This window comes from Pinus tabuliformis, chromosome 9 (genome assembly GCF_031772625.1).
Source record: "Pinus tabuliformis cultivar Carrire ecotype Pingquan chromosome 9, CPIR1, whole genome shotgun sequence".
NCBI lineage: Eukaryota > Viridiplantae > Streptophyta > Pinopsida > Pinales > Pinaceae > Pinus > Pinus tabuliformis.
In genome coordinates, this window is record NC_142307.1 from 1781031672 (window position 1) to 1781103760 (window position 72089).

The window sequence follows — 72089 nt, forward strand, 5'->3', positions numbered from 1 at the left end:
CACAGTGAATATTATCCAGGAATTCGAATCTGCTCCTGAGTGATATATCTCTTTCTCATTTCAACAGCTTAGTGAAAAACTCTTAGTTGCCTTTCACTAGCTAGACATATTTCATCTTCACAATCTTAAGTTTGTTTCATGATATATCCGTAAGGCCCTGCAGTTTTAACAATCCTACTCAATATCTCAAACAACCCATAACCACAGACTCCATTGCCCAATGGACTGAAACCCTCTGAAGACCTCATCTCAGCTACTGGAAAGCATCATTCAACCAAAACTATAAACAAAACTCTCACCTCATAACTAGCCTAAGATCACAAAAAATAAAGCTAAAACTGAAAGAGAGAGCCCTCTCTGATTGCAGGTGGGCTAGAACCTGCAATCCAAAGCTTGGTTAGTGGTTACCCCGGCCGTATTCCCTCAGGAGTCAAAGGGAACAACCTGGGTGTTAACATAAATGGCGACTCCACTGGGGACCTGAATGAATTTCATAAACCCCTGTCTGATCCTTAATACTGTAGATAAAGCCTGAGTGACAACCAGACAGCCTTAGAAATTGCCTCTGCCTTGCATTTGCAGGAGTATATAAAAGCTGCCTCAGTCAATCTTTATTCAGTCTTAAGTTCCATACAGTCGTTCTATACATGATCAGTCCTTTTCAAACATTAATATTTCTTAGAAAAATCTTCCAAAGAAAATCATAAGAAGCTGGCTCCTAAAAAGAGAACTAGGCACACCAGGTCAAATCCTGACCCAAATCCTCCACCTGTTTTCGACAATCCAAACTTGATCCCCAAGAATCTTAGGAGCCAAAAGGAACTAGAACAATCTCCTGAATCTAGCCCTGAGGCAGTTCAACAAAGTTTTATTTCAACTCCAGCAAAACCATCAGTCCACCTTCATACAACTCATTCTTCCCCCTCTTCATCATCCACTTCACAAAACATATTGTCTACACCTAATACACAAACTGCTGTTGCTGTCCCTGTTGTTCCAGTTGTTCCCTTTCTACCAGTTGTATCGCTTGTCCCACCAAATATGGCTAATAGATATGCTCCACTTCAGTTACCTGGTAATCCAGGGGCTATGCCTCAAGACTACCAAGGTAAGATCACTTATTTTGATGGAACCAGTACATACACTGCCTTACAGCATACCAAGAAAATGCAAGATTACTTTGAAAACTATGAGATAGATGATGATGATGTAAGGATGAAAATTTTTGTCCAAATTTTAACAGGGGAGGTAAGAACTTGGTTTAGAGCACTTGCTGCAAATTCTATAGCTAATTCGGGTGCCCTTTATCAGTCATTCCTGAACAGATGGGAAAAGAAAAAGGATCCTCTACACATTTTATCTGAATATGACACCATAAGGAGGGGTCCACAAGAAACTGTCTCGGACTATTGCACTAGATTCAATACTATCTATAATGCCATTCCTCAAAATCTTAGGCCCCCACCTGATTTAGCATTGATTAAGTTCCCTGATGGGTTTGATGCTGATATGGCATATCAATTAAGAGAAAGAGCCCCTGCAACCCTGGAAGACATGCAAAACATAGCTGTAAGTGTAGAGGCAAATCTGATTGCTAAGAGAAACCGGACAAGAACTGAAAGAACTACTTTTAAAGAAGAACCCTCATCATTTGAGCAAAAGTTAGATGCAATCATCAAAGGTATGGATAGACTTGGGGACAGAGTGGAAACCATAGAAAGAAAGTCATCATGGGAAGGGCAAACAAGCAATATCAGAAACCCAAACTTTAGAAAGAATCAAAATCCCAATGTTGGAAGGACTGATCCTGACCAGCATGTCAGGCCCCCTTTCCAAGAGAATTATGCTGAGGCTTCAACATCTAGTGAACCTAATGAGGACCCTCACATCAACCTAATGGGTTTGGACAGTGGAAATCAAGTCTTTTTGACACAAGAAGATCATAAGGATGATGACATTAGTCAGTTCCAGACTAAATCAGGTGAATCATTTGATTTCAAACAAGGCTATGACACAGCTGTTTTTGAAGTTCATAAGCAATACAAATTAAGAAGCAGAACTGTAAATGTGACACAGCCTGAGAAAACAAAGGATAGCCTGCAGCCTAAGAAAGCTATTGTCACAGAGCCTATTAACAAAACTGATTCAATTGTAGATGAAGTAACAGTTGAAGAGGTAATCGAACCATTTCCCTCAAACCAAGAAACAAAGGTTACACCTTCTTTACAGCACAATCCAAGTAACACTTTCCAAAATATGAGCAAAAAGGACAAACCTCAAGACCAAACTGAGAGTCAAGAAGAAACCTCTAAGACCTCGATTGAGAAAGAAAAAGTGGTCAACCAGAACACCAAGATCCAATCTGAAAAACCTTTTGACTTAGAAGCTAAAATTGGTAAATTGAAGATAGCCATTCCTCTTTCAGAGCTAGCCAAGCATAACATTTACAAACAACAAATCAAGAAGTCCCTTCAACTGACTCATAATAAAGATGATGTCAATGTATTGGATGACACCCCAGAACTACTTTTCAGTCCAGAGGTTGATGGAAAGACAGCAGTTACAGGAATACTACCTTTTTATGTCAGCTTGCATGTTCATGATAAGATATTACACAATGCAATGTTTGACTCAGGCGCTTCTCATAACCTTATGCCTAAATCAGTGATGGAAAGATTGAATCTAGACATCACGAGACCATATAAGGACCTATTTTCATTTGACTCCAGCCAAGTTAAGTGCTTAGGCTTGATAAAAGATCTATGTGTGTCCCTTGTCCAGTACCCAAATAAAACAATCTTAATGGATGTGGTAGTTGCTGATATCCCACCCAAATATGGAATGCTGTTATCAAGATCATGGGGGGCTAAACTCCAAGGTTCCCTGCAATTAGACATGTCATATGCCACTATCTCTGTCTTTGGGCAGCCAAAGAGGCTATACAGAGAATCACTCATGAAATACATGGTGAGCAGTGAAGAAAAACCTCAAAATTTCCCTATTTATGCATCCCATTCAGATATGGATTCTTTCATTCTGTTCAATGATGATATAAGTCCAATGAGTGATAACAAATCTGTCATACTTGAACAAGATCAGCATATGAGTGAGCAATCAAGTTCCCAAGAAATCAAGATTGAGAAATCAAGTGATGAAACTGTTCTAGACGACAAACCAGGTGGAAGACAAGAACTTCAACTTATAATCCCAGGTCATGGAGAAAATGTTGAAACTCCCCTAAATCAGGAGATCCTATGGTTTCTTGAGTTTGATGGATCAGTCAACAAATTAGGGGCAGGAGCTGGAGTGTGGATTCATAACAAACAAAGCAATCATGCACAAGGTCGAGCCTACAGGCTTAATTTCAGATGTACTAATAATATGGCAGAGTATGAGGCTCTTCTGCTAGGCCTCAAACTGGTGAAATCCTTACAGGACACAAAAGTTTCAATCATGGGAGATTCAGACCTTATTATCCAACAAGTAAAAGGCAATTTTGTCACCAATGACAAAAGACTAAGATCATACAGGTCTGCTACTGTTGAAGTACTCAAAGCTTTCACTGAATTTCAAATGACCAAAATACCTAGGACCCACAACCTTCATGCACATAGTTTAGCTACATTTGCCAGTACATGCAAATTGCCTTTTGAACCCAACCACTGCTTTACAACTGAGATAAAACACAGACCCTCTGTCCCAAACAATATTAAAGATTGGCAAGTGTTTGAGGATGACACACAGATAAATAATTTCCTAACCTTGCAGCATGAATTTTCAGGCTTGAACATTGATGTTGATTCTGTGAAAGACACACAGCCATTGAGTGAACAGGAGCAAACAACAATATCACTCAAAACAGCAAATCAAATACTCTGTCCAACAACCTTTGACAAGGAAAACATACAAGCACTTAAACAATTGCATTTTGATGAAACAACTGGTGCAGAGGCTGATGTCATACAGCTAAAAGACAAATTTCTACCAACAGGCCTAACTCCATTAGAGGACATTTTTGACTCAAATGATGTTCCTAGAAAACCAAAAATGCAACCCCTTAATGCTGCCATTGAAGAATGCAACATTGGAACTACTGAAAAGCCCAAGATAATAAAATTGTCTGCCTCTCTACCTCCTGACCAGAAACCTAAATACATTGATCTATTTAAAGAGTTTCAGGATGTGTTTGCATGGAGTTATGATGATTTGAAATCCTATGACACCTCTGTTATTCAACACACTATCCCTCTCAAGCCTAATAAAAAACCATTCAAACAAAAATTGAGAAGAATTAATCCTATGCTTCTCCCTTCAATTGAGAAAGAGGTACAAAAAATGTTCAAAGCTGGTATCATAGCACCAATCAGGTTTTCAGACTGGATTTCAAACTTGGTCCCCACAAGAAAGAAAACTGGGGAGATTAGGCTTTGTGTTGACCTAAGGAATTTGAATCAAGTGTCCCTTAAAGACAACTATCCCTTACAAAAAATGGATCACATTCTCCAAAGAGTGGTAGGGGCTTCAAGAATCTCATTGCTTGATGGATTCTCAGGCTTTAATCAGATCCTAGTCCACCCTGATGATCAAGACAAAACAACTTTCACAACCCCATGGGGAACTTTCAAATATGTTAAAATGCCTTTTGGATTAAAAAATGCAGGGGCTACATTTCAGAGAGCAATGGATATTGCTTTTGCTAAAGAGATACGTGATTTCCTTGTTATTTACCTAGATGACCTCACATCTTTCTCAAAATCTGACCAAGAACATCTGAAACACTTGAGACAAATATTCATAACATGTAGGAAATATGGAATTTCCTTGAATCCTAAGAAGTCTCTATTTGGTTTGGAGGAGGGCAAGCTATTAGGTCATATCATTTCAAAGGATGGCATTAGAATTGACCCAGACAGAATACAGGCCATCTTGCAAATGCCCCATCCAAGAAACATTAAAGAATTACAAGCTTTCTTGGGAAAGATCAATTTTTTAAGGAGATTTATCCCAAACTTAGCAGAACTGATCAGATTATTAAACAACATGCTGAAGAAGGATTCAAAAGTGAAGTGGACAGTAGAAGCAAATCAAGCTTTTGAAGGTATTAAATTGGCCCTTACCCAAACCCCAGTCTTAACAAATCCTCAATTTGACAGAGAATTTATCATTTTCTCTTTTGCCTCCCAGCATACTATTGCTGCTGTTTTACTGCAGAAAGACGATCAAGGGAATGAAAAACCTATTGCTTTCTTTAGTAGAGCCCTTAGAGATGCACCTCTGAAATATCAGATCATGGAAAAGCAAGCTTATGCTTTGGTCAAAGCCATCAAAGACTTTAGGATTTACATCCTATACTCCCATGTTATTGCTTATGTACCAAATTCCATTGTGAAAGAAATACTAACTCAAGAAAACTTAGAGGGCAGAAGAGGAAAATGGATTGCTAGTATTTTAGAATTTGACATTGAAATAAGACCTACAAAACTGATAAAAGGGCAAGGTTTGGCCAAATTAATGTCTGAAACAAACTTTCAAGCCTTGGACATTAACCAACTGGACAATGAACCGGAGCTGGCGACTCCAAAGATCAATGCAGCCTTCGAACAATCCCTGTGGTATTCTGATATCTGTTATATATTGCAAAACCTGTGTGCTCCCCCAGGATTGTCCAGAACCAAATCTAGATTTTTAAAAATGAAAGCTTAAAAATTTTGTGTTATAGATGGTAATTTACTATGGAGAAATCATGAAGGTATACTGTTGAACTGTTTGAACATGGATGAGACTAACAATGTTATGAAAGAATTTCATGCAGGAGATTGTGGTGGACATTTGTACTGGAAGTCCACTGTGGATAAGATATTAAGGGCAGGTTACTATTGGCCCACTGTCTTCTCTGATGTTAAAAAATTCACCACTTCATGTCACAAATGTCAAGTGTTTGAGGGAAAAAGAAAGTTATTACCACTTCCCTTAAAGCCTATTGCAACAGAAATGCCCTTTCAGCAATGGGGTTTGGACTTCATTGGGGAAATTCATCCTTCATCCTCAGGCCAACATAGATGGATTCTAACAGCCACAGATTACTTTACTAAATGGATTGAGGCTGTTCCATGTAGACAAGCAAATGATTCTACTATCATTCAGTTCCTTGAGACTAGTATCCTTTCTAGATTTGGTTGTCCTGACAAGATTATAACAGAGAATGCTGCTGCTTTCAGATCAAAAAAAATGGTGAACTTTTGCCACAAATTCCACATTACTTTGGGACATTCTACTGCATACTATCCTCAAGGCAATGGGTTAGCTGAATCATCTAACAAAAGTCTTATCAACATGTTAGGGTCCCACCCTAACCCCCTTATTTATGTCTTGGGATCACGTCATAGTCAAGAGTCAATGAAGCCCATATTAATATTTGTAAGTGGTTAACCCGCAATTAATGACGGGACCACAGTTAGTTGCAAATGGGCGGAAGTATTAGATAGATGGTAAATAGGCGGTAGTATTAGATAGATGGTATTAATAAAACCCAGGATATTGGCTCGTGGTATTGCATGTATGAGTCATATATAAAGGATAGAGACTCCCTGCGAGGAGCATTGTGTCTTGTTTTGTAATCGAGCTCTGCTCTATTGGAGGTTGCCCCCTCGAAGAGGCCTGTGAACATTTCTCTCTGAATAATAAAATCATTGCTATTCTGTGTTCTGGGTATATTTTCTTCGCATATTCTGTGTTCTCGGTATCTTTTCTTCGCTTGGGTATTGCTTTGCAGGTTAAGAGCATAACAAGTGGTATCAGAGCACTTTCCAGGGCTCGGTGGGATCTCCAAATTTTAGCAATTTTTTTTTTGGCTAGAGACGTGTTCCGGCGTCTTTAAACCACGGGATCTGTCGTTAAGCGCATAAACCTGCGGATTTGGGGAGGCATGCACGCAGGAAATACAAGAGGTGGTCACGTCTGTTGGACTCCCTTGTAACCTCTGTGGGTACCCCTTCGAGTAGTAGCGCATTAGACAGAACCGTGCACGGACTGTCTTCCACGTACCCTCTAGGTATATAGGAAGCCCCCTAGCTCCCTTGAAACCTCGCCATAGATAAACCTTCGGCCGTCTTGTGGCTACAGTACACCGAGAACAGCACTCGGAGAGATTACTCGCCCGTACGATAGGGTAGTCGAGTTGTACGGCTAAGGGTACGGTCGATCCTCCTTAGTTAGAGCCCTGAAACATTGGGCCGAGTACTACTGTCAGACCCTTATGTATATTGCGATCTGTAGCACCTGACACTCCCCAAGACCATAGTTCCCTTTCTATCGGGGGATCACACATCATCTATTCCAGATCAGCAGCAGCAGTTGTTCCACCATTCAGATCTCTCAGATCCACCAGATCGGATATTCCAGATCAGCAGCAGCAGTTGTTCCACCATTCAGATATCTCAGATCCACCAGATCGGAGTAGTTGTGAAGGGTTCCTGTACCTGGATATAATTTTCGCAGGACTTTTGGCGGCATTGACAGTTTGAGGATTTGGCGACTGCAGTATTGATCAGGAAGGAGTAAAACTCCGTTAGGAGTTTTCCAAAAAAAAAAAAAAAAAAAAAAAAGTCTGAGATCTTCCGAAGTGCTTATTTGTGACCTAGCCCATCAGCATCAGGACAACGAGCTGAGCACGGTGGTACCATTCAATTTCTTAGAAAAATTTTTTTGGCGGTCCCAATTTTTCATCAAGTTGGTGTATGGTAGAAACTAGAGCTCAAGCAATGGCCAATGAAAGACTAGACAAACTTGAAACAGATATGAACGAGCTCAAAAATACGCTTGATGACCTATCGAGCCTGGTACGGCAAGCACTCGCTAAGGGCAAGGAGCCAGCTCTTGAGGTACCCTATAATGACCATATACACCATGAGGGTGAGTCTAGCCACTCTCCTCACGTCTGGCACACCCATCCACCACCTCCTAAGTTGGATAGTCAGCGACCTCCCAAGTTGGATATGCAGAAATTTGATGGTTCTAACCCGTCCGCATGGCTAGCACAAATGGAACAGTATTTCAAATTGAATCGTCTCCAAGATGATTGGACAAAGATTGGAGTGGGGACCATGTACTTGGACAATGAACGATGGCAATGGGCGGAATGGCATCAACGTCGCAATGCACCTTTTTCGAGTTGGGCCCAATTTGCCAAAGCTCTTCGAGATCGCTTTGAACAGGGAGACTCCTTTTTGGGCCGTCTCACTAAGCTCCGACAGACGGGTACAGTGGATGAATATATCACCGCTTTTGAAGCCTTGGCCTTCCGCACTGAGCATCTCTTAGATGAGTTCTACACGGAATGTTTTATCAGTGGTCTTAAAGAAGCCATCAAAGCTCAAGTTCTACTCCACCACCCTCCCACATGGATGGAGGCTTGCCAGGTAGCCCGTAAGGTGGAGCGTGCCATAACAGCCCAATACAGCCGCCCCAATTTCCCCACTAAAGGTCGTCCCCCACAAGCTCATACCACGACTCAGACACTTAAGGTCCAAAAGGTGTCACCTCAGGAAATGGCCGAGAGAAGGAAGCAAGGACTATGTTACTACTGTGATGAAAAATATTCCCTGGGCATAAATGCAAGGAGCCCAAGTTTTTTTCAAATAGATGCCACTGACTACAGCTCCACCGAGGAAGATCCACCTCTTGAGGAACCGGAGGCGATCGAGATTGTATCCGAAGAAGACAACCAAAAGGAGATTGTATCTGATGACCCAGTTATTTCGCTCAATGCGTTGGCAGGAATCTCTTCCCCTCAAACTCTCAAAATCAGGGGTTTTCTTAAACATCGCCCAGTAATAGTCTTGATTGATAGTGGAAGTACCCATAATTTCATCCATCAAAAAATCGCCGAAGCAGTGCATTGTTATGTACGGGCAGTCTCTAACTTCCAGGTCCAAATTGCAGATGGGGGCACAATGAAATGTGAAGGCCGCTGTGAAAATGTCAAACTTCAAATGGGGGATTATCAGTTGAAAACCCACATGTTTGCCATACACATGGGGGGATGCGACATTGTCCTAGGTGCTGAATGGCTCCGCACCCTTGGGCCAATCACAATGGATTTCCAGGAGTTATATATGAGTTTTAAGCAGAACAACTCCACACATACCCTCCGTGGACTTCAGGCAGGAGCCCCCTCTATCATCAGCTCGCATAGGATGGAAAAATTGTTAAAAAAGGGCCATCATGGAGTGGTAGCTCAATTTAATGCCATCCAGGTAGTAGACACCATGTCTCAGCCAGTTCATCCTGAGATGCAATAGATTTTAAATAAACATCAGACGGTCTTTGACAAGCCTCATGAGCTTCCACCCTCACGAGGGGAACATGATCATAGCATCACATTGGTTCCAGGGGCCCAACCCCCAAATGTGCGGCCATACAGATATCCGTTCACCCAAAAGAATGAAATAGAAAAAATCATCAAGGAATTGTTGGAAGCAGGTGTCATTCGTCCCAGCATTAGTCCTTATTCATCCCCAGTGGTCATGGTCCTCAAGAAAGATGGGGAGTGGCGGATGTGTCCCGACTTCAGGGCCCTCAATAAGTTAACAGTCAAAGATAAATTTCCCATCCCAGTGGTTGACGATTTGCTGGACGAACTCAATGGGGCTCAATTCTTCACTAAGTTGGATCTTCGCTCAGGCTATCACCAAATTCGCATGAAGGAAGTCGACATTCCCAAGACAGCTTTCAGAACTCATGAAGGCCATTATGAGTTCCTCGTCATGCCATTTGGTCTCTGTAATGCCCCCTCTACTTTTCAGAGCCTTATGAATCACCTCCTCAAACCATATCTCAGAAAATTTGTCCTTGTCTTCTTCGATGACATCCTCATCTATAGTGGCACTTGGGCGGCACATCTTCAGCATGTAGATCTACTCTTGCAACTGCTCCGAACACATAAATTATTTGTCAAGATGTCTAAGTGTTCATTTGGCATGGAAGAAGTTGAGTATTTGGGCCACATTGTGGGGCGCGAAGGTGTCAAGGTGGACCCCAGAAAGATCCAGGCAATGCAAGAATGGCCTCAACCTAAGACCTTGAAAAGCTTGAGAGGATTTTTGGGTCTCACAGGCTATTATCGTAAATTTGTCCGCAACCATGGCCGCATAGCGAAGCCCCTAACGCAACTCCTAAAGAAAAATTCCTTCTTCTGGAATGAGGAAGCACAACAGGCATTTACCGCTCTAAAAACCGCCATGTGTTCCACTCCTGTCTTAGCATTACCGGACTTCACCAAATCATTTGTCATTGAATGTGATGCTTCGGGAACAGGTATTGGAGCGGTCCTAATGCAGGAAGGGCGACCATTAGCCTTCACCAGCCAACAACTAAGTGGGAAGAATCTGGGCCAATCTACCTATGAGAAGGAAATGATGGCCATCTTACATGCAGTCGAGACCTGGAGACCTTACTTGTTGGGGCGACGTTTCCAAATCCGCACAGATCATCACAGTCTTAAATATTTTTTGGAGCAACGCCTATCTTCCCCTCAACAAAATAAATGGTTAGCCAAAATGCTGGGATATGATTATGAGATCATTTACAAGAAAGGGAAAGACAACAGGGTAGCAGATGCATTGTCGCGCCAATTTGAGGAGGAAAGTACTCTGCTCGCAATTTCCCTCCACATTCCAGACTGGATTGAAGAGGCTCGCAGGGAATGGTTTTCACATCCAGGGCTCTCCCAACTCATTTCTCAATTGCAGGTAGATCCTAATTCCAGCAAGGGCTACTCGTGGCAGAATGATATTCTTCGCTACAAGGACAGAGTCGTAATATCGCCAACATCTACCCTCAAAAGTCGCATTTTGGCAGAATTGCACTCATCTCCCATTGCAGGACATTCGGGCTTTCAGAAGACGTATGCTCGCACCAGAAGATCATTTTTTTGGACCGGCATGAAACAAGACATCCTTACTTTCGTAGCAGAATGTGATGTCTGTCAACGCCACAAAGGGGAAACCGTCAACACACCAGGCACATTACAACCATTGCCCATTCCGGCGTCAATTTGGACAAAGGTTTCCATGGATTTCATTACAGGTCTTCCAAAGTCTGGGAACAAGTCAGTCGTCATGGTGGTTGTGGACCGACTGTCGAAGTATGCTCATTTCTGTGCCCTACCCCACCCATTTACACCAACCTTGGTTGCTCAAACTTTCATGGATCAGATCTTCAAATTGCATGGCATGCCCACTTCTATTGTATCCGACCGTGACCCAATCTTCACCAGTAATTTTTGGCAGGAGCTCTTCAGAATACAAGGCACTCAACTCAAACTCAGTACTTCATATCATCCGCAAACAGATGGTCAAACCGAAGCCGTCAACAAATGTCTAGAAACCTACCTTAGGTGTTTCACTTCAGAAAAGCAACACCTTTGGGTACAGTGGTTACCTCTGGCGGAGTGGTGGTATAACACCAACTATCATGCCATCACAAAAATGACTCCCTATGAAGCAGTCTATGGACAACTTCTGCCTTCCCCTACTTCTTATCTCACGGGGTGCTCCAAAGTACAAGCCGTGGATCAACTCCTACAACACCGCGCAACCATGCTTGCCCATCTGCGCGAGAATCTTCATCAAGCTCAGAACCATATGAAGCAACAGGCTGACCAACATCGCTCAGAGCGCCAATTTCAAGAAGGGGATCAGGTCTTTTTGAGGCTGCAACCATATAAGCAAACATCACTCAAAGACAAGGGTTGTCAAAAGCTCTCCCCAAAATTATATGGACCATACCAAGTACTTCAGCGCATTGGAGAAGTGGCTTACAAGTTGGCTTTGCCACCTACAGCAAAAATCCACCCAGTTTTCCATGTATCGTGCCTCAAGAAAGTGATTGGGAACAATTGCCGAGTTCAAACCAATCTACCTGAATTGGACGAAGAAGGGTCAATCTGGCTTCAACCTGAACAGGTTCTAGACACACGAGACAAGCACCTGCGTGGCCGCATGATTAAGGAGGTCCTCATCAAATGGAAAGACACCTCTCCGGAAGATGCAACTTGGGAACCAACCACTATTCTTCAACAGTTTCCGCAGCTTCAGCCTTGAGGACAAGGCTAGTCTTAAGGGGGAGGGCATGTTAGGGTCCCACCCTAACCCCCTTATTTATGTCTTGGGATCACGTCATAGTCAAGAGTCAATAAAGCCCATATTAATATTTGTAAGTGGTTAACCCGCAATTAATGACGGGACCATAGTTAGTTGCAAATGGGCGGAAGTATTAGATAGATGGTAAATAGGCGGTAGTATTAGATAGATGGTATTAATAAAACCCATGATATTGGCTCGTGGTATTGCATGTATGAGTCATATATAAAGGATAGAGACTCCCTGCGAGGAGCATTGTGTCTTGTTTTGTAATCGAGCTCTGCTCTATTGGAGGTTGCCCCCTCGAAGAGGCCTATGAACATTTCTCTCTGAATAATAAAATCATTGCTATTCTGTGTTCTGGGTATATTTTCTTCGCATATTCTGTGTTCTCGGTATCTTTTCTTCGCTTGGGTATTGCTTTGCAGGTTAAGAGCATAACACAACATCATTAAGAAGGTACTAGAAGAGAATAAGAAAAATTGGCATAAAAAGCTTGTAAATGCCTTGTGGGTAGACAGGCTAACAACCAAGAGATCTATAGGGGTCAGCCCATATGAATTGGTTTATGGAATGGAAGCCAAATTCCCTTCATCATTGGGGGTCCCTGTCATGAAGCTACTTCAAGAAAGTCAAGCTAAACCAAATGACATGCAAAGAAGAATAAACCAGATTATATGTTTGCAGCAAACCAGAGATCAAGTGTATAACAGAGTTCAGGTCCTACAAGAGAAACTGAAGAAGGCCTTTGATAGAAGAACCAAGGCTGAAGATTTCTTTATTGGTGATAAAGTACTTAAATGGGATTCAAGAAGAGAAGACAAGGGAAAGCATGGCAAATTTGACTCCCTTTGGAGGGGGCCTTTTGTTATTCAAGTAGTACAAGGAAATAACACTTATTTCTTGAAGAATTTGGATGGCACTGAAGCTGAGGAGGGCCCTGTAAATGGCCGGATGTTAAAGCACTACTTTGATTACTTCCCATGTATATAGCATGGCTTTCCCCCTGTACATAATCAGTTGTATATACTATTTCCTTTCAGCATACAGATAGTTCAGCCTCAGAAGAGTTGTAAATAAGCAGGAAAAGGCTTTATTTCAGCAAGTTTCACAATGGTGACAGATTCCAGTTTGGAGGTCCAAAGAGACAAGTTTGCAAGTTTTGAGAAAAAGTCAAAAGCCAAGGCATTCTGACCTGCTGTTCTTGGTCTTCAAGTAGAAAAACCATCCCCAAGTGGAGCCACTGTTAGCTACCTATACCAATAGGTTTCATTTTTCATGATTGGCAGGGGAAATGCTAATATGATCTACTTTGGTGATGCAAAGATCTCATATTTTGTGGAAAACACATGTCTACAGTTGGTTGATGCCATCCTACTTCTAAATGGGTGATCCAACAGTCTAAGCTGGGTCATGCCATGTTTCAATTTTTGTTGTAGATTAGAGAAAGGAATCTGTCCAAACTGTTCAATCTTGGCAGATCAGTAGCTAGGTAGAGAATGAAGGTTCCCAACTGTTTAATCTGGGGCCTTGAAAGTAATAAGGCTAGCCTTAGATAGAAAATCAAAAGGAAAAAGCCAAAGGAAAAGAAAAGGCAAACGAGGGTTTGCAAGTCTAAGTGCACCCTCCTTGAAGTAACAAAAAATGCTAGGCAATAGAATGGGTAGGTAGATGGGGTTGCAGAAGCATGATTTATGACATTTCACCTGCCTAAGCAAAGGAACAACATGGTGTCAGTGCAGATCTTCCTATTTCAGCAGTTTTGCAGCAGCAAGATGAAGCATGTCTGACTTCCCAATCATCCCCCATCACATTCCTTGCTAACATCCCAATACCACCTTTGTTCATGAGAGAAAACAAACTCATTCATTGATCCTTGTAGCACAAAGAGCCACATTTCTTGTGTAAAAAAAAAAAAAAAAAAAAAAAATCTTTTCATTTTGATGTACTCTCCTAACTAAGTTTGTTTCCTATAAAACTTGGTCTTTGCTTCCTCTTCTCCATATCTTCCATCCAACACTAACTACTAACTCTATCTATACTTAACTCCCTATGTTCTCCTTTCCCTATTACTATATCACTATTGTGCATAAAAAGCCCCAAGAAATGTACATATCCCTCCCCTTTGGCATTATAGCCCTATGTTCAAATATTGGATAACCATGCAGAATCAAAGTCTTGTTCAAAGTGCGTTGTTTAATATAAGGGATTAAACTAACCCCTGGCTGGTTTAATAGCCTAAACCCTACCCTTTTTTTTGCTTACAACCCCTTTGAAATGTTTTACCCGCATTATTTGCATAAACCTTGTATAAACCCACCACTGCTGCCTATCCAAAGTTTTTGATTACAAAGCGCATTTCACAAAAAACATTGAAAAAACCCAAAATCTGCCGAAGTCCAAAGTCCCGCCCGGGCGCACATTTCAAGAAATATAATAAATTAATGCTCACCCCGCTTCCGTATCGTCCTATCATTTTTATAACCCGTCGACCGTCGGATCTGGGCTTTCCCATCCGACGACCCATATCAATATTGGGCCGCCCCCGATGTCCGGACTATAGCACCCGAAAAGTGTCAGAGGGTGACGTCAGGGCAGTGCCATGCGTCGCTCCCAAAACGTATCGGGAGGCCGCCTGCCAATACCACCCCCGTACAATAAGCGGTCCGAAATTACCGCTTACCGCTTTGTTTTACCGCCCACCCACGTCATGCCCCCATCATGCCAAGTTAGCGTCGCGTCAGCGCTCGGCCCGCAATCGTTCTGACCTGTCCGCCACCTCATCAGTCCCCGTGGACCATTCACAGGCCGCCACGTCACCTTTCCGTACCCGACCCCACCTGATGACGTCATGCTGACGTCATCCAAAAAAAGCGCGCCAAAGCCAAAATTGTCCATATTTTGCCAAAATTCACGGTTTTTTCGCATTTTTTTAACAAAAGACTGTTCTGCCTCCTGCATGCGAATTACATCCATTTCGCCGCCAACCTTATGAAAGCTACTCCAGAGCTGCTGCCGCCTACAAGTCGACTTCAACCAAGCCTCCGCCATTGCTCCACGACCAGGTACTTACCAAATTCTCCATCCGCCTGGTCTATTCCATTCTGCATTTGTAAAAAACCGCTGAACTGCCCGTTTCCCCTAAGAATTCAACCTGCACTGCCTTGGAATCAATCTAATTGCTCCTACACCGGCCAATTGTGCCCAATTGCACCTAAATTATCCTGTCAACACTGTAAACCTGCAAGTTTACCTTAACCTGTTGCGCAAAACTGCATTTGCCCGAAGTTTGTTATAATTCCGATTGAAAACACATACAGACCATGGAAACACCAGTAGCACTAAACATTCCACCCTTGAATGCCCCACACAGAGAGCTGGAATGGTAGGCCCTGGGTGATAGAGATTACCAGATGACAGAAACACTCTCAATGCACACCAAATATAATATTCATGTACTCAATGAGCTGAAGGCCAAGAACCTCAATGGAACTGATATCCTAGGGATTTGGGACTCCAATTTGCCCATTTATAACCTTCCTCAAGTCAATGTCCTTCCAGATTTAATTCATAGATGCAGTGCCAACTATGACCCATGCCAAAGAGCTGTCCTTAATTCCTCAGGCTCAGTTTTGTTCCATGTCACCCCTAAGGCCATAAATGAAATGCTACACTTTCAAACTTCAAGGCCATTGACTCCTCTCTCCATGATGGACTTGCTAAAGAAAGGAGGCAAGCTGTCCAGTGCCCAAATCATAAAGATTAATCAGCTATTCATTCAACCAGGCTCTGAAACTGTGAGGACTCCTCCTATAGGAAATGTATATTTCAATGACTTGGGCAAGTTGCTTGTGGATTTGATCAGTTATGTCTTGGGTTACAGATCAGCTGAGGATGCTGATGAAACCATTATGGCAATGATGTCTATCTTCTCCCCTGGAAAGCCTCCTTCTGTTCACTACGATTATGCTGCATACATTGCCAATAAAATTCATGAGCAATTGATGAATTTAGAGAGGGAAAAGGTGTTTAGATACACTTCATACATCTATCACTTGTTCCTATTTTATCAACCTGATAGCTTCCCTATTACTCTCAAGAAGTTTGATGCTGAGGGAAACCCAAGGTCTGTGGTATTTTGGACTGCAATCTTTCATCACACATCTTATTCACCATACAGCTACTGTGAATTTATAGACCTCTTTATCCATCCAGCTATGTCCTTGCTATTGGGTACCCCTCCTCCAAGATTGATAGAGGAGATGCAAAGGATTCTCCAGCTCTCAAAGGTCTACAGCATTGGGGATTGGTACTTTTACCAACACCATACAGTGATCAGAATATATGGCTGTGAATTAGCCCCATATAGGCTACCAAGATATGTCCCTATGAGACTCTTTGCCTTGGAGTATTTTAGGCAGTTTGGAAATGCAGACATGGTCCATTTCCATAGCAAAAACAAGAAGGTACAACTCAAAATCAGAAACCAGCTAGGCCCATTTCTTTATAATAAGAGGGAAGAAGGGTGGAAAGAAGCAGATAAGATCCTAGAGGGCCTCCGATTGCAAACCAGTTTCCTCTGGTCACCCTATGACCCCAATCACTTCATTAGTCTTAGAAGGGTCAAATATAAGATGGCTAGTTATGATCATGTCAGGTTGCCTCATATTGAAAAATATGCAAACCTGTTAAGATGGAAAGAGGGCACATTAGAAGAAGCAAGTCCTAGAGAGGAAATACTACATAAAGAAGCAAAGAATCTTGAGAAAGAAGCTGACTTGGAAACTTGTGGGCAGGTTTCCTCTTCTTATCAAGTGCAACTTGGGCCAGCTGCCTCATCCTCTACAGCCCCCCAGCAGGCAGCTCAAACTACTCCTCAGGCTGCCAGCAAAGGTAAAGAAAAGGAGATGGAACAAGAGCAGCCACCCCCTACAGCAGAACAACAAAAAGAGCAGCCCAAACAGCAAGAGGAAACAGCTGAAGCTCCCATATCTACAGAACAACAGGCTCAAGAAAATGTGCCTCCAAGGCAGGAAATGGTAGTGGAGGCCTCAGTCCTCCAAACCCCATTAAATGAAGAAAGATCCAGAAAGAGGGATAGAGAGTAGGAAACTCCCCTCACTGCATCAACAAATCAACAAGGGGAGAAAAGGCGGAGATTAAATCCTCTTTCTGAAGAAGAGATGCCTATTGGGCAATCCTTGGGTATGGGCCCCCCTAGCATGGAAGCATCTACCAGTTCCTTTCAGCAGGAACAAGAAAGAACCCTTGGAGGAGAGGTCAGCTCCTCCAGCCAACAAAGGAGAGCTGAATCAGGCATAAAGCAACAATTTATTGACATCAAGAAGAGAAATGAGCCAGTCAAGCTCCAACTGTACAATCACTTGCTCAAAATGGCCCCTACAAACCAGCAGAGGCTTATGTCAGCATATGACATAACAGAGGGGAAAATGACTATGAGTCATTTCATGCCCACCATGCTGCAGCCACAGTCAACTACAGATTATATAAGGACCAACATTGAGGTTCTTGCAAAAGACATCCACCCAATGGACCAGATAGAGCTTCACAAGCAAACAGGTGAGATGATTTATTCAACTCTTGCAGACAAGACCTTCCTTGCGCACAAATTACAAAACAGTCTGCATAATACAACAGCCCAACTTGAGTTGGAGAAGGCATCCTCTCAGGCCAAAGACGACAGGATCAGGTCTTTGGAAGATATTATTATAGAGCTTGGGCATGACCCAAAGGATCCCAAAGCTGTACAAGCACTGCTAAAGGAAAGAGATGCATATATAGCAGCTTTGAGGAAGATGGTGAAGATTCCAGCAACCCTTCACCCTCAAACAGAAGAGGTTGCTCAGCAGAGGAAGGACCAAGATGTAGCAGCCATGCTGCTAACACTGCACAAACAATTGGTGCAAACAGAAGGGAAATTGGTAGAAACAGAGGCTGCATTACAGGCAGCCCTGCAACAGAAAGAAGGAGGACAGACATCTCATCCCCCTCAGCCAGTGATCAACCTTGAGGAGCCCCCTCAAAGTATCACTCCTCCCACAGGACAGACAGATGATACAGGTCCATCAACATCAGCACCAGCAACAACACCAGAAAAGGCTCCAAGCCTTGACATGTAGAAGATGATGAAAGAGATTCAGGTTCTAGAGGCCCAGATGGCAGAGCTGAATGAAGCCAAGGAGAAATTGGCCACAGTGAATGAAAAATATGACAAATCGAAACAAAGTGTAGCTGAAAAAGCAAGAGAGGTGAAGGCTCTTAAGGAGAAGATAAAGGAGCTGGAGAAAGAGCTCTCTCTTAACAAGGTTGTGGCTGAGATTAAGAAAGTCCTATGGGCCAATATTGGCCAATCAATAACAGACCAATGGCAGTACATAGAAACCATTCATGAGCACATGGAGCTCATAGGCAGGGCGCACAAGGAAAGCCAAAGAGCAAGGGCATCTCTAGGCACTATGCCTGAGATAGCCAATAGAATGATCAATGTCCTCAATAACCGCACAGGCCCTCAGCTGGCAGCCATAGGAATCACCAATAGAACTGACACCATCTTGCTGATAAAGAGGGTCCTCTCTTTGAGAAATCTGGTGCAGACATTGGATAGAAGGTGCCAGGAAATGCAAACAGAGGTAAACAAGTTCACAGATAAATTCACAACATTGCATAGCAGAGGCCTTCCCAGCTTACTGAACAGCGCAGGAAGGCTACTATCCCATGAGAAATATGCAAAAAGGGTAAATACATTTGCCACCAATCAGATCACTGCAGGATCAAGTATCCCAGAGGAAGCAAGGCCTGCATCTGGGTAGAGCCTCTATGAGAAAATAGAAAATTTATTTTTTATCATGAATGAAATCAGGCATCTTTTTGAAGTGCCTCCTAATTACTATAAATATACCGAGGCAGATGAAACACTAGGCACAATTTTGAGACATCAGTTTCCTACACAGGGATGGTGGACCAGCATGATACAGACATTGCTGTGAACAAACAGGTTTTTATCAAATTTTTACATCAAAATACAAATCAGCATGTTCAGACAGGTGATACATCCACTATGATTGTAAAAGAGTGGGCTGAGCCAACTCAGCAAAGAAATTCGGCCACTAAAGCAACCTCGACAAATGCAGATGACAAGGTCGTGAAAGCTACAGCACGACAGAACATTAAAAGCATATCATTCAGAATAAATGCAGAGCGCTCAACCGACTCAGTGGCCTCCAAAAGTCAAAAAGGTTTCTGACAGAACCAAAGGGTATTCATTGTAAATTTAAGACAGCAATAACTTTCTTATCTGCTATTCTGAAAGTTGGTGAACGCAGTTATTGAGTAAATGACTCAGCGTTCAGATATTTTGTAAAAACTGATTGTATATATTTCCCCTCGCATAAGCTTGCAGGGGTTGTTGCTTTTCTCTTCCAAAGAACTTATGCTGTAAATTTCAGACTTTTAATACAGGGAGCTGATGGAATTTCTAAAGTTCTGAGTTGTTTTGTTCTGGAGTGATTGCTTACTGCTGCAGGATTCCTATATATTTCGTGGCACAATAAGTTTCTCGAACTCTCTTGATATGTATTTCGTACTTTCGTAATCCATTCATGCTCTACATATCGCAGTTTAATAGCACAGAAAAAGAATAGTTTCAGGATTTGTTCCTTGAATACCCTGAACTCAATCTATGCTGTTATGAATGTTTTCCTCTAGTATTAGTTATGAAAGTGTAATTCTTAAATGCTTCACCTTCAGACTAAAACTTCACAGTGAATATTATCCAGGAATTCGAATCTGCTCCTGAGTGATATATCTCTTTCTCATTTCAACCGCTTAGTGAAAAACTCTTAGTTGCCTTTCACTAGCTAGACATATTTCATCTTCACAATCTTAAGTTTGTTTCATGATATATCCGTAAGGCCCTGCAGTTTTAACAATCCTACTCAATATCTCAAACAACCCATAACCACAGACTCCATTGCCCAATGGACTGAAACCCTCTGAAGACCTCATCTCAGCTACTGGAAAGCATCATTCAACCAAAACTATAAACAAAACTCTCACCTCATAACTAGCCTAAGATCACAAAAAATAAAGCTAAAACTGAAAGAGAGAGCCCTCTCTAATTGCAGGTGGGCTAGAACCTGCAATCCAAAGCTTGGTTAGTGGTTACCCCGGCCGTATTCCCTCAGGAGTCAAAGGGAACAACCTGGGTGTTAACAGCGCACACCTAAGTGCGTAGCGCCTGTGTATTTTTACACTGGCCAGTGAGGCCCAGTGCGTAGCGCCCACCTGAGTGCGTAGCGCACACCTCCAACGCGTAGCACACACCTCCAAACACTGTCCACGGGTATGCAATCACGACTTCGGCCTTCAAAAACTTAAACACGATTTTGCCTTGGGAATTTTTGAACAAATGGACTTGTTTCCCCTTTTATATGTAAACAAAATATCTTACCAAATCAGATTTGATTTAAATTGATTGAATAACCCACTTTATAATGTTTGGCACTTTGACATCTTTGGTCTTTTAATACAATACTACTTTTTGATTTTCTCTTGCTTTTTCTGAGGTTTGGACTGATAATACTTTGTTGATTTTTGCAGGGATCTGGCATTTTGGCTTTGGAGAAGATCAGAGGCTTGCTCTGAAACTTTTTGAGATAAAACAAATACAATTATTTACAATAACAATTTTTAGTTCCAAAACAGAGTTTTGGACTAAAAATGTTTTAAATGCTTTCTGAGAAAAATATTAAATGAGAATGTTTTTAAACCAATCCTCATGGCCTGCGGGCTTTTATTATGTGTATGCAAAGGACTGACAACCCTAGACTCTAGGACTAAAGACTTTTTAACGAAACTAATCTTTTATGACGATGAATGCAATGATCATGTACTTCGGTGATTTTTGAGAAATTTTTGACTAACCCTGCAGGGACAAGCATGAGGAAACACAAGACAACCAGACCCCCTCGTCAGTCAATGGTATGCTCCTAGCGAAATGCAACGAAGTGGAACGAGCGAGACACCTAAAATGATATGCAAAAGCGAAAAGATCTCTGACGGAGGGCTGTAAGGACCGACTCTAACATTGGCTCCAATGGGGATGGTGGCTCCTTGGAGATGCCAAGAACGGCAGATCTCTGGGAGAGCAGACCAGTGCTTTCATCCATTGGGCGATGGAGTCATTATTTCAACAATTAACACAAAACTTTGACACATTTATTGACTGCAGATTTGACTGAAAACTGAATACAACTCTGACCTAAACTGACTCGATTTTGAAAACTGAAAGGACTGATAAAACTAACTCGACAAATCTCAAACCAACTAACCTTCATCTGCAGAATTATAGCCTTCGTCGCGAGCCCCAGACTGAAGATGAGAGATCAGTACACACATGCAATAGAACATAAGTAAAACGATATATACAATGATGATGAAATGAGTAGAAAATACTCAGAAGTGGTATCGCTTTAGCAGCCGACCATTGATTGGCCCTCCAGGACAATCATCTCCATTCATTTCCTTGAGAAGAAAAGTGTTTTGACCACGATATGCTGCAATCTTATAAGGACCCTTCCATAAATTTTCAAATTTGCCGTGCTTTCCTTTATCTTCATTCCGGGCATCCCATTTCAAAACCACCTCATCCAGCTGAAACTTATCTGTTTTTGCCTTCCTATCATAAATCTTCTTTATGCGCTCCTGCAACTTGAAAGTATTTTGAAATACTTCCTCTCGTGTCTGCTGTAAATGAATCATCTGATTAATCCTCCTCTGCATGGGATCTTCCTCACTACCAGCTTCTTGAAGCAATTTGACTACCGGAATAGCAAGCGAAGTAGGAAAAACCGTGTCTGTCCCGTACACCAACTCGAAAGGAGACATGCCAATAGACTTTTTCTGACTTACCCTATCAGCCCATAGTGCATTCACTAATTTCTTGTGCCAGCCCTTTTTATTGATTTCCAGCAACTTTTTAATGATATTTACCAAGGACTTATTTGAAGATTCCGCCAACCCATTTCCTTGCGGATGGTAGGCGGTCGAATGCCCCAAGCTGATATTGTACTTATAGCAAAATTCAACCATTCTCTTTGACTTGAATTCCACTGCATTATCTGTGATTAGCTTACTAGGACACCCAAAACGTGACAGTATATTATTTTCAAGAAAAGAAATAATTACCGCATCCGTGGCCTGTCGGGTGGGAATTGCTTCAATCCATTTTGTGAAGTAGTCTGTAGCTGTCAATATCCATCTATGCTGTCCTGATGATGCCGAATGAATTTCCCCGATGAAATCCAAGCCCCACTGCTGAAATGGTGCGCTAACTTCGATTGGTTTGAGAGGCAATGGCTGTAGTTTCTGCTTCCCTTGAAAAATTTGGCATTCGTGACAATTCTTAATAGCCTTATACACATCTGAAAATAACGAAGGCCAATAAAAAACTGCCCTCAGAATCTTATTCGCTGTGGTTTTCCAAAACAGATGGCCCCCGCAGTCACCTCTATGAAAATCTTCCACAACTCGTTTGGCTTCCTCCTCTACCAAACAATTCAGCAACATTCCACCAGGGTCTTTCCAATATAATGTAGAATTGAGTATGCAAAATTTGGCAGCTTTCAATTTCAATGTTCTACTCTTATTTCTAGGCATCCTGGGAGGTGAAGACAAATTTTGAAGTACGTATATAATGTCAGCATACCAAGGGGAAGAAACAAAAATATCAGATACCTGATTTACCAGACTCTCCTCATCTTCATCGGACATAGCAGCAATCAAATTTATGTCTAGAACATGCAGATTTGTTTCAACCATTAATTTGGCAAGTCCTTGACCTTTGATCAGCTTGGTTGGTTTAATCTCCACATCATACTCTAACAATGTAGCAATCCACTTACCCCGCCTTCCTTCTGGATCTGCCTGTACCAATACATCTTTTACTGCTGCATTAGGAACATATGCTATAATGTGGGAATGCAATATATACACACGGAAATCTTTCAAGGCCTTTACAAGCGCAAGTGCTTGTTTTTCAATAATGTTGTATTTCAATGCTCCGTCCCTTATAATACGACTGAAAAAGGCAATGGGCTTCTCAACTCCATCCCTTTTTTGCATTAGTACAACTGCCAAAGTGTGCTCAGAAGCAAATGAAAACAAAATGAAGTCCTGTGTGTAGTCCGGGCTAATTAAAGTAGGGGCTGAAGAAAGAGCTAACTTTACCAAATTGAATGATTTCACCGCCTCTTCTGTCCACTTTAAATGACTGTCCTTTTTCAGCATGTTCGTGATTTCTCTAAGATGCTCGGCAAGATTTGGAATGAAACGACGCAGAAAATTCAGTTTGCCATTAAATGACTGTATTTCTTTCTTATTCCGGGGTTGTTCAATCTGCTGGATGGCCTCAACACGTGCAGGGTCCACACGAATGCCGTCTTTTGATATGATGTGGCCAAGGAGCTTGCCTTCATCCATGGTGAAAAGGCTCTTTTTTGGATTCAGCGAAATGCCATATTTGCTGCACTTTTGGAAAACAATTTTCAAATGATATAAATGCTCCTCATCAGAATTTGAAAACACGGTTAAATCATCAAGGTAAACAACCAAAAATACATCTTTCTCATTGGCGAAAGCCATGTCCATTGCACGCTGAAAAGTGGCACCTGCATTTTTCAAACCAAATGACATCTTTGCATAATGAAATGTTCCCCATGGAGTGGTGAACGCAGTTTTGTCACGATCATCTTCATGCACTAAAATCTGATTGTATCCTGAATAGCCGTCGAGTAGTGACATCCTTGATGCTCCAACTACTCGCTGCAATATATGGTCCATTTTGGGCAGCGGATAATTGTCTTTTAAGGACACCTTATTCAAATTTCTGAAGTCAATACATAAACGGATCTCACCGGTTTTCTTTCTTACGGGTACCAAATTTGATATCCAATCGAAAAATCTGATAGGCACAATGATTCCTGACTTATACAACCTGTTCACTTCTTTTTCTATCAATGGCAGCAGCTTAGGATTGATTCTCCTCAACTTTTGACGGAAAGGCTTTTGATTTGGTTTTATAGGGATAGTATGCTGAATGATATTAGTGTCATATGTTTTCAGATCTGAGTAATCCCAAGCAAAAGCATTAGAAAATGAAGACAACAATCTGACATACTCTTCCTTTACCTTTGGTGATAATGACTTTGATAGCTTTACCATCTTGGGATTCTTAGCTGTCCCAATGTTTACCTCCTCAACACCTTTTTCAGTCGGTCTCAATGTCGGTTTGCGGGCCACATCGTCTTGGTCAAACAGCTCCTCCAAAGGAATCAATCCCTTAGGAATAATGTTATCTTTAAGTTGCAGCACATCCATTTGATTTACTTGTATATCAACATTACCATCATCATGTTCTGTATCTATGGAGGTATCTTTAAACTTACCCTTATTCTGCAGAAAATCATTAATCTCTTCATCATCCTGAAAGACTTGCCAACATCGCTGATTATCTGGAACGGTGGGGCGGTGTTTCACATGAATCTCGAATTTGTTGCTGGAATTCATTGGAATTTTTAAATTACTTGCTGCCTTAGCCAGTCCATCAGCGACACTGTTTTGTATGCGAGGCACACATGTCAAAGTATGATCAGAAAAGAGTTTCAAAATATCTAAAACTGCATTTCGATATGCCCTCATGCGAGGATGCTTGGCTTGAAACTCACCCTTCACCTGCTTTATCACCAACTCTGAATCACCATATACTGCAATTCTTTTTGCCTTCAGCTTTCGAAGAATCTTAAGGCCAACAATGAGAGCCTCATATTCCGCTTCATTATTAGAATAGTCAAATGCTAGTTTGTAGGAACATACTCTCACCTTGCTTGGAACCTTATCTTGAGCGGAAAATGGACTTCGAATCCACACACCAATTCCAGCACCATCACTACCTACTGCGCCATCAAAATCCATGGTCCAAAGACCATCTTCATCCTCCTCCAAGTGCTGAAATTGTGTTAGCTCTATTTTTCCTGTTTGCTGCCCATTATCTTCAGCTGTTTGCTCCATAATAGCTTGCTTTTCACTTCTTTCTTTCTGCAGAACTTCTCTAAAATTCTCAGTAATTTCTGGTATATCTTCTGCCTAAACTAATTGACTATCTATCTCATTAAAACTATCAGCAAACAAAACAAACGACTCCAAAGCTGTATGTACATAATTTATAGGATGATTGATTGGTTTTTCTTTGCTTGTTATCATGTATTTCATCTTCTGCTCTCGATATAGCTTTCTCATTTGACCGAAGACTGGAATTGTAGCATAAGAAAAATCTAACTGTAGTGTACCTTTCAACTTAGCCCCCCAAGATCTTGAAAGTAGCATACCAAAACGCGGAGGAATGTCCGCCACAACCACATCCATCAAGACATTCTTAGCTGGAATTTGATCTAAGCTTACCACCAAGTCCTTGATCAATCTGATACACTTTACACGACTGGAATCAAATGAATACAAATCATGGTATTTTCTTGTAATATCTAATCCCAACTTTTCCATAATTGCTTTTGGCATCAAATTGTGCGAAGCACTCGAGTCAAACATAGCATTGTGTAAAACATATTCATGCAACCTCAAACTGATATAAAAGGGAGGAACATCACTTTCAAGAGACTCACCATCTAAAGCAGGCCCAAAAATCAATTCTGGCTGATCATCTTCAACATTTACCGTGTCAAACATTGGATCAAAATTCAGAATTTTGGAGACGGTAGCTGCTGTTCTTCATGATTTCAGTCAAAGGAATAGATACTTTCAGTTTTGAAATTTCATTTTCCAAACTAAATGCCGAAACTTTTTCAACCTCTTTGACTGGAACTTCTCTTTTTTCAGCTTTATCCCTCATTGTGTTTGATGGCTGATTTACCTTGTTTGCTGATGATGATTTACTAGCTGCGGGATCAATTATCTCTTTTCCTTTCTTCTGTGGTACAGTTGAATCATTTTTTGCTGAAATCTCCTTCTTCTTCTGAATGGGGTTTATGGGCACATCTCGATTTCTTAATGAGTATTTCTTCTGTTGGGCAGACAAAGCATTCATGTATCCTCTTTGGTACTCCTCCGATTCTTCTTCAAGTGCCGCATCATTTGATAGAATAAAATACTCATCTTTGTGTGTGGTGGAGCTTTCAACATATTCTTCCTCTTCCGTAATGTAGATAGGAAGATCATTAGGAGTAAAGAAATGGTTTTCCTCCCCTACAGTATCACCATCATCATCAGATTCTTGACCAACAAAATTTTGTTGAAGAGGAGTCTTTACCTGCTGCTGAACTACCGGCTCTTGTGTTCTTTGTTCACGCTGCTTAATTATGAATTGTGGCTGCTACTGACCACGGAAATTGGGATTGCGGATCTGCGGTTCCGGCTTGTCAAGAGTGAGCTTTTCGAACATCCTCTCTACCTTGCAAAGTATCTGATCTGATGTAGAAGCTTCTTCTTTGATGGTCACTCGCTTCTTAGCTTTCGTCCTAGCTCTTTTATCATTCAAATTTGCTTCAATACTAACAACAATCTTTTGCATATCCTCCAAGGTAGGTGGATCTCTGTCCCGTAATGAATAAGCCATCTCCGGATCAAAACCATCCGGGAATTTAAGGAGATCTGATTTTCGAGATGGTCTTAAATCATCTGGAATAACATTATAAACTGTATTAAATCTGATAACATAGTCTTGGAAAGACTCACCAGGATTGCGTTTGATATTGTTATACTCGACATTGATCTGAAGTGGATCTTTTCTGATTTCCCAACGATCTAGAAACTGTCTATGAAGCTCAACCAATGTAGTTACACTTCTAGCTCCCAAGCCTCTGAACCATTTTCTTACCTCTCCTCCGAATGTTTGCACAAACAATCGCATAGTTACATCCTCCTCATCAATCTCATGTAAATCACAAAAATCTGCCATTCTGTCTATGTGTTGCTGAGCGGAAACACTTTGAGGAGTGCCATCAAATATAGGAATCTTACTCTGATAATCCGCGGGCATATCATGCAATTGCTGAGGTAAAGCAAGAGGTGCAAAACGAGCAGCCATTGCTCTTGGCGGATTTGGTCTGGGGGTTGTTTGAGACGGTGTATGCGGAGGAGTAGCAATGTGGGATGAAGAAGGAGAATTTACTGCAGACTTTTGATATGTGATGATGGGTTGCAGGGGAAGAGTGGGAATGAAAGGCGGTTCGGTGGGAATTTTGGAGGTGAAATCGGTGATAGAAGATCCAATATTTGCAGATGCAGCTTCTAGGAAATCAACAAGATTTGCAGCCTGAATATTTCTCTGAAGGTGTCTCAAGATAAAGTTTTCAATTAATTTATTGTGTTTTTCAACTTCAAGAGCTGCAGCAAAGTCAGGATTTGGAACTAGAGAATCAAGTGCACTTTCAGATTTGGTTTTAAACAGTGACAATTCAAACTTCTCATCAAAGTCAAGTTCTTCAAGATACGTAAAAATTGCAGGACAAGAGGGAGACTTAAACAAAGGAATTATGGGACTTTCTTGTCGGTGTATTCTCGCAATCAAATTTGGGTTCTCATATACTGGAGGTGGATCTAGATCAGGATTTAATCTCGTGTATCTTCTGGTAGCCAGTGTGGAATTGTTTCGAACAATCAAAAGGACACAAACAATTTTTCAGCCTATCAACTTCTAGACTCAATCATCCAAGGTCTAGAACAAATAAGTATACTGGGGTAAATTGCAAATCAAGTGTTACATTCACAAGCTCACTGGAGATCGACTGAAGCAGCGTTTATCTACTTTCGCTTATGCATAGCAAAAACGTTTCGAAGGCTACCTGGCATGACTTCAGACTCCGTCTAAGACTCATGAAACAAACACATCAACCAGCAAACAATAACATTTTTTCTTCCCCAGTATGGTCGCCACTATGTTAGCGTTCAAATCGGCCTCAGGTTGAGGAAGGCAAAACTCAAGGCCACATCAAACCAAGCTCAGCCTCGTAGCTAGCCCTACGAGGACAGGAGAGGGCTCTCTTCGGGTCTATCTCGGCAAAAGGTCTTCAAAGGGGCTGAGATGACTCAAATTTAATACTGATTTTAGGCTAGTAAAGAGATAGGAAAGTTTGATTTAGATTTTTGAGTTTTTTGTTGGAGAAACAGGAAAACCAATTTTGGGTGCGGGGATTAAGGTCATATCTTTGCAGAATTCGAGTTGGGGCGAGGTAGGCAATAATCTTGATGCCTTTGATCAGGTGTATGGATGGATCAGAATGACAAGGAGCTGAATAGGGCAAAGAAGAACATGGATCCTCTCCAAACTGGCGAAAACATGTAAAACTAAACAAATTTAAAGGAAGAGCACTGTGAACAATGAATTCAACCTCATTTACTCATTCATTTAGTTTCAGAAGCATAAGAAGGGAATGGCATACATTTAAACATGAATAAACTTACAATAACTGAGAAATAACACCATCAAGAACTGAAAGCCACAAGAATCCCAACAGGTGCTACAAAATCTCTGATCTTTCCCTAGCCAAAATATGAAAAATATGTACAATAGTGTGCCAAAATCTTCCCAAGAGTCCAACCTGTGCTACTGACTGAAAATTTACATATATAGATCAAGCTAACCTCATTCCCTAACCTCTAGGGGTCGAGCTCCTCCTTCTAGGAGCAGTTTGAACAAATTCTAAACATGGAGCAAGAATCTAGGTGACCAAAACAACCTGCCTCTAAAAAGAAGGAAACTGATTCATTACATTAATTTCTTGCTAATTTGTGAATGAATCATCTAGAAGAAGGTAGATAAGTGCCATGTTACCTTACACACATCAAATTACATCATGTTGGGTCAAAAATCACATCAAGGAGTGAAACTGGTGAAAACTGGCCGAATTCCTGAGCTGGAGGATGAAAACTGGACCAAAAACCTCAATGCGTAGCGCCCTGATCCCTATGCGTAGCGCACCTTTCAGCCTATTTTTGGGGCACTTCCCGACATCAAAATCAAGCTCACAATAGCTGGTTGGAAAGCTCTGGATGTCTACTATCCAGCCCAAGTGGAATTTCCCAATTTGGAGCTCATTTGCCCCCTCAAAATTGCATTCTCCCAGAAGTACTTCCTGCTGTTGCAAAAGGTGGCAGCAAGGTGGTTTTCATGGTGTTTTTAGGCCTTTTGATCATCCAGAACTTGATGAAATGCCTCGAAAATAACTGAGCATGTATAACTTACCATGACAAACCCAAAAATATAAAGTTTTTCTCCAGCAAGTGTCCCAATCAAAAGCGAGCGCGCCGACGCGCTACCCATAGAGCGGAAAAAACTGTTTTTGAGACCAAAAATTTCAAAATGACAAAAATTTCTCCGAATTTGCTCAAATTCGGAGCGAAGACCCTCCATCATGTGTCATGCTCAGCCAGAGAAGCCTCGGCCAAAACTCGAAGTGGATCTAGCCTCTTTCTCCGTTTTAGTGCTTTGCTCAACCTCCTTTGCAAAATCTTCATTTTTGCTTTGCCAACATGCATGCGAGCCCAATAATGATTTTTCATGTGACGAAGCATGCCTTTGTCTCTATTTGCCTTCGCCAAAAACTCCTCCAGATGTCGATTGACTTTCTCAAGCCAAAATTGCCGCTCAACAGGTGTCAAATCACCAGGTCTTTTTCGGGCTAGCCTTCGGTCCTCACGGATTTGTCGCAGCTCTATAAGTGTATGCTCATCCTCTAGCTGTTTATTGCACTGCTCCAAGTATTTGATCAGACATTCTGCCTTCAGTAACTTCTCATTCAAGCTATCAATCTCGGTCTTTTGCTCTTGGATGATCTCTTTCAGCTTCGAGCTAGGAGGGCTCCTATCCACATCACTCAATGCAACATCAACATCATGACCGCCTGAATGGCCCTCCTCATAAATTGACCTCTTGCCTTTGTCCTGAACCTGTACCTGTACTGAAGAAGAAGGTGAGACCCCTTCCACACCATGTGGAGATAGTACTCGTCGTGTAGCTGCAAATAAGGCCCTGTGGCCTCGTTGATATGTCACATATGCTGGAGCATTGACATGCTCGGTCTCAGGAATGTCAAACTGATGTGAAGGCTCTCCCTCATCATGAACTATCTCGGGAGGTGGCTGTGGCGCTATGAAAAAGTCACGAGAAATAAAATCCTCCCAAGTAATGCCCTGCTGTGCCAACTGATGAACCACTACGATCTTGATTAGCGCGTAATGATAAATACTTCTATGCTGCTGTGTTGGGGTCTTCCTTTGTACTAAAACAACCATCCTCTCTATGTTGCGAAACATGAAGTATGGAATGTTCATCAGACGTACCCTTGTAAAATGCATCAACAAATGGACATGGTACGCATAAAGACGCGAGAATCTGCCCTCACAACTGAAATACCGAATGATGAGTTTCATCAAAGGTGCAAACTGATCATTCAGGTATTGGAAAGGAAAAACCCTGCTCAAGTGCCTCATATACCCAGGTTTGATGTATGGCTCATAATAGGATTTCTCTAACTGTTGACGCTTATTCCATTGCTCTCCAATATTTGGTATCCCAGTGGCCTCTGCAATAGTCTCTGGTGACAAAATGAAATCATCTCCGGCGAGGTTTACATGGCCATCATGTAAATGTAGAACAAACAAGCGAGCTAGTTGATGATGATGCTGGATTTGTGAAATTAGCTCACAATAGTGATAGCATGACTGATGGCGAAAACAATCCATTGCAAGCGGGCAAGCCTGCAATTGAATCAAAGAAGTGGGCTCTTCTCTGAGATGCTTACCACCTTTGCCACCTCTGCGAGGCCTCCGTGGCACATTACCCTCTGTTGTGGAATCACTGTCATTCTCCTGCTCATAAACTGAATCTGTGTCTGACATGGCTTTGAAAACACAATGTCTGCAATATGTAGGATGTCTGCAATATATAGGATGTCTGCAATATGTATGTTGTAGGTGTGGTGAAATCACAATTTCAATGCATACTCAAAAGCCAACCAAAGCATCATAAGAATTAAGCCATAATGGTAATAACTCTGTTTCAGTGTATTGGCATGAAACAGTCACTGTTTTGATCACAAGGACAGTTTTGACAGATGAAAAAAGGTATGAAGTGTACCCTTTGTGATGTTGGCTAAAATTTTACCAATGAGTATGGGGCTGTATTTCATCAATGGAGAATGGAGAAATCTTCACCAGCCACCCACATGTCCTTTAAAAACCATAAAGAATGATTTTGGTATGAGCCTAGGGTTTCATTTTTTTTTTTACACCCAATACATCACATTTCCCCCCTCAAACACACTCCAAACATTTAGAATTGACTGAGCAACCATGAAACACCTACTTGCAAGTTTTGGAGGCAATTTGGTAAGATCTGGTCGCATGAACAAATTTTTTTTGGTGCTGTGACTGAGTGCGTAGCGCCCGAACCCAACACGTAGCGCACACCTGAGTGCGTAGCGCCTGTGTATTTTTACACTGGCCAGTGAGGCCCAGTGCGTAGCGCCCACCTGAGTGCGTAGCGCACACCTCCAACGCGTAGCGCACACCTCCAAACGCTGTCCACGGGTATGCAATCACGGCTTCGGCCTTCAAAAACTTAAACACGATTTTGCCTTGGGAATTTTTGAACAAATGGACTTGTTTCCCCTTTTATATGTAAACAAAATATCTTACCAAATCAGATTTGATTTAAATTGATTGAATAACCCACTTTATAATGTTTGGCACTTTGACATCTTTGGTCTTTTAATACAATACTGCTTTTTGATTTTCTCTTGCTTTTTCTGAGGTTTGGACTGATAATACTTTGTTGATTTTTGCAGGGATCTGGCATTTTTTCTTTGGAGAAGATCAGAGGCTTGCTCTGAAACTTTTTGAGATAAAACAAATACAATTATTTACAATAACAATTTTTAGTTCCAAAACAGAGTTTTGGACTAAAAATGTTTTAAATGCTTTCTGAGAAAAATATTAAATGAGAATGTTTTTAAACCAATCCTCATGGCCTTTGGGCTTTTATTATGTGTATGCAAAGGACTGACAACCCTAGACTCTAGGACTAAAGATTTTTTAACGAAACTAATCTTTTATGACGATGAATGCAATGATCATGTACTTTGATGATTTTTGAGAAATTTTTGACTAACCCTGCAGGGACAAGCATGAGGAAACACAAGACAACCAGACCCCCTCGTCAGTCAATGGTATGCCCCTAGCGAAATGCAACGAAGTGGAACGAGCGAGACACCTAAAATGATATGCAAAAGCGAAAAGATCTCTGATGGAGGGCTGTAAGGACCGACTCTAACCGGAGCTATTTGAATTTTGTTTTTTCGATAATCAAGGTTTAATACTTGGGTTTTGGTTAAAGAGCCTAAGTATTAAACTTTGGTTATAGGAATTTATTAACAATTTTTATGTTGACTTTATTATTATTATTATTATTTTTAAACTAAAGGGTCCCTATTTTAATATAATAAATTTCATATGAAATTTATAATATATTAAAATGGGGGTTGTTGAACAATACAACAATTGGCGATTCACTGGAAGAACTAGTTATCTCTGATAAATGACGAATTTCTTCAAAGATCCAGAAAAAAATAATTTAGGAAGTGGAAACTACTTTTCGAAACATTTAGATAAATAAAATTACTGTGACTATAAAACTCATTAAATTGCGATTTCTTTTAAAAATTTTTCGTGAATGAAAAACTCCTTTTTACTTGTATCAATCATTAATTGGTTGTAAAAAATAATGTAGGGGGCCTTTTACGACTTAGTTTGTAGTGTACTCGTTTGTCATAGGTAGAGCCACTGCTGCCAGCAGGCGTTCATAGCTTCGACAGGGTTATCTTTTAACCAACAACAATCCAGTATCCCATCCATTTAATAGTGCAATAATTAAAGGTAAATTTTATTTTTCTTTTCTTTTTTTGATGCTAAAAAAGCCATTTTCCTGGTTTGGTGGCTAGATAATGACAATGCCATTCACAGGTAATAATTAAAACTGAACAAGATGACTCGTGATGAGACTCCTTGTCTTACCATTAAAAATCATAAGTTATTACCCTGATTTGGTGTTCTGTGTGGTAATGTCAGTTTAATTGGTTCCCTATGAACATGGTAAGCAGTCTCGTGATGAGACCTCTTATCTTTTTAGATTTATTATATTTTAAAATTACACTCTAGAAAATTCCCTTTTTAATGGATGGGGAGGATCATTGACTCCTTAAGAGTTTTGGATGACAAAACCGAGTTGAAAATGCTTTAGTCATAAGACGGTCTTTACTTTTTAAGTATAACCTTTTTCACTGAAACTTAGAGTAAAATGATACAATTTTTGAGGTTTTTTAAAGATTTTACAACCTAATGGAAAAATTTCAGAGTTATATAATTTCTATTTAGTTTTCAATTTTGGTAACCACTTCTTAAAAATCCCTACCTTCAAATTGAAAAATTTAAAATAACTTCAAGAGATGTTTGAAAAGTAAATAGAGTTCTACTTAACGTTTTATTAACAAAATCTGTAAAAGGAAAAATAAATTGCAGCAGGATGTACAATGGAAGTGATTTTTTACAGATTTATTTGTTTGTTTGTTTTTTTTTTTAAAGAAATTCCTAAGAAAAGAAATTATTTAAGATGAGCCCATTTACAAGAAGATAATCTCTATTTCCTGATAAATCTTGAAGTATAAATGTAGATGGGCTTATCTATTCAACTATCTAAAATGGACCAAGCCATAATTTTTGAAATTTGGTATGTTTCCCTTTTTCTTTGTGTGCTTTGTCCCACTTGAGAACTAGATCTCCAACTTGGAAGGATCTTTGTGTGACTAAACTTGCATCAAAAGAAGCTTTCACCGTCTTCTGATGTTTGGTGTGTGTGAGTTTGACTTTTTCCCTTTCTTCTTCTAGTTTTAGGATTTGTGAATTTCTTAATTGCAATGAAGAAGAAGGTGTTTCTTCAATAAATTGAACTAGGGCTAATGAAGGAAGAGATAAATGTGATGAAATTATGGCTTCCTTCCCATATAATAAGTTGAATGTGTAAGTGCATATAGAGGCCTTCTGAGTTATCCTAACATCCCATAGAGCAAATATTAAAGATTTGTGCCAGTTTCTTTGATTTTGATCAACAATTCTTTTCATTATTCTAAGGAGTTTTTTATTAGTGGATTCTTCCAAACCGTTTCCCTGGGGATAGTAATTAGCAGAATATTTGAGTTAAAAACCTCTCCTAATTGCAAATTCAATCATACTAGTACCCGAAAAATAAGATGCATTATCAAATATAAGTGCAGAAGGCAAACCAAATCTTGTAATGATAAATTGATCAATAAATTCAATAACAGATTCAGAATTGACTACCTTTAGCGGAATTTATTCCACCCACTTAGTGAAGTAATATGTAGCAGTCAGAATATATCTATGATGTTTAGAAGAATGAGGAACGATCTCACCTATGATATCTAGTTCCCATTGTTCGAATGACTATTCGATGTTGACTGGCTGCAGAGGCAAGGCTGGTTTCCGTTGTCTTCAAGAAGAAGTTTGGCATGTTTGGCATTTCCTTATGTATGTGTGGGTATCTTTGAAGAGAGTGGGCGAGTAGTATCCAGCATGTAAGTTTTGTGTGCAGTAGTATCTCCTCCAAAGTGTCCACCTGCTGGTTCATCGTGAAGTTCCTGCAAAACTGTTTGTGCTTCAGACTTTTCAAGGCATATTAACAATATGGAATCATAGTTTCTCCTAAATAACATGTTATCAACAATCTCATAATGAATTTCTTTTAATCGTAAAGCTCTTTTTCTTTTATAATTGAGTTCAGGAGGAGCATATCCATTTTTCAAATAAAAAATTAAATCAGCGTATTGGGAATCAACATCAATTACACTTACCTCATAAATGTGTTCATTGTTACTTATGTCCCCTTCGGCTGGTATGTTGGATTCTCCTGTAAGCAACTTGTAAAAACCTTTCCCTCTGACAATTTTGGCTGGTTTTATTTCAATATCGTACTCCTGCAGAGTTGTTACCCAATTTTCTCTCTTTTCTCCTAATTCTTTCTGCATTAGTAATTGCCTCACTGCTGGGAATGAGACTATTACTTTCATGTGTGTTTTTAAAATAAAAGGTCTAAAATGCTTTACAGATTTATATACAACAAATGCTTGTTTTTCTATTTTTGAATAATTTAATTCAGCACTCTGAAAATATGAACGAAAAAATGAGATGGGTGCTTCAATTTTCTGATTATTAATTTGTGTCAAAACAAAAACATAAGACGTTGAAGAAGCAAAGGTATATAAGATGAAATGATCAGAGAAATTCAGAGTATTTAAAGAAGGAGCATTGATAATTTCCTATTTGATTAAATCGAATGCTTTCTTTTCATGATGACCCCATTTAAAAACTATGTCTTTCTTAATCATTTGTTGTAACGACAAAATAATTTGTGAGAAATGAGAGACAAACCTTTTAACAAAATTGATCTGTCCAACAAATAATTGCATGCTTTTTTTGTTATATGGTGGAGAAATTTCTGAAATTCTATCAGGGTCAATGTAAATTCCATTTTTTGACACAATGAATCCAAAAAGTTTTCCTTCACTAAGAGCGAAAAATACTTTTTTGGATTTAATGAAATCCCATATTTTCTACAGTGTTCAAAAATTTGTCTGAAGTCCTGCAAATGATTATTTCTATTCTTTGAATAACCAGTAATGTCATCCAAATAAACAAGAACTATTTTGTTTAACAGACCTTTGAAATCTATATCCATGGCTCGGTGGAAAGTGACCGTGCGTTTATTAAACCGAATAACATTTTTTGGTAGGCATAAGTTCCCCATTTGGTTCTGAAAGTAGTCTTTAGCCTATCATCTGGGTGGACCATGATTTGATTATATCCTGAGAAACCATCAAGGAAAGACATAAGTTCGGAACCAGCAACTGATCGTAAAATCTGTTCCATAGTGGGTAGCAAGAAATTATCCTTTTGACTGGCCTTATTGAGATTCCTAAAATATATACAAATGCGGATGTCACCGTTTTTCTTCCTAACAGGTATCAAGTTGGAAACCATTTTGAATGCATAACAGGAAAAATGATTTTAGCCTTAAGGAGTTTATTCAATTCCGTTTTTATTTGATTTTCTAAGTTCGGATGAATTTTCCTTAATTTTTGTTGGACAGGTTTATCATTAGATGTCATCGAAATTGTATGTTGAATGATGGAAGTGTCAAATGTTTTGAGATCTTCGTAACTCCAAGCAAAGATATCCTTATATTTTTTTAACAAAAAAATGAATGATAATCTTTCCTTAGACGAGAGACCAAGTCCTAAATTGATGTTCTGAGGTTTCAGATCTGTGGTTTTTAAAATTTTCCCTACTTTCAAGAGTTTTGAAAGGATTGGACCAGTAGCCTATCAACTTGCACTGCCTCTGACAATGAAAGTCCATGATGTTTTCCATGTGTCATTGCTTAAGAAGTATGTTAGATATGTTGATAATGTGATTGACTGGTTTGTATTGCAGGTGGAACCAGAAGGAGAATTCCAGCCAAAACCTTAGTGCATTTTGTAGAGAAAGATGCTCATGCTCTGGAACCAAGCAATCAAGCAGGTTAAAGTGTAGTGGAATCCCTTTGAGCCCAATGAAGCTACATGGGAGATGGAGGATTAGATGCAGGCTATGTATCCTTCTCTATTCGCTAATTGAGTGGATGTCTTTTGGTATATGTTTTGATATATGTATATATGTATATGGATGTAAATATCGCCATGAGATGATCATTGTAAATACTACATTAAGCTAAGTTACAAAGCTCGATGGACAATATGTTTTTATTACAACAGTCTTGTTGGTTGTAGGTGTCATTGAACACCGAGGACAATGTTCCCCCAAGGGGGAGGGTTCTGTAACAACCCTGGTAAAAAATCCATGTAATAAAGTTAATAAAGGAAAAATAATAACCATGGTAATGGGACACATATTCCAAGCTGAATGTTGGGAAAAAACATAGTGATGGGGATCACTTGTGATTAATTAATGGCTATGGAAATTGGAAAAGGCAATGACAAAGACTTTGGAAAGGAAAAGTGGCATTAATTGACATTTTATTTATGAAAATAATGGAAATTAGGAGAAAAGGGAGGTGAAAGGTCATAGGTTGCACGTGAGGAGGAAATTGAAGGAAAATAATGGAAAATTGAAGAAATTAGAGGCCTCATTAATAAAAAGGCTTATGAGGATCAATTGATAGACTTTTTTCAGTTCAGTTTTGGAGCTCTCACTTTCTACTCTCTCTCTCTCTCTCATACTCTTGGACACTTAGAGTTTTCTTGGAGCACTCTTGGAGGAGTGTGGCATACTTTGAGTTTTGGAGCAAGAAGGCAAAGGAAGAGTAGGAAAACGCAAGAGGACATTAGGATCATCAGCTACAACGGGTTTTTCTTGTAGGTACTGAGTTACATATATGATTTCATTTCTAGTTTTGGCATGCATGGGACATGCATGTAGTTTCTTGGTTATGATCTGTCATTGACATGGAGGATTGCCTAGATTGACGGTGGATTTGCCTAGCCTTTCCATTTCCTGGATAACCATGGTGTTGTGGGTTTATTTCCTTTTGTTTTCTGGTTGGTTCTTATGTTCCTTATGCTTGTGGGTTGAGTTATTAGTTCCTAGAAGCCTTGGTCAGACAAACGCTTTGGAAGCCCTGTAACAACTTGGGTTGAGTTACCAGTCCTGTAAGCCTTGGTTGGAAAAATGCTCTGGAAGCCCTTGTTGGGTTGAGTTACTATTCCTAGAAGCCCCGGTTGGACAAATGCTTTGGAAGCTCGAAAATAGTTGTGGGTAGAGTTACTAGTACTGGAAGCCCTGGTTAGAACAAATGCTCTAGAGCCCTGGACAACTTGGGTAGAGACCAATCTAGTGATGGTTAGTGATGTCCAATCGTGAGGTGGAATCACTGGTTGAGGGTTGAGGTGGTTTGGCCTCTAGAAGCCCTGGTTTGGTTTTGTTGGATGTGTTTCATGTGACCCCACATTCATGCTTGGAATATGGTAGGGGGCTGGCTTGTTGAAAGAGAGATTTGGTTCAAACTAGTCTATGGTCGGGTGGTTCGTGGAAGTTCCATACTTGGTTTCATTTTGCATATGCTAATAAGAGCTTCTTTCCTCTTGTATTTGATGGGTAAAAAGAATTTTTCATATGTGGTTTTTATGGTTGTTATATATTTGTTATTTATGTTGTTTATATGTTAGTTATGAGTATGTTTTATGACAGTAATGATATATGGCTCTCATCATGTTTTGATTAGTAAATGAATGTAAAATGAATATATGACCTAATAGATGATAATGTAGCTATTATGATAGGGCATCAATGCTTCTTAGCAATTCTCAGATAAGTATGAGACCCCTATGCTCAAATTTGTTGATATGACATGTGGATTGCATATTTGTGACATGTTTGATGAAATTCCTATCATGGCTAGTAGGGGTCAGATCAAGGATTTGAATTAGTATAATTTTTTCAATGTTATTTCTCATTTATGGAAGTTTCATGAAGTTCTAGGTAGTGGCCTGAGACCTAGCCTTGAAAAAGTGGCATAGAATCCGGGGGTGTTGGCTCGAGATTAGTTGAAAACTTCCCCAGTAGCTGGCATGCCCTTGATGTGGGAGTGGCTAGAGGTTCCCAGTCACGTGCATGCCCATTTCATGGGAGTGGCTGAGGTTGTAGGTTAGTAAAATGTCAAGTTACCTTAGGGGTTAGTCACTTGGAAGGGTTGGTTGGCTCCTGAAGGTTCTATAACATGTGTAGAAGGTAAAATTGGTTGTGTTTTGTCGAATCCACTTCCTTAACTATACATTGGGAGTTGAATCAAATCAGTATCCTCTCGTCACATGTTTACCCCAACGGACAAGTTAACCTGGGTAAATGTGGGAGGAGGGTGTTACAACAAGTCTCATAACAAAAGGGTATCATGGATGTAAATGTTGTGGACCTTATCTGAAGGCTTGGTGGTCCGACCACCTAGGAAATCCAATGTATGATTGCTCTAGGGTATTCCTCCCAGAAGAAAACCCTTACAGAAGAGCAACATCTACTTTCAATAGTAAACTAAAAAGAACCTAAAGGCCTACAATAATGAAACCAATTGAATGGATTAGAGCATACGAGAGAGAGAACGAGAAGGAGTTTGCAAAAATGTTTAATTCAAATGGGGAGTCTATGTTCAATGATCCATAATTGTTTGACTCCTATGTTGAGAAATTGCCCATTCGGATGAAAAGGAAATCTCTCTTTTATGAACTCCCATATTGGGAGCATCTTAAGATTGCTCACTTACTAGATCCCATGCATATATTTAAAAATGTTTCATCTTCTTTATGGAGGCACATATCATCGAAATAAAGTGACACATTGGTTATTAGGAGAGATCTTATTTCTTCAAAAACTAAAAAGAAACATTGACCAAGACAAGAAACTAGAGGAGATGTTAGTCCTTCTTGGTCTTTCAAAGAAGGTGATGTCCCATGGATTTTAAATAAATATGATCTTTCTTTGGCAAAGGAAGTTATAATGAGTGTGAGGGTGCCTTCTTTATATGGGTCTTCACTACGACGCTGCTTCACTGTGGAAGATCGTTTGTCGGGGTTGAAATCGCATGACCATTTGAACCTTCTAAGAGTATGTATGTCAAAAACATGAATTTTTTATTTTTATTTTTATGTAATGGGATATTTTATAATTAATTTTTGTATAATGTACTATTTATTGTGTAGTGTCATTATCATTTTCTCATGTGTGGGTGTGTGAACCATGACCCCCCCCAAGACCTACGATGTGCCATATCTAAATTATCTGTGTTTGTATGTTGGATTACATCAAAGGAGATTCATATGGCTAGCATTCCATAGTGGCGTCAAGAGATAGTTGAGATTGTTTGTATGTTTGAGAAGGAGCTGTCAACGAGTTTCATGGACTTGCAGGTTCATCTTCTAATTCACCTAGTAGATGAGGTTGAATTAGTTGGGGTCGTTTCTTGTCATTGGATGTTCTTCTTAGAGAGGTACATGAAGAAATTGAAAGGTTGGGTCTATGGTAGAGGGGTATACATTGTATGAGTCTTTCTATTATGCCAGTGAGTACATCAAGCAAATCAACAACACACTAGGTGCATTGATTTGGGATGACGAAAGGGATGAAGACAAAAGAGAAGGGGATATTCTCGAAATAAACTGAAAGAGTTGCATGATAAAGAGTAAGTGCAAGCTTATCATTTGTCAAATTACTACACAATAACTATTCACATTGAACTTCATATTAATGCATGTTTTGATCTCATACATACTATATATATATGGTGGTTTGATTTGATCATCAACGAATTCAAAAATTGAAGCCATCAACAGATTCATTCTTTAAAATATGGAAGTGACACTATTGTGGGTCACATTGTATGAAGAGTAGAGAATGAAATGAGATAGTGAAAGGAAAGAATTCAAGCGGTTGAATGATAGAAGCATGCCTTATCTTGATCATTTAAAAGAAAATATTCTAATGACACACCCTAACAGTTGGGTTGCTGATCAAGTCATAGATAAATACAATGCATCTTGTCATTACTTGCATGTTGAAGAGGATGCGCTAAACATAGGGATTGGGTGCAACAACTTGCTAATTACATTCTCTTTCTATACAATTTTAACTTCATACTGCACCTGATCTGGATTTAAATAAGAACACAACAAATTACAGAGATAACCATAAACACAGAGATGCAGCGGAAATAACACTTCATTCCATTAATGTAAAATATTGAAATATGCTTACAAACAGGAATGGAAATAAACTAGCTAGGGTGATGGTAGCTTATCTCTGAGAAGAGATGTGGTGGCTACATGCCTCTGAATTGCCTTACAATGAGGCTCAAGGACCTTTTTATTATTGAACAATAAGAGTAAAACCCTAAACAACCAAAATCCTAACCCGAGGAGATGTAACACCAAGAGTTTATGGGCCCCATCCAACTTCCCGGGGTTACGACTTGGTCATATTATCTCCATTCGATGCGCATGATAGCCTTTTGGAAAGATCTCTCCGAGAAATGCGACAAAAAAGACAATTCTAGATAGAAAATCTCTAACGGTAGATTTCCAAAAAAACGTTGTTTAGGGCCTCAAAATGGCACCGGAAGTTTAGGACCCGAAAAATTGCTAAAAATAGTAAACTGTGCTACAATTAAGGAAAATGAAAAGCTGAAAGAAGCAATGGTGGGGGTCCAAGTGGAATTAGCAGGTGGCCACCAATATCCACCTGGATCATTCCTTCCCCCTTAGGAAGCAATGGTCCCCATTGCGTTGAGTTCCTCCATGAGATGAGGGAACTTCTGCTGAACTTGGTCCCTGGTGAGCCACTTGCCCTGGTGAAGGAGTTGGCCTGCTTTGAAAACTCGATATAGTTGGATACTCTGTTGGCGAGTGTGCTTGATCTGTGTGTCCATGATCCGATCAGATGCAGCTTGTTCCATGCAATCTGGATTTAACTCTGTGAGTGTGAGCTTTTCTGCAATGTCGGATGTGTCTAGTAATGGTGGAAAGTATGGCCGAAGGCGGTCCACATTGAACACTGGGTGTAGGCCAAGGAATGGGGGAATGCTGAGCTCAAATGCATTGTATCCCACAACCTTAGTAATGGTGTAAGGACCATATCGGAGTGGTCTGAGTTTCCGATAGGCTCCGGTAAGGTGTTCCTTTTGCAAATGCAACCAGACTTTGTCGCCCACCTGAAACTTGTGTGGCACCCGATGTTGATCATGTCGCTGCTTGTACTTGGCATTTGATTTCTCCAGAATGTCATGGACCTGCTGGCGAATATGTTGGATGTGCTCAATGAAGCTTTTTTCCTTATCTATTTTGGACTGGACATGAGCCAAATCTACGTGAGTAGCTGCAAATGGCATGGCCACATCAATGGGACATAGTGGCTGGAATCCCAAGCCCACCTGAAAAGGGTTATGGCCAGTCGAGCTGTGGAGAGCCCGGTTGTAGCTATGCTGAACATAGGGGAGGCTCTCGTCCCATGTGCGTGAATGCTTTGAGTTGTACATGTGCAGAATGTGTACGATCATCCTGTTGACAACCTATGTATGGACATCAGTTTAAGGATGGAAGGCTGTGGACTTAGTGAGTTTGGTGTCCAGCATCGACCAGAGACTGGACCAAAATGTAATAAAGAACTTGCTGTCCCAATCTGAGATGATAGACTGTGGGATCCCAAAGTTTACCCACACTTGTTCAAAGAAGAGTTTAGTAGTGGCTTCTACTATGATATTCTTCTTGTAGGCTGCCATAATGGCCATCTTCGAGAACCTATCGACGACCACAAAAACACAGTCATTTCCATGCTTGGTGTAAGGAAGGCCTAACATGTAATCCATGGAGATGGATTCCCAAGGTCGACTAGGGGTAGGCAGCGTGGTATAGAGGCCTTGCTTCTTGATGGCCGGTTTGGCAATGGCACAAGCAGTGCATGATCTGATGTCCTTCCCGACATCCTGTCGAAGATTCGGCCAATAGAAATACTTCTAAAGTACTACCACTGTTTTCTCGACTCCAAAATGCCCAACAGCCCGACTGTAGTGTGCTTCCAAAATCATCTTGGCACACTCGCTTGAAGGAACACAAAGGTGACCCAGGTGGCATAACAAGGAATCTTGGAGGTGAAAATCAAAAACATGCTGACCCTCCAAGAGTGTTTGGTATGTGTGGTTGAATTTTGGGTCGTTTTTTATAGAAGTGTCTAATTATAAGTCTCGTGCCCACAAGAGTTGAGCATGGTGGTTAACGCCATGATCGGTGGTCGACTGAGGTAATTTGCAACATTATTGGTGCTACCCTTCTTATACTTGATATTTAAATGGAACTATTGCAGGTATGTGGACCACTTCTGATGGCGATCATTCTGCAATTTCCCTTGGGTCTGTATGAACTGCAGGGGTCGGTGGTCTGTGTGGATGATCGTTTCCTTCCCCAAAATGTAATGCTTCCATTGTCAGCAGGCCTGCATAATGGAATACATCTCTTTGTCATAAGTGGGATACTTCCAGACTGTGTCTGAAAGTGTCTCACTATGATATGCCACTGGATGCCCGTGTTGAGTAAGGACTGCCCCAATAGCATAGTCAGAGGCATCTGTCTCGACCTCAAATGGTTGTTGCAAGTCTGGTAATGCGAGCACTGGTGCCGAGCAGAGGCAATCTTTCAACTCTGTGAATGCCTTCTATTGAGATTCAGACCAAAATAATTTTTCTTTCACTCCTCCCTTGGTGACTTGACTCAAGGGCCAAGTGATATGAGAAAATCCCAACACGAACCTGCGGTAGAAGTTGGCAAGACCTAGAAAGCTGTGGAGCTTTGTCAGAGTGGTTGGAGATGACCAATCCCAAATGACTTGGATCTTGGTTGGATCCACATGCACCCCCTGTTCATCAATAATGTATCCCAGATACTGAACCTGGGTCATGCCAAAAATGCATTTCTCCAAATTGGCACATAACTTGTGTTGCCGCAGTGCTTGGAGAACCTGTCAGATGTGGTGGAGGTGCTCTTCCCAACTCTGGCTGAAGATCAGGATGTCATCCAAGTATACCACTACAAATGAGTTGGTGAATGGCCGCAAGATGTCATCCATTAGCCTCATGAAGGTTTCAGGAGCATTCGTCAATCCGAAAGGCATAACCAACCATTTGAAAAGGTCCTCCTTGGCTTTGAAGGTAGTCTTCCACACATCGGATGGTTCGATTGGTACCTGGTGATATCTTGACTTCAAATCGATCTTGCTGAAATATTTTACCCCCTTCAGTTGGTCTAGGAGGTCATTAATCTGTGGGATCGGGTACCTATTACGGACAATGATCTTGTTCAGCGCCCGATAGTCAATACAGAGTCTCCAGGTCCCATCCTTCTTTTGTACCAACATGATCGGGCTCCCACAGGGCGATGAACTCAGATGGATGTGACCTTTTTGCAGCAACTCCTGAATCTGCCTCTTGATTTCATCCTTATCCAGAACGGAGCACCGATAGATTAGTCCATTGGGCAGTGGCACACCTGGGGTCAGATCGATGGAGTGCTTGACCTAATAGTGCAGAGGAACCCCTGTGGGGGAGGTGAAGATGTCCTTGTACTCCTCCACGACCTTGTCCATCTATAGTTGTCGTGAGGAGGGGCCCTATCTAGAGGTCGTGGCCACCGTCTTCTTCTTTCCTTGAGGGCGTATCATTAGGAAAACAAATTTCCCAGTTTTGGAAATGATCTTACTGCATTGTTTTGCAGTAACCAAAGAGATGGCGGTAGGCGGTGCTACCTTCGGTATCCTGTACAACTTATTTCCCAAAGTAACAATAACAGCACGGGGCCTTGATTCATACACAACATGTCGCTTCCACAAGTATGGTTATCCTAATAATACATCACAAACTTCAAGGGGAGCAATGTCACACAATACCTCATTCGTGAAGGGCTTGATGTTGTATGGAAGGCGACACTATTGGTGTTACACAGTAATTTGTCACTGTCTCCCTGTTAGTCTCCCTACTGTGTCATGAACTTCATTTGATCATGCTCCTGCTCCCTAATCTGGCCAAATGACCCACTTTGCCAAAGTTTATTTGATTAGCGCAACTGTTATTAAAATAACCGCGCTGACTGGCGACTGATAGTACAACTGATGCGCTGCCAGTGCGGAAGCACACGGGTTTTCCGCGCTGGTCAAATTTCATGAGCCAGCGCACAACATATTTGTATTAAGCCGTGCTGACACAGCCTGCCTCGTTATCCAGATGCGCTGTCAGCGCTCCAGTCTAGTTATACACCTGGGCTGATCCAGTTTGGGCGAATTTGTTCCAACAGCCAGCCTTCCAGATAACTCCAGACTTGGTTGTTGGCCTTGTGGGTATCACCCTCCCTTCTATGGCATGTCTGTTTGTCATTTGAAACCACCTTCCTTGAAGATAAGCTCATCCTCCCCCATTCATGGAGACTCCTTCTCCTATTTAAACCTCTACCATTACCATGAGCAGCTAGTTTTTTGGATAGTGTGGAATTCATAGTGCTTAGAGTGCTGCTGCTAGTAGGTAGTTGGTGTGACAAGTGTGGATTTGCTAGAGGAAGCTTAAGGAAGGTTGTGAGTATTGCTTGTGTGAGAGAGAGTTTTGTCTTGGGAGAATCTACCTCCAAGGGTGAATGCTTAAAGGGCTTGCTGGCTGGACCCTCTAGAGAAGGACTCAGCGTCAGAACTTTGGTTGTACCTTTCTCTGTTATTGATTAATAATAGATGACTACTATTATGGTTCCATTTTCATTTGTCTTTGTAATGATTAATGTGAATTACATCCTTTCTGACTGATGTATAATTGCATTTATTAGATTTCACGCTTGTGTTTGTGTTTCTCTTCGTGTGTGCGGGTATCTATCTGCGGGGATCGTGACCAGCCAAAGCGAAGGAGCGAGAACAACATCTCTTCATCAAACAATAACGTTGGAATCCAAGTAGGTGTTCATTGGCTATCTTTTATTTGCAATTAGGAACTTGCACAGTAGCATTGATTGATTGTTGCTAGACCCATTCTGGGCTAGTAGGGATCGCCTCTATCCGTAGAGGGGATTTACCTCTCCAACAATTTGGCGACTCCACTGGGGAGCTGGCCTTTGCCTCTTTTTGTTCATTCTTGTTTTTGAATTTGATTGTTACTCTCTTTTCAAAGATTGGGGGATTAGTTCTCTGTTTTTAGACTTCCTGGTTCAGTCTGGGAGGTGTCTTAATTGTTTAAAGAGTTCTTGCCTTGGTTTGGGAGTTTTTGGCTTGATTCTGCCTGTTTTTTAGCCTCAGCGCGGTTTATATCAAAATAGTCGCGCTGACAGCGCATAGCTGTCTCTTTGACTTCGTTGTCATCGCGCTTTTACGTAAAATAGTCGCGACGGTTCTGAAATCGAACCAGTGCGCTTAAGTCGTGTGCTTCCGCGCTGACAGCGCTTTGTTGCTACGCGTGACTTCTTGTTAGCGCATTGTTGCTGAGTGTTACCCGCGCTGATCCTGTAGAATTGAATTTGTTTCAATTTTGCCTCCTGAGCCTGTTGGTTTGACTATCTCCTGCTCTTTCTACTTGGTTTATGACTTGATTTTTATTGTTTGAATTGTGAAGCACTTGCTTGCGAAGTCTTGTCGCACGAATCTTGTTTTGTGTCCTGTGACCTAGTGCCATCATCCCGTTCTCACTGGATTGACCTTGTTTTATCACTCGTTCACAAAAATTCGTTGCTACTTGCCTTTGCTATTGCGAAAACCTTCCTCTTTTTGCTTTCTTTGCTTGGTTGTTTAGGTGATTGTCATTGAACCAGTCCTCGGATTGTTTCAATTACTTCTCACTACCCAGACACGGATCACAGTTGCTTGGGTTCAATCGGCTCTTTTCACGCTTGTTGTGTTTTTCATTGAGTGATTTTATTTCTCTTTACTCGGTGTTGCTGTCTCTCAAAATTCATTTTAAGTGCATTGTGCCATTGAAAAAGAAATCAAACTAATGTCTTTTGCATTCAATAGTTAATGAAAAGAAGAGCATTTCATTGATTTGTGTTCTCAAAAGGAAAATTTCATTTCTTTGTCATTAGCTGCATTAGATTGTTTGATTGTCTGAGTTCATTTTGTTTGATTGAAAACTCTTAACCCTCTCATAGTTAGAATTCATCGAACGAAATGGTATTCTTTGGCATATAGTTTGCATCTAGGTAATTGTGAGAGATCACACGATAAGGCCTGAAACCGAAACTTAATTCAAGATCAACCATTAAATAAACTGAATAAACCTAAAAACGCATTGGAACTTAACGCAAACATCTAGAGGTCTAGGTTAGAGACGTGTTTCGGCGTCTTTAAACATAGTCACTATTGTTTCACGTTACGGTTGGGTGATTCCTCCTTCTGTGACTCGATAGTGGTCTAACACGGACTGTGCTCCCACGTACCGTCGCGTATATAGGGAGACCCCACTAGGCTTTTATCCTTGATCCATAGGAAGCCGAGTCTGTCGCCCTGCGAGCCGTAACGCACCGAACACAACATTCGGGAAGATTGACTGCAGTATGGAAAGTCCTTGGTTCTCATACGATTGCCAAGGTGTATAAGCAGTTTTACAGATTGCTTGGTAAACCCTTTGCCTAGAATCTCCAGAGCAGTCACTTTTGATCCTTTTCGGACTCCCTAAAAGAAAAGGTGCCAGTGAGCTTCTTGTCACTTCGTGCTCATTAAACATTCGAAGGAGACTAGAGTCATCTTTTCGTCCTTTTCTCGACTCTTGAAACATGAAAAGGTCAAGTTCAGTTCCTGTGTCTTAAAAATTTATTCGGCCACGATAACATTACCTGGTTAGATCTTGTGTGCGTTAGCTTGAGTAGGCTTCTTTTTGTTTGCCATGGCAACTTTTCCAGGGTTCACCAACCCAAGTTCCCCTCCTGACGGGAATCCTGGTCATTTCCCTCCTCTCGGGAATGTTGGTGCTCCTTATATGGCAACGTTATCCCTTCTGGGGTTAACTATCGGGTTGCCTATTTGGTTGTTTTCAACCTCTTTGGTCCCTGCTGTATCGGCTGCTAGTCCATCAGTCCCTCCACCTGAACAACATCATGTTGATCCTAAGGTGGATCTCTCCCCTTCGACGCCTACTTCTACGTCTTCCTCTTGTACTTCGCCTGGTGAAAGTCTCGATTCGAATAACCAGGTGGCTAAGAAGAAGAAGAAGAAGACCAAGAAGAAGAAGTCTCCCAAGGGAGAGGCTAGAAGTACAGCTCTTACTTCGAGTACACCTGAAGTCGGGCCACCTTCTGCTCCTCCGCGGAAGGTTAAGTTTCCTTGTCGGTTATGCAAGGAGGACCATCTTCTTTGCGATTGTCCTGGCATCCCTAGGGTACTAGAAGTATGGTCTCGCGATCCGGCCCACCCCTCATCGTCCTCTGAAGCTCACGGCGATGCTACCTTATCAGGCGGGAATGGTAAAGAAAAAGGGAAGATTCGGATCCCCTGTAGACTTTGTGAAGGCAATCATCCCCTTCACCTTTGTCCACTCATGGATAAAGCCTCCGGTGTCTTGGAAAGTCTTACAGCTCCTTCACCCCAACTCCCCGTTGGATATCAACGTCTTTCTACAGCTGCAGATCATTCGCCTCCCGACAATGAGATTGGTTCACATTCTTCTCTTGTCCAGGCCCCTCTTCCCGAACCCGGCTGTGTCCAGCCTGTTCCAGACCAACCATTGGTCGGAAAGAGTGTTGACTCGAGTCCGCCACTCGCTCACTCTGTTTCGGAAGAGAATCACGCCCATGTTCTTCTCGTCTCTTCAGATTCTCCTGAGTCCCGAAATGACTCTCCTAACCCAGCTGCTCCCGAAGGTTCTCCTTCGGTTCCTTTAGCACATGGGGGCAATCATACGATTCCCCCACCAAGTAGTTTGGTCGCTTCCTTTGATTGGAATCGCCTGATCACCGGTCGCCTTCCATCCCATATGCCTTTCCAGATCACAGTACATGCCTGTGCTACGGCAGTACCTGGCACTGTTTTGGATGAAGGGGCGTCTGTCAGTCTTATGCCGTACACTACTTGGCAAGCCTTAGGTTCCCCGCAACTCGGGCCAGTTACTCAGAATCTGTTGGCGTTCGACGGAGGAGCCTGTCCATCTCTAGGAGTTCTCCCGAAGTTCCCTATTACTTTGGGAGGCAAAACCGTCTATATAGACGTCTTAGTTACCCAAGGTGTTTTAGACTTTAGTCTTCTCCTTGGTCGCGACTATGTTTACGCCATGTGGGCACTTGTTTCTTCGCTTTTTCGTGTGGTTTGCTTTCCACACGATGGAAGAATTGTGACTATCGATCAATTGTCGTTCGTTAGTCCCCCAATGCCTCCTGCGCAGTTGTCGTCCCCTCCTAGTTTTTATCCACCAGTTGTATCTGCCCCATCGTAGATCAACTACGTGGCCACCTACCCCGTGCCTGTATCCAGTGATGACACCGTCATGCATAGTGTCCTGGGGGCATTAGGTCCTGACTTCCAAGATGTGGTCCTTTCACCAGGAGTAACACTCTTGGAAGCACCAACTTCCTGTTCATTATGATGCAGTTTGGTCGGAGCATAGTTCACTTTCCTATGTCAAGCTCCTTAAAAAATGAAACTAGGTTTGGCGGAGCACAGTTCATCTTCCTATGTCAAGCTCCCTAAAAAATGAAATCGGGTCTGGTCGGAGCACAGTTCATCTTCCTATGTCAAGCTCCCTAAAAAATGAAATTGGGTCTGGTCGGAGCACAGTTCATCTTCCTATGTCAAGCTCCCTAAAAAATGAAATTGGGTCTGGTCGGAGCATAGTTCACCTTCCTATGTCAAGCTCCCTAAAAAATGAAATTGGGTCTGGTCGAGCATAGTTCCTGATCTTGTGTCAAGCTCGTTTAAAAAATGAAACAAGGGTTACGGAGCATAGTTCCTGATCTTGTGTCAAGCTCGCTAAAAAATGAAACAGGGAGTCTCGAGGATAGTTTTGCTAATGTATCAACCTCGTTAAAATAATGAAATGACTTGTGTCCCGAGCATAGTTCCTGATCTTGTGTCAAGCTCATTAAAAAATGAAACAAGGGTTATGAGGATAGTTCTTTTACTGTGTCAACCTCATTAAAAAATGAAACAACTCCCTTTCCAAATCGAGTCTTTTGATTAAGATCTCGTAAAATACAAGTCGAGTCTTTCAACGATCTCGAGAGTGAACCTTCATTCCATCCACTTTGTTGAATGCAATGAAGCTTGGGGGGCATGTACCTCGATTTGCGTTATTATGCTGGGGGCATGCGAACTTATAACAAGCATAGTTTTTCGTTTCAAGCTTGTGTAAACATGAAATCGAATCCAAGCAGAGTTCTCCATGGTTCAAGCTTGTGTAAAAATGAACCCATACCCGATTTAGATCTCGTGATTGCCAATTTTATCCGCTGAATTCTGCTAGATGAGCCTTGGTTGTTTCATTCCATTGCTACCATCTCTTTGGCCGATCATATGCTCTCACTTGGTTGTTTATCCTTTCCTGAGGAACCGCAGCGATGAGTGGTTTTTAGCCAGCCTCTTGACCATTACATGTTTTGAGCAGTTCCACCATTGCCGGAACCAGTTGCTACCCTTTATACCACTCGTTCCTCTAGGACGAGTCACCTTTAAGCTCTTTTCTGACTCGTAAAAGATGAAAAGATTGCCGAGTATTTTTCCCTTTTTGACTCGTTAAAGAGAATAAAAATGGAGGTCTGCTTTCAGCTCTTTTTAGACCGTTTAAAGCAAGAAAAGATGGCTGAGCTCCCTTTCGGCTCGTTAAAAGGAACGAGAGGCGGTCGCTTTTAAAGCTCTTTTTTCGACCGTTTAACTTAAAAAGATTGCCGGGTGTTTGTCGTTTTGCACTCGTTATTGGCTCTAAAACGACGTACTTCCGATCGCTTTTTTACTTTTTCGGGTCGAAGTCACTATTCACGAAAAGTACTCCTCGATCATACTGGTCGGGCGGTTCTTTCGAGCATTGTTTTATACTTTTTCGGGCTCGAGAGACACAACTTTACGAAAAAGGACCCCCCTGGAGTTTTCTTTTCCGCTGTCTTTTCAGACTCTCTAAACAGGAAAAGACGCCGAGTTCTTCCTTTGTCAGGCTCGTTAAAACTTAATGACATCGGACATCGTCGAAATGACACCTTCCAAGCATATGCTATCCCCGTCAAGCTTGTCCTCCAAAAATAATCGGGGTACCTGCCAGAAATGGTGGGGAAAATGAAACTGCAATAATGGTCATGTCGGCAGTATGTCGCTCTTGAACATGGCACTCGTCTACATTCGTGTCTGGGTGGGGATTTCTCATCTTGTTCTACACTAGCCTCCGTGGGTTTGGGTTATCCTATTTGACCTCTCATCTGCTCATTGCCTTGTCACCATGACCTCTGCTCATTTGATGTCAGATACTGCCAAATCCGCTGTCGTGCCGCCGATATGTTCAAGAGAAGTTGGCCTCTGCAAGCTTACCACCTCCCTCTGATGTCTCACACAAAACATTTTATCCTTCTCTGTCTCGTGTCGATGATGTGGGAAACATTATGGCCCACCTTCGATCAAGGTTACTTCCTGTCGACTTCAGCTCATTATCCAGGAAAGTGACCTAGAGACTCCCTTCAGGTGCCTTAGAGCCTGCATGCCTCAATGGCAGGTTCTTCGTGTTTGACGTGAGGTTTTCATCATTGGCCTCCGATCGGATGATTCTGCGGGTGTTCGACACCAGCTCATTGATTCACACGCCGCGGATTGTACCTATAAGTACCTTGAGGACCATTGTCATTATTGGTGGTACCTCTCGCGTCTGTTAACAGTTTTCATCATTGGCTGGTAATCAGATGATGTTCATGCATGTTCGACTTCAGCTCATGTATTCACATGCTTGGACTTGTACTTTGTCCGGGTTGGGATGGAGCGCAAGACCCTGGTTTTTGTCTGTTGCGAACCAGGTTGCGATTTTGTGGATTGTTATTACATGACTCATTGATGGATGGCTGCACCCATACCTGAGTCTTTGGGATGGCTGCGACCATACCTTATTATCATCATGGTCTCTTCAGCTGGGTGGCTGCGTCCATACCACAGACCTTCTTCGTATGTCTTTTGGATGGCTGCGCCCATGCCTAGACTACATGTAATCGAGATATCAGTTGTACATACCTGATGGTTCTTCCTGGTGGTGTTCCAGTTCAGCGAGTTTGTAAAGCATTTCACCCCTCCCACTCTCTCGGGCTTCATGCTTTAGGGGGCAATCTGTTACACAGTAATTTGTCACTGTCTCCCTGTCAGTCTCCCTACTATGTCATGAACTTCATTTGATCATGCTCCTGCTCCCTAATTTGGCCAAATGACCCACTTTGCCAAAGTTTATTTGATCAGCGCAACTGTTATTAAAATAACCGCGCTGACTGGCGGCTGATAGTACAACTGATGCGCTTCCAGCGCGGAAGCACACGGGTTTTCCGCGCTGGTCAAATTTCATGAGCCAGCGCACAACATATTTGTATTAAGCCGCGCTGACATAGCCTGCCTCGTTATCCAGATGCGCTGTCAGCACTCCAGTCCAGTTATACACCCGCGCTGATCCAGTTTGGGCGAATTTGTTCCAACAGCCAGCCTTCCAGATAACTCCAGACTTGGTTGTTGGCCTTGTGGGTATCGCCCTCCCTTCTATGGCATGTCTGTTCTTCATTTGAAACCACCTTCCTTGAAGATAAGCTCATCCTCCCCCATTCATGGAGACTCCTTCTCCTATTTAAACCTCTACCATTACCATGAGCAGCTAGTTTTTTGGATAGTGTGGAATTCATAGTGCTTAGAGTGCTGCTGCTAGTAGGTAGTTGGTGTGACAAGTGTGGATTTGCTAGAGGAAGCTTAAGGAAGGTTGTGAGTATTGCTTGTGTGAGAGAGAGTTTTGTCTTGGGAGAATCTACCTCCAAGGGTGAATGCTTAAGGGGCTTGCTGGCTGGATCCTATAGAGAAGGACTCAGCGTCAGAACTTTGGTTGTACCTTTCTCTGTTATTGATTAATAATAGATGACTACTGTTATGGTTCCATTTTCATTTGTCTTTGTAATGATTAATGTGAATTACATCCTTTCTGACTGATGTATAATTGCATTTATTAGATTTCACGCTTGTGTTTGTGTTTCTCTTCGTGTGTGCAGGTATCTATCTGCGGGGATCATGGAAGATCGTGACCAGCCAAAGCGAAGGAGCGAGAACGACATCTCTTCATCAAACAATAGCGTTGGAATCCAAGTAGGTGTTCATTGCCTATCTTTTATTTGCAATTAGGAACTTGCACAGTAGCATTGATTGATTGTTGCTAGACCCATTCTGGGCTAGTAGGGATCGCCTCTATCCGTAGAGGGGATTTACCTCTCCAACAATTGGCTTACGCGAAGATCTCGTCCTTGGTGAAGCCACCCGATGGTGTACGGTTGTGGATGTGCTGTGGTTGGTAAGACCAGCCGCTTCACGACCTCTACCAAAATGAGGTTCTTTTGGATCCCGCTGTCGACAATGAATTGTAGTGGGGATCCCTTTACCCACATTTGGGAGTGGAAGAGACGCTCCTCCTCCTCTGGATCTTCGTGTTCCTCCTTTTGGATCTTTGTGGTGGCAATGGTGGCGTTGGGCTCTGCATCGATAATCTACTTCCTTTTGTCATTCCCCTTGTCGGGTTCTAACTCAGACTCGGAACATGCATCTGATTCTGAAACCTTTAGCTCGGCCACTAGTGACTGCTTGGCCCGACACTCACTTGTGTTGTGATTGGAGCTCTTATGGAACTCACACCACTTTCCTGTGTCCTTTTTCGGCGTCGTGACATTGTTCTTTGCTTGCAGCTTTGGCGGGTTGTCTTGGGCTGCCCCGCCTTAGCTTTGTCCTTTGTTCTGTGGTTTGGGGGCACTTTTCCCTTGCTTTAGATTTGCAGATCCATCACTTCTTTTATTTAAACTTTTGCTCGAACTTGACGGCATATTGGTATGCCGTGCCGAGCAAGGAGATGTTCAAGAATTCTATTTCTTCTTGGATGTACTTGTGCAGGCAGCGCGACATTTGAGTAACAAATGCTGCTCCATATCCTTGACACCCAACTTTGTGCGAAGGGTATGGAAAATATCGGTAAACTCCGACACATCTTGGTTGCTTCCTTGCCACAGCGTGGTCCACTTTATGTATTGATCCTCATAGCTTCTAACAGGGTAGTACTGCTCCTTGATGGCATCCCGGAATGAATTCCAAGTGGGTGCAGCTGAAAATAGTGAGCCTGTACTTTCATCCTTCTGCTTGCAGTAGGTTTCCCACCAAGAAGAGCAAAAATAATCTTTTCCCGACTAGAAAAATCATGAACAAAAAAATAACCCTCTAGCATATTGAACCATTTATCAATGGCATCTACGTCTATCTGACCCTCGAATATGGGGATTTCAAAATTAACTTGTACCTTAAACGGTGTGGCGTTTCCAAAGTAGCTATTGGAAGCTGATGTGCCGCCCTTGGGTAGTCGCTAAAGGATCTGGGCAAAGCTGTCCATCATTGCGTTCCTTTGTTGCTCGAGGGCTTCTTTGAGCAAGATTTTGATAGGATCTCCTACCTCCTCGTCTTTCTTTTCATCCGCAATGAGAGGCTGTCGAGATTTGTGAGGCTAGTCTTGTAAAAGTTCGACCAGTTCAAGCCCTAACTCCTTATATGCTGACGTCATTGGGGACATGCAAAGAAAAATAGAGAAAAAAAGAAGACCGCTCCGATACCACTGATCTTGCACCTTTCACACAACTCAGTAATTACATTCTCTATCTTGATCATTTAAAAGAAAATATTCTAATGACATGCCCTAACAGTTGGGTTGCTGATCAAGTCATAGATAAATACAATGCATCTAGTCATTACCTGCATGCTGAAGAGGATGTGCTAAACATAGGGATTGGGTGCAACAACTTGGTAATTACATTCTCTTTCTATACAATTTTAACTTCATACAACACCTTTGAATTGTAATATATATATATATATATATATATATATATATATATATATATATATATATATATATATATCTATATATATATATATATATATATATATATATATATATATCTATATATATATATATAATTATGTTCGGGTTATTCGACACATGACATTATGATCTTTTCATTTTTTTTAATTGTGCATTTGTTCCCATCTATGTGGGCATATGGACATCATTTTTGCATGAAGGATGTCGATGATGGATGCATGACACAAGACTGTGGAGTGGAAGTCAAGTTCGACCAATCTAGTCATGCTAGCCACCGCAATAAAAAACTAATGCCGAGGACATTAGGTTATGTTGGAAGTATACAAGAGATCATTCAAGTGGACTTCTCTTCATTCCAATGTGTTATTTTTAGATGCAAGTGGTGGGACACCTTTGATCGGAATAAAGTAAAGGAAGATCGCGATAATGGGTTGATATCTATCAACACTAGAAAGATGTGGCATGAAGCTATGGAATCTTATGTTTTCCAAAAACACTGCAACCATGTGTTTTTTACCCAGATGTGTTGAATAGGGATTGGTGGTTCATATTAAGACACAACCCTATATCAAAACATATTTTTAAGAACAACAATGTTATCATGCCAAGCCAGGAAGATAGTCAGGGTGATGACAATGGAGAGTTTTATGTACTTGTGTTACTTCATGATTTATACTATTGTTGTATGTTTTTGTTGTCATTATTTCGCTAATTATATTATTATTTTTATTCGTTTTGTTGACATTTTATAATATAATTGGTAAGATTCATCTTTCAAAAGATAATTTTGTAATTTAAATTTGTAAGAGTTGCTATAAATATTAAATTTAAATTGCTTGAAAATCTCATAACTTTAATAATAAATTAAATTTGATAAAAATATAATTTTTTAAGTTATATTAAATCTAAATTAATTGCGCCGACTTAGTATGAGAGAGATGTTGTCACGTAACGTTACATTTAAAAATAGTAAAATAATAATTTAAATTAACAAAATAAAAATAGTAATAACAAAAGGAATTATTGTTGGCCATAATTATAATACTTCAATTTACACCTTAATTTTATATAACTTTATATAGAGATATAAAGTAAGGTAAAGTAAAAAAAGAAGAAGCTTTTACTATGAAGAAGAAATTTAATGAATAAAAAAATATAATTTAGTTTTTACTACAAGGAAGAAATGTAATTTTTTCACATGAAAAGAAATAATATTATTGATATTACATTATGTGTAATTCATTCTATATTCCATTTCATGTGATATTTATAACAATTTTGTTTTATTCATAAGCAAAGTATTTCAATGTCCATATTAAATAACATAATTTTATTGATTTTTATATAGATAAAAGTAAAATAATTTAAATTGAAAATTTTCTAATATTTTCACTTTAGTGAGAAAGATTGAGAGAATTCCTATTCCATTAATAATTGCTTTCTAATTCAACTTGTATGAGGGATATTTGTAATTTTTTTCAATGTTTAATATGGATTTGATATGTAATATTTTGAAAAATATTAATAATAAAAATAATTAAATGTATACATATAGGAAAAAATTATGATGTGGCATATTTTAACATGTTGATGTGTAAAGATGAATTATAAATAAAATATTTCAATGTCAACTACATATATATTATACCAGCTTAGATCCATCTTAACTTCTGATCTACCAAGTGCCTAGAAGGACCAAATCTCTTTTCACTCTCAAAGTTGTTTACATCAAGATCAGATTTGATCCCTCTCGACGCTTGGTAGATCCAGAGTTAAGATGGATCTAGGTTGCATGTTATAAAAAATAATGACTTAAGTTTTTTAAATTTAACAATAGATTGAATTTTATAAACCAATTTTGAATTAGTTAAATTGTATTTTTGAATAATTTATTATTAATAATAATTTAAATTAAAAATTGAATGAGTTACACATTTTCGTCTTGTTAAGAACTAACTAAATTATTTTACCTTTATCAATATTGAAATATTTTACTAGTTAAGCTAGATTTAATATCAATGAACTATCTAAGCAATAGAAAAATATTTATTGTAATTTTACAATCATGGTTTCAACTATACTAAACTTTGTAAAATATCAAAATATATTTGCATTTTTTAAAAGTAAGTAATTTTGCATGCAATTTCATATATAAAAGTTTGATATAAGTTCACCAATTCATAGCCTATAGTAAATATGATTTCATAAAAATAAACATCATGATGATAACCATCTAACAATCATATACATCATCTAAGATACACATTCAAATTCACTGCCATCATCTAATTATATACACCTCTAACACATATAAACACCATTAGCGAGCACAAAAATCTAATAATATAATAGGGCATCATCATCATGGTCACATCTAACAAAACACAAACATTGTAATCTAACATCATCACCACACACATCCTCAAATTAATATAAATCTCATGTCAAATAACTGATATCATATACACATCTATTTGAAAGCACACTAAATGAACATATCTAACATGACCTAATAATATACACATCAACACCAACATATAAATTAAGTACATAAACATGAACAAAAAAATGCAATATATATATATATATATATATATAAACAAGTCAAATAACTACATCAAGTTAAATAAATGCAATTAAATATCCAATAAAACAGACGTAGTGCCAGGTTGGTCTATAGTAGAATACGATGGATGGTCAACTACTGCATGATCAATGTTTGTCGAATTCAATTGAGGTAGAGGAGGAGGTGGCTGGTCTGCATGAGTAAAAGACGATGGATGGTCAACAATGTCTGCGCCCTCAACGCGGTCTAGCAAATTCTGAGGTGGATGAGGAGGTGGCTGGTCTACTTTGTTAGGAGAAACATGAGGCACATTCTCTAGCTCTGGCATCTCATCATCAAGTGACTGAGGAGGTGTACTATCAGATGGGTCACCGACACCCTGATAGTCACAATCTGATGGGGTGGTACTACCAGAAGCATCATGATCGCCACCCTCATGATCATGATCATGATCATCACCCTGATCATCATGATCATGATCATGATCATCACCCCCATCATATGATGTATCTGTCATTGTATGATGCTAGATTGCATCCCTCATTGTTGTCAGTACCCTACTAGGGCCAATGATATGTCGCATAAGAGACATCATCTCCCACAGGCAATCCCTATGCAGACCCACAAAACTAGGATTTGTAGTGATATCTCAAGCCCTCATAGGGCAGACCCACATTAAACAAAACTTTAGCCAATCTATCGAAGTAGTCCATCCAAACTCATAGACCAACCCTACAGCCCTAAATGCCCATGCCCCCCTGAGGATGTGCCTCACCCTCTTGGGCCTCACCCATCTCCTCATCTCCTCTGACATCTGGTGGGGGAGGAGGCATGTCCCCATCGAATGTGTCAATGTTTATAAAATATATAGTACAGAAAAATAATTAGACAATTTCATTAAACAATTTAATAAAACAAGTTAAATAACGTGCTAGAATAAATTTTATTCTAATTCATTAAAACAAGGAAATGAAACTAGATTGATTTAAAGAAAAGACTAATATTATCTCTATCATGTAGAGGCTCAACCGTTGTGAATAATATGTGGGGAAACCCTCTCCAATCAATCCCCACATACAAAAACATCAATGTGACAAATGCATGGTCATCCTAACTACCCAGTAACGCCAGTTCCTTGGGAGAAATCCTGGCCAAAACTCCGGCAAGCCCCTCTTGGGCATCATCTGCCCCCACATGTGTGTTCGGACCTTAGTGATTGGACTAGGAGGGCAGTGATCAAATGTAGGCCTTGTATATGGAAACCTATCAAAAAATAAACAAAAAATATCAGAAGCAAAAGGGAAGGTCTCCCTCCCATGTCTTAATGCACGACATCTATCTAAAGCCATGCAAAACTGCCTCAAAAAAATGGTAGACCATCTGATGCAACATGGCATCTAAATCAAGTAATCAACATAATACAAAATAGGGCAACTAATGTGCTTCCCATCACTACTAGAGTGTGCAATGGTTGTGACTAATAACGAGAGGCACCTAACCTCCTCTACAACAAAAGAAGAAATCTTTAGCTATCCACCATAGACCTGCAAATCTGATGGGCGGACCATATGAGGTTTGACATATCTCTGAGTGTATGCAAGCTCACTCTCAACTACAACACTATTGAGGACATTAGGGAATTGGGGAAAATCCTCCCCTCTCCTAGATAGGCTAGTGATAAAGTATATTTCCTCCTTAGTGGGCCTATACCATGCAGTAGGTCCGACATGAAAAGCCTGCTTCTGGGCACTCCATCGACGGATCATATGTGCCAATAAAAGAAAGTGCACCTTCAAGGATGTAGCCTACTCATAGTACTTGAGGAGACCTACATTCCTCAAGATCGCTCAGGTCACTGCAGTAATAGGGCGATGGTATAAATCCCTCCCCCTCTTTCTGGCTTGCCATGTTCAAATCATATTATATGGGTCCGCTTGTTGATCTTTCTCCCGCTGCTGTTCCCTTTTCTGACGTCTTTGCTACATGATTGGCATATAAAATACATCAGCCTCATACATAAAATACATTTTTTTTATTAAATAAAACATGTATTTATAAATATGAAAACATAACTTTCAATTAAAAAAAAATCAATGGTGCGCACAAAACACAGTCATACACCAATGTCGGTGCGCTTTCAACTATAACCGCATTGCTATTGGTGTGCACATACCTATGAAACATTGTTGTTGGTTCACAAATTTAACTTTTGATAGTGGCACAACACACTTGTGCACCAGTGCACATGTATATCCTTTTCACACGATACAAAATATGGGTTATCGAACGCACTGAGCTACAACTATATTTTTAAATACTATTTTTGCAGTGCGTTTGGTAAATCTAAACAAAACGACATACAAGCTATCGTATCTTTCTCAGTGTATTTTCATTTACAAAATGCACCGCAACAACTGTGGTGTATTATGTTCACAAACTGATATGCGGTGCACCCTGTAAATTTACAGGGCGCACCACACTCAACGCGAGTCGAACATATCGAGCGCATCGCGTGGTGATTTTGTTTTTCCAAAGACAATGGAAAAGTTAACTTAATTTACAATTCTAATCCGCTAAAAACTTAAATTACAAAGAAACGTAGAAATTAACTAGACATTTGGTCGTCGGGGAGGCATTATGGACACATAATGGATAAAAACAAATTTTAACACTGTTTGAAAAAATTGGAAACTCAAAAAGTGAGCACAATACAAAAAAGATGGTGAGAAAGATGAGCAAGAGAAGCACCGGCGTCAGGGCTCTTGCATGTGGCAAGAGTGGCATTGATGCTTCAGATCTCTATCGCACAATAGATGGTAAAAATGAAAAGTACGATCAGGAGGTTTTTTTTATTTAATCCTCCTTTGGTGTGTTTAGCAAACTGCACTAGGGCGGAAAATATTCAAAAGCACCACACTTTTTATTTTTTAAAATTAAAACGTATCACGGTGCGTTTCACGAGATGCCTCGAGATGTTTCTATACATGTCCCGCACTGGTGCTGTGGTTTTACTATAACTGCTCTATTTTTTGAAATTAAAAAATTCATAATGGTGCTCTTTAGAAGAAGCCTCGAGGCATTTTAGTGCATTTACCGCACTAGAGCGTCGTTGGAAAATAACACCTTAGTTTTCTAAAATTTAAAACTACAACGGTGCTCCTTAGTGGTATGCACCGAGTCATTTTTCTACATGAAGGGCACTGCTGCTATCTACTGTTAAAGCACTGATGTATTTTTTTATTCAGTGCACCGTGTTTTTTTTTTATAAAATAATTTTTCCATGGTGCACCATGTTATATGAAGCACTATTTCTTGTATGTTTAGTAAAGCATTAGTTTGTTTGTATATTTTATACACACCATCAAAAAACATCTGCTAAAACATCCGCCTACCCACCTCCGTCAGTGACCTTCGCTGCAAACAAATTTTTGGGCTATTTTTGTAGGGGCTTCCTCAAAAACCTTCGCTAGAAGGTATTTTCCTTGTAGTGCATGGAGGATTTCCTGGATTGATAATGCTTTTCCTATCCTTTCCATTTCCTAGATATTTATGTTGTTGTGGATTTCCTACTTGATTGTTTCTGATTGGTGCTCATGTTCCTTATGGCTGTGGGTTGAGTTACTAGTTCTTGGAACCTTGGTTGGACAAACACTTTGGAAGACCTGGAACAACTTGGGTTGAGTTACTAGTCCTGGAATCCTTGGTTGGACAAATTCTCTAGAGCCCTTGGTGGGTTAAGTTACTAGTCCTGGAGCCTTGGTTGGACAAACGCTCTGGAACCCTACGACAATTGTGGGTTGAGTTACTAGTCCTGGAGTCAGGTTGGAACAAATGTTTTGGAGCCCTGGAAAACTTGGGTAGAGACTGATCTGGCGATGGTTAGTGATGTCCGACCATGAGGTGGAATCAGTGGTTGAGGGTTGAGGTGGTTTGGCCTTTGGAAGCCCTGGTTTGGTTTATTCCATGAGATCCCACGTTCATGCTTGGAATATGGCATGGGGGTGATTGGCTAAAAGAGGGATTTGGTTCAGCCCAATATATGGTTGGGTGGTATGTGGAAGTCTTTGACTTGGTTGGATTTTGCATATGTTAATAAGAGCTCTTTTCCTCTTGTATTTAATGAGACTTTACACTTGTTATTATGTGGTTTTGATGGTTGTTCTATCATTGTTATTATTTTGGTTATATACTGGTTATAATCATGGTTTCATGACAGATTCTAGTTATGGTTTCTAACATGTTTTGATTGGTAAATAAATGTTTATTGAATGCATTACCTAATAGATGTTATTGCAGCTATTGTGAGAGGGCATTTGATCTTCTCGATGATTTTTAGATAAGTATGAGACCCCTATGTTTAGATATGCATTTATGATATGTAGATTACATGTTCACAATGTGTTTGACGAAATGACTGTCATGGTTAGGCCTAGATAGGTTAGGTTCTTGACTAATTTTTGCATTAATGGGTTTTTCCTTATGTCATTCATCATTCTAAAAGTCTTATCAATTTCTGGGTAGAGGTTTGATACTAGCCCTGAAAAAGTGGCTCAGATTCCGGGGGCGCATGCTCATAACTGGGAAATATAGATTGCAGTTGCTGGTAGGCAGGGTTATCCATGCGACTGGAAGGTTACAACTGCTGGCTTTCCTTGTTATGAAAGTGAATGGGAGTCCATATTGTTAAAAATGAAAGTTAGCTCAAGGTTTGGGCACCTAGAGTGGTCGTTTAGCTCTTGTGGATCATGTAGCTCCTGAGGAAGATCAATAAGGTTTTATCTTATCGACTCCATTTCCTTAATGTGGTATAGGAGGTTGAGTCATGTCATAGTATCTCCTCCCCTCATGTTTACCATGGCATGCATGTCAGTGGCATGAATGTGTTTATCATGCACGCATGTCAGTGTCTATAAGTTTGTTATGCATGTATTGTTATGGTTATTATTGTCGCGCATGGGGTCATGGTATGTATTTGGTGTTGCCATGCATGATGTCAACATATTGATATGATTATGTATATATACATGTATTGTGATAATTTGGATTGATTTTGCAAACGAGATAGCCTTCCCTGAACTTCACTGAGGTATGTTTTATTATGGTTATATTTTTTTAGTTGACATATTATGTTTGCAGGAAGAAGATCAAAGATGACAATAAAAATGATGGACTACATTTCACACAATTCACCCTACAGATTAGATGAGCAACATGGTGATGAGTACTCCACTCGCATAACAGATACAATAAGAAGTTCAAAAGCAGAGATCAGAAGTTGTAAGGCAGAAATGATAGGATAATTCAGTCACAGGAAAAAATTGCTAGGGCACAGGAGAAGCAAGCAGAGGTCAATGCAGTGATTCTTTAGAGTTTATCAGATTTGCAGAGACAGGGACCACTTAGGATCAGTCATGGACAGGAGGAAATGACAAATGGCACATATGGAAGCAGGTCTCAATTAGGAAATAGGTTGGATAGAGAGGATACAATGAGAGATGCCATATTTCTAGATATACCTGATTAGAGGGGAAATGATCATGGGTTCTATCCTAGTTCTGGTTTAGAGAGATAGTATGGTAATCACCATCACCACTCGTATAGGAGGAGTGAGAAGCAATATTTTCTAGAAGAGTTTATAAAAAGAAAAGGCACCTACATTTGACAGGGAAATGAAGATGTCACAGGATACAAAAGCTTGGTTGCTTGGGATGAATAAATTCTTCAGATTGCATGACTATTCAAGAAACATGAAAGCCAGGATAACTACCTTCAGTCTTAAAGGTAAAGTATACATTTGTTGGGAAGATGTGAAGAATGTTAGAAGCATTCAGGAAGAGGAGTTGAATTGGAGTGAGTTTGAGAGACTTTTTAGGAAGAAGTATTTGTCTGAAAGGTACTATGATGATAGGGCAAAGGAATTCTATGAGTTGAAGATGGGATCTATGACTGATTAGGAGTATACTACAATATTCTTAGAGTTTTTGAGGTATGTCCCTTATATTAAGGAGGAGAAAGTGAAGATTCAAAGATTCATTTGTGGGTTTCTGGTATCATTCAAAGACAGGATTGAGTTTAATGAGCCTAGATCACTGAAGGAAGCCATTAGAAAGTTGAAGCATTGTTATGAGTAATCGAAGTGCATGTCTGAATCTAAACATGATTGGAAAGGTAATCATAAGACTAAGGGAAATGGGATAAGAAGCGACAAAGACTACATGACACAAGTAACAAAGAGAATGCAATGCCACATAAGATGATCCAGGTGGCTCCAAACATAGGAAGAAGTCCCAGAGGACTCAGAAAGAGTCAAAAATCAAAATGTTTGGATTATCCTCGAACCAGGATTAGAGCGTAGATCTCGTCATCCTGATCGCGGTGGTGTGAACAGTTCGTCAATGCATATCTGGATGAGGAAGTTAGAAGCAGTCAAAGTTGGGTTGACTTTTTGCTGATTGGGAAGGCTTAAGGAGGCCACAATTTGGACAGAACCCGACCATCGGATTCCGGCCAACTCTAGCCAGATTCTGGGCGAAATTGTGGCCTAGTTAAAAAGACTCCTACAGCTTAAAAATAGAATTTCAAAAAAATGCATATTTTTGTTATAACAAAAAAATATTAAAAAAAAGGGTGGCGGGCCACCAACCAAGCCACCCCTTAAATGCACCACAAAAAACAACATAATCAAAGGAGGGGCGGGCCACGACCCCCGGCCATGGAATGATCAACATAAAACGGGAGGGATAGGCCATGACCCCGGCCCCTCTGCTACTCCCACGGAGCCACTAAATATTGAGCATGGGTGCGCTGGCCCTTGGGGCGCGGACCCAACCCAAAATAACACCATATTAACATTAAAATTTAGGTGGGTACGGTGGGTGAGCCACCCAAGGTGGGCCTGACCCAACCGTTAATTATTTTTTTAAACAAAAAATGTTATAAAGTTAAAAAAAAAAAACGACTTTTCAATTATGTAAAACGGAGGAGGCGAGGTTTGACCGCCCGACCTCCTCCATATTAATTAGATCCCCAACCAATTTCCATACAATGAATTCGTTGAAGAATCCTCTGGCATTTTTTAAAATTTAAAACGCAGTTTTCAGTGCGCTCACGTAGAGGAAGGCAATGCACGCAGTTCAACGCAGAATTTTGTAGGAGGGCCGAATTTTCACTTTGTCAAAATTTGACAAATTTTATATGGTTTCAGCACTTCTCGACACCACGAACGCAATGGCGCTGTCCATTTCTCCATCAGAGTTCTACATTTTTCGGCCATTTTTCAGAATGGAGGTGGAACCATGATTGCTGCAAAAACAGGGAGCGGAACCATGATCCTTGAAATTCTCCCAAGGAGGTAATTTTTCTCCATGTCGGAATATAGTCAAGTTGATAGTCGTTTTTCATGGTTTTCCACAGGGATCGCAATGGCGAGGTCATATTCGCCTTTGGAGTTGCAGATTTCCAGTCCACTAATGGAGCAGAATCTTTGAGGAATTTAGGGGGAATCTAAAAGATTCCTTGAGTCCTAGATTCTCAATTTCTCAGAATTCAAAAATTGGACAGTCGATTTTGCACTATTCGATGTCACAAATCTGATGGTGCATTTAGATTGTTCATTTTCTGATTCTATTTTTTAGCCACCTTTCTAAGTGGAATGCAGGTGTCAGCATTCATGTGCGAGTAGCCATTTCCATGCGATTGATGCCGTGATATCGATGGTACGAACAAATTCAGTAGCTTGACATCCGCTTCTTTAGATGGCCCTTAGTTGTGAGGTATATGCAGTGTTCATGTACTTCTTTTGTTGTGCATTGTGCTGCACAGGTCCTTGCTTGATGTTTGATGTGGGATCCTGTTTCTTACTCATTTTTACGATTCCTTGCTTGATGTGATGCAGAATCGTCTATGTGATGTACTTGTTGCCATGATTTGTCATGTTGTGTTTTGAGATCCCTTTGTTGTATGTTGATGGGATCCTCATATTATGATCATGCAGGTTTGCATTGAGATCCCTATTATGCCATGTTGGCGGGATGCTCATAATGCATGAGTTTGTGTCATACTGATAGGAGTCCTTTTTGATTGAGAGTTCCTGTAACGGAACATCTCTTGGAGCCACTCCTACGTGAAGGATTTTTCCTTGTATGATAGCGACATCACCTCTATGTACATCATCACTATTGATAGCACATAATGCAGTGGCCTACACCATATTGACACCGAGGCCTAAAGACGTAGTCCCTCCTGGACGAACTTCGTTATCAACGACTTATGTTTTTATGTTGTTGATGATTGTCATGTTCCTCTTCTTTACATCATGTAGATGTATTCATTTATGCTCTTTTAAAAATTCAATTTTAACACATCACGAAAGTAAAAGGTCTTGGAAGGGTCCTTTATCACACCCGAACTTGGATCAAGTGGTATCAGAGCGGTATTTGCGTTGATGTGAATTGCAACATGAACAATGGAACTTGCAGCGACAGAGGATGAAAAAGCGATGTATGAGACCATGCTCAAAATTTAAAAAAGGGTCGAAATAATATATGAAACTCTACAGAAAGAGACAAAGGAAAAGGAGCGATTGCAGCTTCAGTTGCAAGCCACAGAAGAGGCCCTGGAAGAACTGAAGCACAAACAAACATAATCTTCAAACAGAGAACATTGAATTGAATATGCGTCTACATGAAGAGAAAGAGGAGAAACAAAGTTTGCTACGATAGCTACAAGCTAAGGATGAGGCCTTGGAAAAGCTGCAGCATGACCCATGTGAGGTAAAATGTAATTCTCTGAATTCATGTATGTGTCTTGACGATGATTTCGCTGTTTTTGAAAATCATACCACAAGAATTGGCTCCAAACTGTTGAAGAAAATGGGGTATAAAGGAAAAGGCTTGGGCATTAATGGCCAAGGCATTGTCAACCCCATCAAAGTAGAAGAATTACCCCGTCAGGCAGGATTTGGGTATGTCAGAAAGGAAGTTGGGGAATGCGCCGAGACAACTAGAAAACCACCAAGAAAAGATGATGAGAAGCCCTCCTCAGTTCTTTCCAAATCGAAAGAGGAGGTAAAAGATGTTGATTTCCTTTCGGTTTCATCTTCACATAGTATGATTTCTATTGGAGATTTGGAGATCCCAATTACCAGGACAAACATGAAGCTCCTTACAAGGACAAGGCATGAGGAGGAAGGAAAAATTGGTGTTAATACCCAAAGCATAACTCAACCATTGGAGGTTGTGTAGAGACCTCAATTTGTAGGCTTGAGATACACCAAAGGAGAATGCTCGAAGGTGTCAGATTCTTCCAAGACATCGTCGAAATCGTCAAGGAAAGAGAATGATGGTAACACATTCCCATCATCCCATGGTAGCACCCATTGCAGGGAGAGAGCTGAGGCAAGCTCTCATCACCATACCTCCACTAGAGTGTTGGCTTGTATGGGCCTGACCCAGGTTCAGAGGTGATTTAGCTAAGAAAATCCTAGTACTACTGGCCCTTTCGGCAACAGTCCATGGAACGCGAATTGAGGTCTCACCCAAAGTAGTATGGGAGGGTGCTAGAACCAGGTTTCTGCACCCTTGGTATGTTTGATGGGATTTTGGAGGTCTGGGGTCTGACTTGTCACTACGTGCACTTGTGATCCCTTCGCAACTTGCGGTGCGGCTTCCGCGCAGCCCTACTTGGGGCGCGACCCGTATAATACACAAGTCTCTTGTTACTTAACCGTTTACTTAACTTATGTGTGTAAGAGTTATGGTTATTACATCATATTCAACAACTATATCAGTGCACGCGATACATAACCCAATACAAACATAAAGAAGATAATGCACAACAAATACACAGAAATAGGAATCAACTTCTCTTTTATTAATCTTCAATATTGCTTACAAACTTAACACCGCCCTGTGCACTCAGCTGCAGGGGTCCACGCACTCAGCTGCGGACTCTACTAGGCCTCTGTGCACTCAGCTGTAGAGCCTCTTCCTACTACTACGACCCAATACACTTAGAATCCTACTCTAAGCTTGACCCATTCCTTCGCTACTTTCTCTATCATCAACTGTTACAACTTAGAGCCTCGCTCTATTTATACAATTCCATGGTTCGCGGACCATGGGTAGGTTGACATGAATTTACATTACATTACATTACTTTAGGGAGGACAACCCTATGAATTTAACCTCTACTTTGCACTCTGCGCCCAAAATTCATGAAGTCTTACAAAACCTTTGACCAAAACCTGCTGTGGGGGGGTTCTATGCCCAACAGGCCCCTAACACAATCATCGTGACTCATCTCGAGTCACTCTGCTGGTGTGACGATCTTGGCATGGAGCCCCTCCAACTGTTCTCGTACTGCCTGGAGGTCCGCGATACACTGTTCTGCTATTTGCTGGACCTGCTACATTCTTGCTTCTGAATCATCCATGTCTGACTCGTGTCCTTTCTTTGGTACCGGCTTCTGGTGCTTGTGTTTATAGTCCCGCTCCCTTGTCCGGCTCCCTGGGCCATGAAGACTGTGCTTCAGCCGGTTAGTTAGATAGCTGACCCACCCGTGTAGGGCTTCAGGCAACTACCGTTTACTTTTCCTGGGAAGGATTCTCCATTAAGTTTGACTAGCTGGATTTCTCCTCCGTCTATGACCTCCTTTACCACGTATGGTCCCAGCTAGTGCATTCTGAATTTTCCTAGAATTTTTTCAAACTTACTGTCATACAATAGCACTAAGTCATTTACCTTGAAGGTGTGCAACTTGATATGGCGGTTGTGCCAGGCCTTTTCACGTTGCTTTTGTAATTTCTGATGAAATCCAGCCAAAAACCATTCTTCCTCGAGTTCTTCTAATTGCACGAGCCTTTCTTCTAGAGTTTCGCGGTCCGTCATGCCTGTGAGCGCTGCTATTTGCAGACTGGGGACGATGTATCCCTTCGGCATGATTGCGTCCGTACCATAGACCAATCAAAATGGTGTCTGTCCCGTCAATTTCTTGCATGTTGTCCTATATGCCCATAACACAGCGGGTATGCGCAGGTCCCAGTTGTTCCACTGTGCGTTACATACTTTGGTTAGCGCAGTCTCCAGTATTTTATTGAATGCCTCTACTGTTCCATTGGCCTGTGGGTGGTATGTTGTACTTTTCTGATGATACACCTGGAACTCTTTTGTGAGTGCGCTGATGGTTTCATTCAAGAAATGTGTTCTGCGATCGCTCATTAAGATTTTTGGACAGCCAAATTGTGTCAACACGTTTTCGAACAAAAACTTTGTAGTTGTAGCAGCCGTGCAGTCCTTGATTGGCTGTGCTTCCACCCATCGTGTCAGGTATTCCATCGCGGTGATGATGTAGCGTGCACCCGTCTTTCCCTGAGGTTTGATCAGGCCCATGAAGTCGATCGCCCATTTCTCAAATGGCTGCAGTGTCATTTGGGGATTTAGTGGCATCTCATCCCTTCGTGACAGTTTTCCCATCCTTTGACATATATCGCAGGCCTTACAGTGCGCTTTCGAATCCTGGTGTAGGGTCAACCACCATAATCCTGCACAAAGAATCTTTGTGCGATCGCGCGTCCTGCATAGTGTCCTCCTGCAATGCCCCCATGTGCTTCTGTGAGGATCTGATTGCGTTCAAATTCAGGTACGTATCTTTGCAATATCTCATCGTTGCCCATTTTGTAGAGGTGCCTAGCGATGACAGAAAAGTCCGTCGCGCACACCACTAGTTCCTTCTTCTGTTGGATTGAGTACTCCTTCGGTGCAGTCCCTGTCGTTAGAAAATGGATTATATCTTCAAATTGTCCATCCGCGACGCGTACTGCAAAGAGTTGTGCATCAGGTAGCCATTCCTCCAAATTTGTTGGTTCCTCGCTTGTCTCAATTCGTGACAAGTGGTCTGGTCCTACGTTTAAGCGTCTCAACTTGACTATGACCTCAAAATCATATTCTTGAAATAGTAAAAGCCATCTGCATATGCGCCCCCCCAACATAGGTTTGTTCACCAGGTTTTTCAACGTGGAATGGTCGGTATACATCTTGAAATGTCCTCCCAGTAAATAGTGTCGGTATTTTTGGAGTGCGTACACCATTGCCAACCCCTCCTGCTCGGTGGTAGAGTAGTTCTTTTTGGCTTTGGACAATCTTCGACTTGCAAACGCGATCGGGTGATCTACACCCTCCGTGCCTTCCTGTGTGAGTACGACTCCTAACGCGATACATGACGCATCAACATGTACATGAAATTCCACATCCCATTTTGGGAAGACCAGGATTGGCATGGAGGCCAGTTTCCCCTTCAGGACATCCAAACTCTTCATGCAATCATCATTCCAGAAATATGTAACATCTTTTTTCAATAGCTTTTCCATCGGCGCGGTTATCTGGGCATAAATTTTGATGAACTTCCTATAGTATCCAATGTGTCCCAAGGTAGCACGCAGTTGTTTAACACTTCGCGATGCTTCCAAATTGAGGATAACGACAATCTTTGCAGGGTCCACCATTAGTCCTTGTTTGCAGACCACATGTCCCAGCAGGTTTCCAAAGGGAATGAGGAATGTGCACTTCTTCAGGTTTAGCACAATCTGGTGTTAGCGGCAAGTATCCAACATCAAACGTAAGCTCGCTACATGGTGCTTAACTAATCCAAAAATAGTCCAATCATCTAGATAGACCTCCAAAAATTTGTGGATGTATTCTTTGAACGCGGCTACCATGATGCATGAAAATATAGCTAGCGCATTCTTCAGTCCAAACGACATCACAGTGTATTGAAAGCATCCCCATTCTGTTGTGAAGGTCATCTTGCTCCTATCTTTTGGCATGATCTTGATCTGATGGTACCCTGAGAACCCATCCATGAACAAGTATGCTTACTGACCTCCAACATTCTCTAGTACTTCATTTGTGAATGGCATTGGGAATGGATCGTGTACATAGGCATCGTTCAGCTTCCTGAAGTCTACGCATATTCTTATTTCACCCTTCTGTTTTTTCTCCTGTACCACCATAGGACTCACCTAGTCAGATTCTTCCACTGGTTCAATAATTCCGGCTGCGAGCATTTTGTCTAATTTGTCGCGGACCTTTTCTTTATACTTTGGATTCAAGTGGTAAGGCCGCTGCTTAACTGGCTTCGCGTCGGGTTTCAGGGTGATCTTCATTGTCCCTAAATTGCCCACGATCCCTTTTAAGTCCATAATTTTGGTCGGGAACAAGTCTTGGTATTCACGGAGTAACTCAACGACCTTATCAACCGTGGCATCGTCCCAATAGTCCCCAAGCGTTGCGTATTTTGGTTCTGCCTCCATTCCAATGTTGACCTGCTTCGTCTTTAGTGGCGCGGTGATGTCAGGGTTTTCAAGTGATGGTCCACGAATCTCGCAAGAGCCTTTTGTTTCTGAAATGTTAATGTTCCATGGGTCCTCATCATCCTCCTCAACATTCACATTATAACACTCCAGTGCGCTGCTTAACTGTATCACCCATTCTGGCTGAAGTACTCCCATTGGCTCCTGTGGTATTTTAAAGATAGCGACTTTCACTGCTTGTAGCGCATCATCAATAGTATTTGACCAATGATCTTCAAATGTGAATGTTAACAAGAATCCCTCGCGCAAGACATCCATTTCACCTGTACCATTGTGTAGCTCCATCTCTTTATACCAATTCATGGGTATAACGTCTAGGGTATGGTAGAATAAGTGTACCCATTCAGGCTGTGGCTCTTCCCCATAGACCTTGGTCCATTTCGCGAGGTGTGTGCGTGGATCATCTCGACTGTCATATTTGTATACGAGTCATACTTCGGGTTTTCCAAACCGCAGGTGCATCATCCTTCTACATCCGCGCCAGTCTTCAAAAGTTCCTTGATGCGTACCCCACCATCGTGCGGGTGTTGCGCGCAGTGCCCACTTCAATGCATCGAACCGCTGTTGTTCTGGTACTGCACTTTTGAATTTGCTTAGAAATTCATCCACCGCTGACAATCCATCATATGTCGGCAGCTCCCTTGCCTCTGTTGTTACGCAACGTAATGACCTGATCATCATGTTGCAGTTCAATGTTGTTACTTCGTGCAGCCGATTCTGCCATCGCTCTATCTCTTCGTCTGAATCCGAAGTGCAGGAGCTTTCGCGCTCCCATGAAATCCTTCCATCTACAGTTGGATTCACCCAATCCTCTCCTTGTGCAGTTATCTTGTAGATACAGTTGAGATCGTCATCAGTATCGTCGTTACACACCGGTTTGGTGTGTCGTGCTCCTTCGACTGGATCTAGCGGTACTACTACGTGTAATGACTTTTTCTCAAAGATCATTTTGCGCTTCTTTAGATTTATGACCTCGTTCATATTGGTAGCCTAGTCTATTCCTAGTAGCGTAGGATAGGTATTGCTGTCATCGATAATCTCTATCACTTCAAAATATGCTTGCGCGCTCACGCCTTCAATATCGATTGTCACCCCTTGCAATCTTCCCATGGGCAAAATCTTCTATTGGTTCGCCATTCGTAACTGAATAGGGGACCATTGTAACGCGGGTCTGCCCATGCGTTCCCATGTTTGCTTTGGTAGTACATTCATGTCCAAACCTAGATCTAGGATTACCTGATCCATTTTGTACTCGCCTATTTGCGCAGTCAACCTCATCTCCCTTCCTGTGCACAATGCATGCTTTCC